The sequence below is a fragment of the Hydra vulgaris genome, chromosome 02, assembly GCF_038396675.1.
Source record: "Hydra vulgaris chromosome 02, alternate assembly HydraT2T_AEP".
Classification (NCBI taxonomy): domain Eukaryota; kingdom Metazoa; phylum Cnidaria; class Hydrozoa; order Anthoathecata; family Hydridae; genus Hydra; species Hydra vulgaris.
This window is the reverse complement of record NC_088921.1, coordinates 38,532,501-38,600,000: the sequence shown is the minus strand read 5'-3', so window position 1 is coordinate 38,600,000 and position 67,500 is coordinate 38,532,501. Positions and strand designations below refer to the sequence as shown.

At 27.5% G+C, this 67,500-nt stretch overlaps 3 protein-coding genes across 5 annotated transcripts in view; all 3 read left to right on the top strand.

Moving 5' to 3' along the window:
* Positions 1 to 6,298, top strand: part of LOC100199469 (serine/threonine-protein kinase atr) — a 99,624-nt gene extending 93,326 nt beyond the window's left edge. For both annotated transcript variants that reach the window (XM_065790812.1, XM_065790811.1), the window contains exons 33-41: positions 3,288 to 3,561; positions 3,643 to 3,793; positions 3,952 to 4,114; positions 4,288 to 4,441; positions 4,834 to 4,899; positions 4,978 to 5,063; positions 5,230 to 5,314; positions 5,488 to 5,595; positions 5,810 to 6,298. In XM_065790812.1, coding sequence (XP_065646884.1) covers positions 3,288 to 3,561; positions 3,643 to 3,793; positions 3,952 to 4,114; positions 4,288 to 4,441; positions 4,834 to 4,899; positions 4,978 to 5,063; positions 5,230 to 5,314; positions 5,488 to 5,595; positions 5,810 to 5,869 — 1,147 coding nt within the window. In that variant the 3' untranslated portion in view covers positions 5,870 to 6,298. The remainder of the gene's footprint in view (positions 1 to 3,287; positions 3,562 to 3,642; positions 3,794 to 3,951; positions 4,115 to 4,287; positions 4,442 to 4,833; positions 4,900 to 4,977; positions 5,064 to 5,229; positions 5,315 to 5,487; positions 5,596 to 5,809) is intronic.
* An 8,569-nt stretch (positions 6,299 to 14,867) lies between these two features.
* On the top strand, positions 14,868 to 20,623 carry LOC100200591 (MORN repeat-containing protein 4). Its single transcript, XM_065790810.1, has 3 exons — positions 14,868 to 15,015; positions 19,696 to 19,894; positions 20,173 to 20,623. The coding sequence occupies exons 1-3, from the start codon at positions 15,013 to 15,015 to the stop codon at positions 20,424 to 20,426; spliced, it is 456 nt and encodes a 151-aa protein (XP_065646882.1). The 5' UTR covers positions 14,868 to 15,012; the 3' UTR covers positions 20,427 to 20,623.
* Positions 20,624 to 25,822: 5,199 nt separating this feature from the next.
* On the top strand, positions 25,823 to 67,179 carry LOC101240190 (uncharacterized). Of its 2 annotated transcripts, none has more exons than XM_065790809.1 (7): positions 25,823 to 26,583; positions 36,441 to 36,584; positions 36,993 to 37,124; positions 42,057 to 42,159; positions 47,639 to 47,832; positions 52,103 to 52,277; positions 66,918 to 67,179. In XM_065790809.1, the coding sequence occupies exons 1-7, from the start codon at positions 26,392 to 26,394 to the stop codon at positions 67,064 to 67,066; spliced, it is 1,089 nt and encodes a 362-aa protein (XP_065646881.1). In that variant the 5' UTR covers positions 25,823 to 26,391; the 3' UTR covers positions 67,067 to 67,179. The 2 variants fall into 2 exon arrangements, with proteins under 2 accessions (XP_065646881.1, XP_065646880.1); XM_065790808.1 differs by having other exon boundaries at positions 26,268 to 26,583; positions 36,993 to 37,148.
* The last annotated feature ends 321 nt before the right edge of the window (positions 67,180 to 67,500 follow it).

The window sequence follows — 67,500 nt, the reverse complement described above, 5'->3', positions numbered from 1 at the left end:
ATATATATCAATTTTGTTTTTAATTTCTAATAACAGATTTTTTAGATTAAATAATCTTAAAAAAGAAGAGGATTTGGAAGCAGTTTCACTGTTATATTCTTTTGATTCATTTAATCCCATTTCTTCTATAGCATTTCTTCATTTCTTCTATAGCATGAATAATAGGTATAAAACTATTTAAAAAAACACCTTTTGAACCCATCATCAACACCTCTCAGCTTTTGAACCCATCTTGTTCGACAAGTATCTATTATTTTTTCCTGATTTGGACTTGAATATTTTTTGAGACAGTTACTACGTTTAGGAGATAAGTTAAAAAGATAAGAAATTTCTTTTACTTGGCCAAGAAGATTTTTTACTTTTTGAACTTGGCATGCTACAACTAAATTAAGTCTGTGACTTGCACAATGAACAAAATAGCTTTATGATTAAGAGCTTTTATTCAAGAAGCAACTCCTTTATATTCACCTGCCATACAACCTGCACCATATTACCCTTGGCCTCTACAATTTTGAATATCAAGTCCAAACTCTTGAAGTGCATTTAGAGTACATTTAGAGATAGATTAAGACCAAATGCAATCTTAAGAAATCCTCGCAAATCTCATTATTTGAATTAACATATCTTAAAACAAGTGACATTTGTTCAGTATTTGAACAGTCAACTGCTTCATCATAAAGAATTGAAAAAAAAATTGAATGCTTGACATTTTTTTATCTCTTTATTTGCTTCCTCAATTGCTTCATATCTTCCTCAATTGCTTCATATCTTCCTTAATTGCTTCATATCTTCTCCTTGCTTCATATCTCCTCAATTGCTTCATATCTCCTCAATTGCTTCATATCCCTCAATTGCTTCATATCTTCCTCAATTGCTTTCCCACAAGAATCAATAAGTTGTTTTTGGGTAGTTTTTGATATATAGGTTGTATTTTTTGGACTTTAAGAAAAATGATTAACTAATATTTGATCACTAGCATCAACACAAAAATTTAAAAGCTCTATGAAGTTACCAACTCCAACCATTTGTGTAGAAGGTTCCCTAATATCAGGATAGTATTTGCTATCATCACAATGTCCACGAAATGCTAGATCATTTCTACCAAGAAATAATGTTTTAATTATTGGAACTAATTTCTTTCGGTTATCAAAAAGAAATTTCAAACAAGAATTATTTAAATCAACTTCAACAACATTACTTTTGGAGTTGCAACGCCAAAGCAATGGATTAAATGAAAGCATAGACTTTTCATGTAAAACACAACTTTCCTCATGTTTTCTATAATCACAAACAGCATTATCCCACTCTTGATGAGGCTTGAAAACTAAATTTAATATTCCAGACTTATTTGAAATACTAGCACCTAGCGAAGTACAAGGAAGACAGTAAGCTCCATCTTCCTTGCTAGAATAAGCTAACCAAGAAAATTGGCTGAGCCATTCAAGTTCAAATGATCTTTTTGTATTAAAAGATATTAGAAAAAAATATATAGAATTAGGATGAAATACTTTGTTTACCATATCTAACAAAATTGCATCGTCTTTGCCAGCGGTTAAATGTTTACCACGAGCAAGATATGTTGAAACATTATATAAAGAAATTGAGTCTTTATATAAAGAAATATTAACTGAGTTGGAATCTAATGACTCAAATATTTTTGAATCTGCAGAAAGTTCAAAAGGCGACTCTATAAAAGCATTTCTGTTTTTAAAGTTAATTTTAGATTGAATTTTGACATGTTTTGCAGAGTCAACTTGTTTTTTATTTGTTTCGGTTTTAGGACTAATAAAGTGTAAAGGATAAGTAGTATTGTTTTTTATAGCCAAATTCTTATTATCACAAGAAATTAGTTTAGACTTTTTAAAGGTTCAAAATGGTTCGATGATAAGTGACTAATATTTTGCAATACTGACATGATATCAGTACACCATGAAATATTTAAAATGTTTTGATTTTGATTTTGAATTGAACGAAATGGTAAAATAATTGTATTAAAAAGTTTTTCGAATTCTTCAAAGCCAAAATCAGGATAAATTGATCTAATCGGAATATTTAAAACTGATGACAAAGCCAGTAGACATAAAAATGAAGAAAACTTGTTAGCTTGGCAGTTGATCCATTTTGATAATTTCAGAAGCTGATTGATTAATTAAACACTATTAATTAATTTGAATTGATCTGAACATTCAAAAGAAACACAGGCTACTAGCACACTGGAAAGATTAGAAAAATTATTGTTTTCAACCTGTTAAACAAAAAGGTAGTACTTCAAATATTAGGAAGCTTTTTCAAACAATTCAATCGAAGTTAGAAGCCTCGATACATTAAGACGAATAAGATTAGAGATGAATTACTTAAAAGAAAAGCTGAACAATACAGACAATTTCTATCTTCTGATGACCTTAAATTAAAAAAAAGTATACTAAAACAAGCTCAGCTTATATTATTTTCTAGCTGGAAATATGAAGTACCATTAACTTTTATAATAGGGTTTTACCTTAAAGCAACATAATCTTTACTATCTTCTTGCTTTGGAATAAAACCATCTATTTCAGTATTTTCTGAAGACTGACTATGTGGCTGAACTGGACACTTGTTATTTAAAACTTTCAATTCTTCAGTCAACTGATTTTTATATTTGCGAATATTTGGCAGATATCTAGCCTTAATTGCATTTGGGACTAAAAAATTCATTTTTGTTTTAAAACTTTAATTTTAAAACAAAAATGAAATTTTTGTTTTAAAATTAAAGTTTGATGATGAAATGAGCAACTGATGCAATTGTTCTAAACTTTATACAAAATTGATTGGTTATAAAAAACACTCTCTATCTTTTTTGAAACATTTTTTAAATTTTTTTGCGGAAGGTTTGTAGCAGCTGTCGCAATTGTTATTTTATTAAATAGTGATTGGTTTAAACTGTTTTTTAACCAATCATTAATGATTTAGAGTACAATTGCATCACTTGCTACAAAGTGATCGGAAAAAAAATGTAAAAAAGTACAAATAAGATTGGTTAAAGCCTAAAAAAATTTTTTTTAACCAATCACATTAGGTTAATTTTTTTCGAGTTTAAAAAATTTTTTTCATTTTTTGTGAATATCAGATTCTAATTTCTACTTAAACTTTTTATTAAGAAAAAAAATTGAAAAAGAGATACACTTAAATTTAGCAAAAACACTGATGCACACGCATCAGTGGCGACACCCTGGATCCGCCCCTGTATATACACACATATATAAAATATATATATATACACACACATATGATAAATGTATTATTTTTAGGTCATTTAGCTCTATTGTAGTCCCATTACAGTCAACTTTAACAGTCAAACTTCCTTCATCACCAGATCCTAAACATCAGTATAATCCATTTCATGATTCTTTACCTATGATAGTTGGTTTTGATGATCATATTGATGTTTTATCATCTTTGCAAAAACCTAAAAAAATCAAAGTGAAAGCGAGCGATGGTAATTTTTACACTCTTATGTGTAAACCAAAGGACGATTTAAGGAAAGATGGAAGACTGATGGAGTTTAATTCTCTTGTCAACAAGGTTATTTATGTTTGATTCGGCTTTGTTAGAGAGTTGTTTTTATTTTCTATGTTTTTGTACTTTCATTTCATATTGATTTAGATGTTACTGCGTGATCCCTTATGTCGGAGACGCCAGTTGCACATTCGCACATACGCTGTTATACCACTGAATGAAGAGTGTGGTTTATTAGAGTGGGTGCCCAATACAAGCGGTCTTCGGTTTATACTTAATAACATTTATAAAGATAAAGGTTCAAACTTTAAAACCCTTTAAAAACCATTTTTATAAGTTGTTTAATATAAAATGAGTATTTTATCAAAAAAAAAAAATTTTTTCGTATTTAGCATTAGTTTGTATTTGTTTAATATTGTGTACCTTTTTGCTTTAGAAATAAATTTTTTATATTAGGATTAACAGTAAAAGTTCATGAATTAAAGCAATTATATGAGCCATTAACAAAGTCAACATGTTTGAAAACAAAAATTGATATATTCACTAATCAAATACTGCCACGTTACCCACCTGTTTTTCATGAATGGTTTATTTCTAACTTCACAAACCCTACAAAATGGTGAGTAGTTTTGATAGGTTAACTCATGTAACATTTGGTTGCTTAGTTAATTTAAGATGACTTTCTTAAAGGATATTAACTCATTTAGTGTTAGTATGTCTATTTTTTATTGGAAGTTCTTTTTTAGTTATAAATTGTTTATAAATAATTTTTTGAGTGTTTTACTGGGATAGGTACGCTGCTCGACTTGCTTATTCTCGAACATCAGCTGTTATGTCTATGGTTGGTTACACACTAGGATTGGGTGATCGTCATGGCGAAAATATTTTGTTTGATAGCATATCTGGAGACTGTGTTCATGTTGATTTTAACTGTTTGTTCAACAAGGTTTTTATCATTATATTTAAATTCAAGGAAAATATTTTAAGTATGCTTATTAAATACTTATTAAAATAAAAAAATAATTGGTTATTAAATAATAAAATAAAAATTTGTATCGTGTTTACTAAAATAAAAACGATGAAAAAATCAAGTTAAAATGTAATTTTATTATTTTTGTCGTGTTCAAAATATTATGTAAAAAAAGTTTTTTATCCATCCAATAAAAGCCTTATAATTATAATAGTTTTAAATATGCATTAGTTTATAGTTATGACTTAATTATATTTAAATAAATTTTATTTTTTACATTTATTACTGCTTTTTATATTTAGATAAATTTTAATTACATTAAAATGTTGCAATTTTTTTAAGTGAATTGATTTTATCTTTTTTATTAGGGTGAATCGTTTGATTGTCCAGAAAGAGTTCCTTTTAGATTGACTCATAACATGGTAAAAGCTATGGTTAGTATTTTATGCCTCTAATTTTATTTGTTAGCTATTTGTTTACAAAACATATACAAATTAAGTTCATTAAATCAGGGGCCACTGGGTCACGAGGGTGTGTTTCGTAAATCTTGTGAAGTAACCATGAAAGTGATGCGTGCGCAAAAGGATTCGCTTCTCAGGTTATTTTTTTATTTATATTTTTGTTTTTCTTAAACTTTTTAAACAGTCTTTCTTTAGAAATTTCTTTTGAAATTTGTTTTCGTTAAATCAGTAATCATTCGGTTTTTTCAATTTATTTGAATCGTTAATAATATTTTTGTTTTAATTATAAATATTATTTTTTAGTGTTTTAAATACATTTTTGTACGATCCTTTATTGGAGTGGAAAAAAGAAACACGTAATAAAGAAGTAGAAGTGAATAATGAAATGGTAAGCATTTCATAACATATTCATTTATAATTCAATATTCTTAACGAAAAGAATTATCAGATATTCGTGTTTTTATTTTTCGAATTACTTAAGGAGCTTTAAACCTAATAAGGTATAATTGCAAAAATGATATTATTCTTATTTGAATTTTTTCTCTTACTTTCAATATTTAGGCGTTGAAAATATTAAAAAAGATTGAACAGCGATTATCTGGTTACATAACGAGCAACATGATTCATTTACCTCTCTCTATTGAAGGTCAAGTGCATCATCTAATAAAGGTTGACATTATTATTAATTATTTTAGTTTTGTGTGCGTATGTGTGTGAAAATAAATATATATTCAGCACTTACCTGGGGCCACTGCAAAGGCCTAAGACAAGTTTTTTAATATAGGTTAATTTGTAGCTTTATTCAATATTGCTAATTTTATATGGGTATATTGAAAATTGTTTGAGATAATTTTAATCAGTTTAAGTTTTATTTGTTTTATAGGAATCCACAAGTATTGAAAACCTTTCACAAATGTACATTGGTTGGGCTGCGTATATGTGACGAGCTGAATATTCTTCACTAATTTATATTGCTTGTGCTATAATATAGCTATAATGTATATAATATAGCTATAATGTATATTATACACGTGATCAGCTAGAATTGCGACCTTCCGGCATTTTTCTAATTGTGTGTAATAGGCTGAGTATTCTTCACAAATGCAAATTGGTTGAATAAATGTGATTACCTGGAAATACAGTCTACTTAACCACATTTAACTAGCTTATAACTCAAAGGTTGTCAAGGTTACATTAATGCTTATTGTATTGAACATCTGCTCTGACATTTTAAAAATGTTAATTACTTTATATATACCTTGAAACCTTTTATACTTTTTTTGTTTCACAATATTTTTCCCTCATATAAGAAATATTGCAAATATATATATGTTTAATCGGCGTTAAAATAAATATTTATATAAAATAAAAATTTATTTTTTCATCAGCTACCGTGTTGTGACCTATTAAGAAACACTTGAAATTATTTACTTTTGCGTGAAGGCTCATGTAGCAGGTTACTATTTGTGCGCAATAGATATTTATTCTCTGGCTTTTGTTTATAAAGACTATAGAAAATTGAAAGACTTTTTCCCATTTTGCTATTATACATGATTTAACATTATATACATTTAGTTCAAACAATATTAAGTTAAGACATTTGTTCAAAATAAGGTTTTGAATTTTTTTTTCAAAACTAATATCTCGTTTAGAATACTTCTGTTTACGATAGAGAGGTTCTAGTTTGTTTTTATAAGTGTTACCCCATTCTTAATTATCATAATTTAAAAAGCTTTGAACAAAGCTATAGTAGATTTGTTTAAGTTGTGATTTTTCTATGAACGACATAACTATTATATTATCCCGATACTTTTAGATGTTTTTCTATCTAAATAGGCAATATATTTATTATAATTTAGACTTGCGTCAATAAAAAAACTCAAAAATTTAGTAACATAGTAACTTATTTCTCTATTTTCAATTTATAAATTTTGGAAAAGAAGATTGAACTTTTTATATATAGAAGGATTATTTTTATAAAGATTGAATATTTTTGTTAATGGAAAGATGAAATAGGAAAAACATCGTTTTAACTTGAGTTAAGATAGTTTGTTTGCCCTAAACTATTCAGATATTTTTTCTAACTTTTGATTTCTACGCACAGTTCATTTTTTTTTTTTTTTCCATAATGAAAAAAATGTATTTAGTTTTTTTCTGTATTTATTGATAACTTGTTTAATTTCAACCAAATGCTAACCCTAGTAACAATAATTTTTAACTCATGTATTATAATTTTTAACTCATGTATACTCATTTAACACAAACCATATCTGTTGTATTGGGCCAGTTAAAACAAGTTGTGATCGATTCGATGCGGTTGTACCAACTTACAAAATACGGTTGACCCAATTGCAAATCCAATGCTGTTGTGAAATGTAAATGTGGTTAGCCCAACAATACAGGCTGCTAGGATTAACATTTTTCGTTTCTTGAAATAAAGAAAAATATATCGGAAAGTAGTCAAAAATATCTGTCGTGATTATACCTGCTTTTAATACGTAAAATGAATTATCAATATATTGTCTTTTGCATTGATTTAAGTTTGTACAAACTTAGCGATAAACAATTACATAACCATAAACAATTGTTTGTGGTTATGTCCCTGATATAGATTAATAGTTTGTGCTCGTTGTTGTATTTTGTTATTCTTCTTATACTTATATGTTAAATTTAATTTTTAAAAGTTCCTAATTCAAAAAATTGTGAGTTAAAGTTATTTCTATCAAAAAAGAATTCCGGGTCGTAAAAGTTATTAAATAAAACATTGTTTGCCGATTTGAAAAACTTAAGAGAGACTTTCTGTAAGAATCAGGCAAAATTACAACTTTTTTAGAGTGACCCTCTTCAATATTGCTAATTTTTTAATATGTTGCTATTCATACTGGAAGCTCTGGAAGTTGCTATTCTCTGGAAGTTTCAAAATTTTTATTTAAATATTCTTATATATATTATTATATTTTAAATATTTTTATATATTTTTTATAATATATATATAGTTCCAAAATTTTTTTTTAAATATTCATTGGTTCTCTAGATATTGGATTTCATAGTTTGAGTAAATTTATAGAAATATTGACCAAATGTAGTCAAATGCATTTTTAAACTTGAAAATAGAACAAAATATATGCTATCAAATGGTAATTTCACTTGATTAATGTTTATTGGCTATTTTAGACCAAAAATTAACAAAACAGGTAAATAAAATATTTTTCCTTGTCTAAATATCATGCGTCAAAATACGCGAAAAATGATTTTTTTTTTGTCCTTCGTTTTCATCCAAAGTTGTGATTATTCCATAATTATTTTTTCTAATTATAAATCTTCAACTTGTTAAGTACTTTAAAATCTAAAAAAACATATGGGCAAGTAAAGGCTTAGTCGCAAAATCCAACTCAAAAATGAGTTTAGTCATTTAGCGCTTTTTTTGTGACCTCATAATGGCTAAAGCCCTGGATTTACGGTAAAATTTGATTTTCAAAAATGGCTTCTGACTTTTAACCTATCTGATTTTTAAAAAGTACCTATTGGTTATTACAATAGTATCTAAAAAATAACGTATACTTAATATTGATGATTTCTATTTTGAATAATAAATGTTTTATGTAAGAAACAGAAGAGCTCAAATCATGTTTTTTGAGTATAATTTTTACTCTGAATATTTTTCCTGAGTATGATTACTATTTGATAAATCACTTTGTAAACCCAACCGATGATTTGTGCGTGCATAGTTAGTTTACATTTTTGACTTTTTTCAAAAACATTTTTTTAAATGTCAGGAAAAAATATTTCTTACGAAACATGTTGTTGCTTTGAATGGAATAATTGTGTACCTTAAATGCGATCTACTTTAAATGTAGACGAAATGTTTGAAACAAGCCAATTCATAAATATACAACCATATCTTACAAACCTAAAGGTAATTTTTCAATTTTACTAAAAACTTTTACTTAAATGGATTTATAACTGTATCTTGTAAATGCTTAATTTAGGTTTTAATAATTAGATTTTGAATAATTAAAAAGATAGTAACAAAATAATAAAATTGGTTTTAAGGTATTAAAGAGTTACGAGTTAGCTTGTGATTGGAGCGAAAAATCTCTGATTGAAAATTGATTAAACAGAAATTTTAACAATGTAGGGAAAATATGTGCATATCATCGCTTCACATTAGGAATAGGATAGAAACAAGGAAAATAAATGTATGCACCCTGATCACAAACTACATACAGGGAAGAAAGCAACATTAGGGCGACCCACACCAATATCTATGACACTTCAAATATCTTCCTGTTATAATTCATACTTTTCAATTGGTTCAATTATATGTGATCGTCATCGAAAGGAACACTATTCCGAGACAAAGAAAAAAGAAACAAAATTAGAAACTGAACTTGAATCTACATCAGCAGCATATGATATTGATTTTATACAAGATGAGTTATTACAAAATCAAGAAGAACTCAATGCTTCAAATGAAATTAGAGAAAGTATTACAGATTGTCTTGGGACCAGTCCAATTAAATTCCAGTTTAAAAGAAAACTTGAGCTTATCAATGAATCCACAAAGCAACAAATGCGAAGGAAATATAAACGTACGGAAGAGACCTTGAGAAATAAATTTGCAGAATGCATTGCACCTGGTCAATCGGAAGAGTTTTTGAAAGTGTTTGAAGGTAATGAAAATACCGAAACAGAAATTCCAGATGAAATTGAAAAACTCGTGGAAATGTATAACAACAGTGACGCAACTGGTAATTTTGGCATTTATTGATCATAATAAATACACAAAGCAATTTTTATGCGACACATTTAAATGCACGAAATATAAAATAGGACTTGCCATAAAATGGAAATCCTTGCAAAATGGGTTTGTACAACCCCAAAAAAAATTATTTACAAGAAGTAGATTTTCAATTCCAAAATGTAAACATTTTTAAGATTTTCTCTTCTTAAGTGGATTATGACAAGACGTTTCTTATGGTATTTCCAAAATAAAGTATGACAGTGGTGATGTTGAAACTGTAGCCCTTGCCATTTTAACAGCAAAAAACAGTCATATCATTGCTTTAGATTCCGAAAGCTGCAAAGAAATTGGATACGAACCTCTGTCCGAATCAAGTTTATTGCGAATACTAAATGCAGTTAAACTTTCTCATATAAAATGTCTCGCTTTAAATGACATGGCTGCTGCTGGGATGAACGCATTTGCAACACTTGAACAATTCGAAACTATGTTCAATAAAAAATCATCTGTTGAGAAACTCGAAAGATCAAAAAGGTATTTAAAAACTAAATATAAGTTTCATTGCAGCGATTTGGAAAATGAAATTGCAACACACTCAACTAGATTTGCCCTTTCTGATACTGAAAACATTGAATTGCAATCATGTAGCATTTTGAATGATTCTGTATGCTATGAACGCACTGAATTACTTGAAGTTTTAGATGAAGTCATCTAGATAGGAAATGAAAATAATGTTGGTGATGATGTATTGTATGGCATTAAAGTTTTAATAAGCAGCATCACAGAGTATATGAAGCACTTACTAAGAGATGCACAGCAAAAAAAAAAAAAGCAGCATCACAGAGTATATGAAGCACTTACTAAGAGATGCACAGCAAAAAAAAAAAAAAAGCAGCATCACAGAGTATATGAAGCACTTACTAAGAGATGCACAGCAAAAAAAAAAAAAGCATTATCACAGAGTATATGAAGCACTTACTAAGAGATGCACAGCAAAAAAAAAAGGCAAACAATGATGCATATAAACAACTAGATGACAAATCAGCATTTTGGTTGAAAGAATATTCACAAAAAATATTGCCCGTGAAATTTCGAGAGGGCCCGAAGGACTATACATTCTCAAAAAACAAGGTGTTTCCTCTGTTATCTCTATTGCTGAATTAGTTCTAAATCAGTTTCGCCTAGGTGAACAAGAAATAGTAAATATTTTTGCAAAATCATATAATGCTAACTGTTATCATGCTAATTATTCAGTCGAATCTATGCACAAGCCCCGCAAAAGTAAGAGTTTTAAACTTCTACGGTACGACTTTAATGAGTCTTGCTGTGGAAAAGACCAATGCGATAGGGAAAGTGAATCCGCTTAAACAATATTGAGAAGTTATGTAGATGCTGGCAATGACATAGTGGCGATACTATGAAATTGGAAAAGGAGTTAAAGTGCTATACAACAACCTTTCAGTTGAACCATCAATTGAATTAATTGTTCTATTTAAAATACTGAAGGAAACTTTCAGCGAAAAGCTTTAGGAAAAAATAAGAAAAGAAATTATGGTTTAAATACACTACATTTTTGCCAGGAGACAGGTTGTATGGAGTATTTTGAAATAATTATCGAGTTAGAGGGACATACGTTGATAGGGCAGCACAAAAGATCTGAAAAATTCTCTAAAGTAAAAAAGATTTAAACTGAAAGATGAAAGCAACTTCGCAAGGTCATTCAAATTGTATAACCGCATCGGCTAAGATTACACCTACCCCAATAAACAATATATACTCTCAAAAGTTCAAAATTTAGGTTGGGCATTACCAACAAGAAAGACGTTTCGTTTTACCATAAAGCAGAAAAAGATACTTTATGAATACTTCATAAATGGAGAAAATACAGAAAAGAAGATGTCACCAGAAGAAGTTAATACACTGATAAGAAAATATTTTACCGCGGATAAGTTCGTTTCAAGTCAACAAATAAGATCTTTGTTTTCTAGATGGAATAATCTATTAAGAATTGGAAAATTGACTGCACCGACTATTGAAGAAAATGATAACAATGAATGTGAAGATGAAGAAGCCAAGAAATATCAAGAAGAAGTGCATAAACTTGCAACTGAACTTTCTTTTATATGGAAGAAAGATGGTTGGGTGGCAATTGTTCACAAAAATCAATGGTATCCAGGAGTTATTGCAGAGGTAAATGAAAAAACTAAAAAGTTAAAAGCTACTCTCATTGATAACAATATTAAAATTTAAATCATTATTTATTATAGAAGTATTATGTTTCATTATGTTATTTTTAAATTTTTTTAAAGTTGTTTTAATGTTTTCAGATAACTGAAGACGGTACTGTAGTTGACTGCATGAAAAGTGTATCTTTAAATTGTTATCGATGGCCTAACCAGAAAAATAGCATTGTATATTCTGATGACAACATCTTATGCAAAATAAGTCCCCCGACTCCAATTAATCAAGCTGGCGATTACTTCTTAGCAACAAATGATTTTGAAGAAGCTAACAAACTAATGAACAAACGAGCTTAAAAAATAAGTTAAGAAATTAACTGTAAAACAACATGTATGTTTTTTTGAATAACTATCAAATATGCGCACACCCCCAACTATCATTTTTCTATCTGATCATTAAAAGAACAATGTTCACGTTTCTCTTATACTATTTCTTGTAAACCCAAGGCTTTAGCCATTATGTAGTCACGAAAAATGCGCCAAATGACTAAACTTTTATTTTTGAGTTGGATTTTGCAACTAAGCCTTTATTTGCCCATAGTTTTTTTTATATTTTAAGGTAATTAACTAGTTGAAGAGTTATAATTAAAGAAAAAAATTATGGGATTCTCGCGGCTTTAGATGAAAACGAAGATTCAAAAAGACTAAAAGCAAATTTTTGCGTACTTTTGATGCATGATATTTAGACAGGCCAAAGTCTTTGTTTTATCTAATTTATAATTTTTAAGTCTAAACTAGCCAATAAACAATAATCAAGTGCAATTCCTAATTTAAAGTATTTAGTTTGTACTTTTTTAAGTTTAAAAATGCTTACGGCACCATTTAGTCAATATTTCTAAAAATTTATACAAACTTTGACATCTAATATCCACAGAACCAATGAATATTTTCAGTAAAAATTTTGGAATTGAGCTTCTAGTGTGAATATCAACAACATATTAAAAAATTAGTGATTTTGAAGAGGGTCACTATAGAGGCTTGCCTGATTCTTACAGAAAGTTTTTCTTAACGTGTTTTGAAATCTATCGATTGTTTACCCGTTAGAATTGATTTTACTAAAATGTTTATTAAATTTAATTGTGGCGTATTTAACTCAATTGCGAAAATTTTTAACTTCTCGATTTTAGCGAAATCCTGATTTATATATTTTCTACACTCTTTCAGATTTTTAAGTGGATTTAGAATCTTTATCTTATTTGGTTATTGGTGTTGTTTCTTTTTTACACAATTCGGTGCGCTCGTTCTACAATTAACCTAATATTTTAAGATGAGTGAGTTTTTTTATCACAAATTTTTTACAGTCACTCCAATTTGTTCCCAGAGATTCTTTTTGACCATCGACTCATTTCGAGCATTTTTTTAAATATATTTTTTAATTTCAAGAGCATATCTCTTTTTATTCATATCTCCGTCATTTTCTCTTCTTGGAAGTTGCGTCTTCCCTTCGCATTGTTTACGTACTTTTCAATATTTCGTATTGTTTTTACCAGAGATGTAGGCCTCGAGACTTGAGTCTTGGTCTCGAGATTCATATTTAACTGTCTCAGTCTTAGTCTTGAAAGCCTGGAGAATTGGTCTTGATCTCGGACCTTTACCATCTTGTACTTTCTTGTTCTTTAAAAAAAAAAAATCAACGCAATGGATTAGTAGTTATGAATAAATCGTCACTACTAAGACTAACGTGTTTTATAAGTTATGAAATCAAGTAGTTTATTGTTGTCTGTTTTACTTCTCAAATAAAGTACTTAAATAAAATATGTTTAAACTTTGCTTTAAATTTTTTTTTTTTTGTAACTATAGTAAGTGACTAATGCAGTTACAAAAAAAAAAAAACCTGGGTGTCTGCTGTGCGTGTATGTATGTGTTCGTGTATGTGCGTGTATGTATGTATTCGTGTATGTGCGTGTATGTATGTATTCGTGTATGTGCGTGTATGTATTCGTGTATGTGCGTGTATGTATTCGTGTATGTGCGTGTATGTATTCGTGTATGTGCGCTATTTTTAGTTTAACATCATTATCTTAATCATCATAATGTCATAATCTTGCTCAATTTTTTATTAGTGCATTTTTCTTATACAAGATTTAATACAAGAAACCTGAGAGCTTTCTGTTATTACTAAAGTTATCTATTGTAGGCTGCAACATTATGCACTGCTCATTTTGTAACAACATAATTATAAATGTGTAGTTACGTTTTATTATAGAGTAATATATATAAATGGTAAAATGATACATCAGCTAAAAGCCTAATAGTATACCTACATGTTTGAGCATGAGTCTTATTTGCTGAACTTCTAATAATCTTTATTTTGAACTTGTGAAATTTTTTAAAGTCTTGGTAGGAGCCTTGGGTTGACTTTGATGACTTGGTCTTAGTCTTGTTCTTGAAGTTTTAAGTCTTGATTTTGAGCCCAAATGTCTTGATATTACCCTTTACTGTCTTGACTATACCTTTATTTTGTTTATTTTTATTTTGCCGAGTCAATCAGATGTTTATTTTTATGATCCTATTTACTATTTGTGTGTATTCCTTTTCTTGATCTTATAATAACTGTTTCTTAAAACACTGATTTTTTTTTTTTTTTAACTTGTTCTTAAAGATTTTTTTCAATACTTTTGATCGTTACTTCAATTATTTTTTAAATATAAATTCTATTTTTGAAGAGCATTCGAAAATTCGTGCCTTTGAAGACAAAAACATTAAGAACTTGAAATTTCTGAACAAATCGGCGTTCTTTTAAACTTTTTAAAAAATTGTATTGATCTCGTTTGTGTTTTATGAGGTCTAAGATAATTATAAATAATTGAAAAATAATGAATTGTAATTTGCAATACTCCAATTGTAACTAAAAACATTTGAATTATTAATTGCAATAATTTCATTTTTAGGTTCAGCTTTCCTTACTTCATTTGAAGTTACTTTTCTTATTTATGCTTTTCTTATTTATTTATTATTTATGATTTTTATTATTATATTTCTTTATTGTTATTATTAGTAGTATTACAGGTTTCTGTTTATGACCTAAAGTCATATGAAATTAATGGCCTGAAATCATACGAAATTACTATTTGACTAAAACAAACGATTAACCATGCAATAATGGTAAGATATTTTTTATATGTTATGCACAGATCGCGAATTTGCTTATTTCACGAAATGTGCAATTTTTTGCTGGTTTCATGAACTGGGTTGCGCTATTGCGTATTATGTTAAATTTTATGGTTTTAAATATATATTTTGCGTAATAAATAATATTTATTAAGTTTGAATGATATTCATATTTATTAAATTTAAATAATGTTTATATTTTTTTGAATATATATTCTGCCTATTTTAAAAAATATAGTCAATCGATGTATGTACACTCCACTGCGCAATTTCCTATTTATGTCAATTTCGAAAATATATTATAGATTAGAAATATAATTATTTAAAAACCAACAATAAAAATTCAACATTTCATGATTTTTGTTATATGTGATTGTTTTTCTTTTACAAATTAACTACTTTTGCATTTAAATAATAGTGATGCACAGCTTAGCATTCGTGTAAAAAATGTGGTTTTTAAATGAAGAAAAATGTTCTAGATTTGATAACTCATCAGAATAGAAAGTTTATTGTCTATAATTTTAAGTCAAAATGTATATTTGGTATATCAGGTATATTTGGAATCTGCTGGTTATATCTGCTGTTATTTTTTGTTAAAATTTAATTTGTTAAACAAAATTGAAATGAAAATAATATTAGACACGGTTAATAATATTAGACACGGTTAATAATATTAGACACGGTTAATAATATTAGACACGGTTAATAATATTAGACACGGTTAATAATATTAGACACGGTTAATAATATTAGACACGGTTAATAATGCAAAGAAGAGAATAGTAAAAGTTTTTTTAAATATTTTTTTATACATTTTATAGTTTAGTAATTTTTTCATTGCCAACTTCAAGTTTAATTCAGGAGCCAATGCTATAAATATAAAAAACGAAGTTTTTTGCGTAACATAGGGATAGGCGTAACATGGGCATCCGAATTTTTTCTTAAAAACACAGAGGTTTCTAAAAACTAGCAAAAGTTTAAATTAGATCAAAAAAATTGAAATTAAGTAAGTAAAAAGATATTAACCTGACCAATAAAACTACCTTGTGAAATATAATTATTTTGTTATTTTTTCAATTTTATTGACTCAAACCTTTAAACAATAAAATTACAAAATTTTTGATTTTAAATAACAGAAAGATATTTAGTATTGTTAAATTATTAAAAAAATTTTTACTATGTTTTTTTTACAAATTAAAACCACTACATTAGGACTTTAATTTAGGTACTGTTCAATGAAAAACACTGGGTAATTTAAGCTTGATCATATTACTTAAAAATGTTATCTTTATATAAAGTCAAAATTAAATGTTTCTGTGGTTGTTTTTCAAATAAAAATAAAACGGATTTTTAGCTAACATATTTTTCTTTATGAAAAATTAAATTTCATTATTTTAGCATCAAAATTTCGCGCCACAGATTTATTCATGCGTGATGATAATAATTTATAAACGCAAAAATTGGAATAGTTTTTTAATTAGATAAGAGCCGCTAATTACTGCATATATTTACCCTAAATACATTGATTCCTGTTTTCACCACATAAAGTCGATTCAAAAAATCCAAAGCAACTTTAACTTAACTGCTTACATTTTAGAAATCTTAAAGTATGCTCATATTACCTAGGTGCAAGGTATTAATATTACCTTAATCTACCCTATATATATTCTTTCATATTCAGATTTTTTAAGTAACTATTTATTTGAATCTAAATTAGTAACTTTCACTATAAATATAACGAAAAAGTTTAGAATAAATTCAAAGTTTAAAGAAGAAAAAATTTTTGATGATTGTTAAGCAAACAGCAATTCCGCTATGCTTGAAACAAATTTAGAGTTACTTGTTTTCATAATTTTCCGATGTTATTTTCTAAACAAAACTTTTTTTTGTTTAGTATTTTCTATTTTATTCTATTTTAATTTTATGAATCAATATTTTGACAAGTTGCCCTAGTTTAAAAAAATTATCAGTTTACGTAAATTGTAGAAACTAATTCTAAAGTTAAACACTTCTTAATAAAAAAATCATTGATTTCAAACCCCACACAAGGACTGAAACAAACAAAAAATTAACTCCCTCCCAGCAACTTCCTAGTTAAGATAAATTAGTTTAAAGGAACTTATTTTACCTATAATCTATAATTAAATTTTTATTTTAGATTTTAGTAAACAAAAAATTACGTTTTCTAACTAAAAATGAAAAATAGGAAATTTAACAAGGTTTTTTGATTAGAATTTTTTTTATCTATGTTTTTTTATAAAATGAATATTATTTTTGAAATTTTTATATGATTTTGCTTCGTTTGAGACCCAACATGACATAATTTTGAAAAAACTTTTTTTTTAATAATATTAGGGACCTATATAATAGGGTGGAGTGAATTTTAGTTTTTTTTACAATTCGTTTAGCCTGGGTGTGCAAAAGTTGTCTATTCATTTCAGTAATACTCTGGAAAAACATCAATGCTCTAGGAAATTATCTTGAGGTTCCTCAAGACCTTTAAAATTTTAATGGGTCCCTAATATTATGTAAAAAAAGTTTTTCAAAAGTATGTCATGTTGGGTCTCAAAAGAATCAAAATTTTATAAAAATTTCAAAAATAACAATTATTTTATAAAAAAATTATTATTTAAGATTTTTTTGAAATTATAATTAAAAAAAATAAACTTTTTTCATTTTTAGTTTAAAAGGTCATTTTTTCTGCAATAAACTATAAAATAACAATTATTTTTTTTAAATAAATGTTATTTTTGAAATTTTTATAAAATTTTGCTTCTTTTGAGACCCAACATGACATACTTTTGAAAAACTTTTTTTTACATAATATTAGGGACTCATTAAAATTTTAAAGGTCTTGAGGAACCTCAAGATAATTTCCTAGAGCATTGATATTTTTCCAGAGTATTTCTGAAATGAATAGACAACTTTTGCACACCCAGGCTAAACGAATTGTAAAAAAATCTAAAATTCACTCCACCCTACTATATAATGTTCGAGGGTCGGTAGCAACCCCTTAAAATATTTTTTATTCAAAAATTTCTTAAATCTAGAATTTTTTTAATTATATACAACATATCTAGGGGGTGCCAGCAGTCATTTTCAGAAAAAGTTGTTTTTAGAACCACCTTAATATATATATATATATATATATATATATATATATATATATATATATATATATATATATATATATATATATATATATATATATATATATATATATATATATATATATATATATATATATATTAAATGTTAACATCTTTAATAGATTTTATTTGTATAAATATTTAAACAAAAAAACAAAAACAAAATTCTTTTTATGGATTAACTTCTATTTGTTAAAAATTTATTTTTACAATATTTCGAGGGAGTATAGATACCCTCGTTATCAAGTATATTAAAAAACGTTATAAAAAAATAATATTATACAAAATCTTCTAAATTTACGAAACAATGTTCTTTGTAAGAGCTTCTTTTTGAGAGTTTTTTCAGAGAGTTTTTTGTGACGTAAGAATTTGAACATAGGTTTCCAAAATGACGTCGTCACATAATCGCCATCATCCCGTTTAAGACCAATGTCGCGAAAGGTACTTTCGTTGTGTTGTATTTCCAACGCTTCCCTAACTTTCCTATTAAAACTGTTTATTTTTATTTTTAAGGTATTGTTACCATTCTAGTGGAAATTTCCTTGGCAAATTTTGGAATGTTTAGCTACTGCTGAACTTTCCCCTTTACCTTGTTGTGCACTTGTTTGATGTTGGCATATCCGAGACGATATCTTCAGTTCAGCTTCACCTACATAACATTTGCCACAAGAGCACTCTAATTTGTAAACACCGGGATAGGAATTAACTGGTAGTATTTTTAGAACTAAGTAGGAGATTTTTTGGAGACTTAAACACTGGTGCGTATCCTGCTTTTTTAAAAACTCTTCTTAACTTAGGACTGAGTCCAGGGATCCAGGGTAAAGACACAAATCTTTTTGGAGACATTTAGAAATGTTTATTTGTCGTGAGATCTTTTTTGTTGTTAGCTCTTTCTTTCGTAGACTTAACTAGTTTTTCCAGACTTTTTCTCTCATAGCCGTTTTCTATAAATACATCAATAAGAAACAACAACTCATTATCAATGTTATTTATTATGCATAAACGTAGTGCTCTATAGACAAAACCAATAAAGACACATTGATAATTTTAAGGTCATGACATGAGTTCGGTTTAATTTGAACGCTTGTGATTGCATTTTTGCAATGTATTTTAAAACTATATATATATATATATATATATATATATATATATATATATATATATATATATATATATATATATATATATATATATATATATATATATATATATGTTAAATGTTGACATCTTCAATAGATTTTATTTGTATTATTTGTATAATATTTTAAAATAAAACTTCTTTTTATGGATTAATTTCTATTTGTTAAAAATATATTATATATATATATATATATATATATATATATATATATATATATATATATATATATATATATATATATATATATATATATATATATATATATATATATAAACACACACACATACATAATATGAATGTGTGTGTAATAAATCATAACATATATACGCGTGTTTCTAACAAATATAATATATTTGTTAGAAATTTTTTTTTTTTATAAGTTAGAGTGAAGGTAGCAGAAATCGTGAAACTTACACTTATCCTGAAGGTGATACCTATGAAGGCGAATGGTCTGAAGAAGGCAAAAAACATGGTGCTGGTATTCTAAAGTTTAGTGATGGGACGACATATGAAGGGCGTTTTACTCATGGTCTATTTAGTGGCTGCGGAGTATTAAACTTTGCTGATGGTGCTGTTTACAAAGGTTTCCATTTTAGTTTTGTTTACTTACAAACGTAAAAAATCAAACTTTATTCAGTACTGTATGATATTATTTGTTGTATATATATGAAATGTTATAAACTTGTGTTCTTAAAAGTTATTTGCAATCATTTTTTCGATGTTCTTTATTGTTCATTGAAACTTGAAACAAAAATTATTTATAACTATTTTTACGTACAAATCTTTGTAATAAAACTAGTTTTGATATAAGCATTCTTGATTAACATTGCAGAGCTTACTTAATTTTTTTTAATGATATAGGTGAGTTTTCTCAAGGTGTTTTCAATGGTTTTGGAGTTTATGTAAGGTCCGATCAGCTTAAATACGAAGGAGCATTTAAAAACGGAAGACCTGATGGTCCTGGTATTATTACTTTTCCTGATGGTAAGCATGGAAACCCAAGACAAGAAGGATTTTGGGAAGGCACAAAACTGATTCGTAGAGAAAGAGTCAAACATGCTCAAACTATGGCGAGACAGTGCGCAAAAAGAGCATTATCACAAACTACTATCTAGTTATATATGAAATCACAACGTTATTATATGTCTTTGCCGCATAAAATGTTTAAACTTTTCAAATTCAATTAAAAAAATGATATTTAATATAGAACCATCGCCAAATAATTAAATTTATAAGTTTTTTTTTTTAAACAAAAATACAGATCACCATTAAACTAGCAACGGTAAGATTGTAAATCCGCAAAATTACTGAATAACTAATTGATAAGCAACTAATTATTAAAAGTCTACGATACAATTTTTTATTTGTGACTGCCTTTTATTTAAAATGAAGTTGATAATTACTTATACGAATTGTTTTTGTTGCTGTTATTTTTTTTTTTTTAAGATTTATAAATTTATTAATGTTAATTATAAGTTATTATTTAGTTATTATTTGCTATTTACTTACTAAATTTATTATTTACTTTGGACTATTTAGTTCTAGGTTTATCAAGTTTCAAGTACAAACCTAATTTTTTTTTAAAGAAATACAAACAAACTTCACTGCTCTCTTAACACTCTGAGCATGTAAAGGCAGAACCAGCAAGTCTAACTTCGTTCCTTTCAGCGGTGATTTTTGTAAATACTGAAACAATATGTGTTCAGTGAAAGCGGGTTAACGAATGCCTGTTTGACAAATGTCTACTAAATGACATGCTTCAGTATTTATTGCAGTGATCTTTTTAAATCTTATTTTAAACATCATTGTAGTTCTGAAAGAAAAAATTTTGAATTAAAAATTCAAAATTTTTTCTAAAAATTTTGAATTTTTAACTAAAACTAAAAATAAAAATAAAAAATGTTTTTTGCGTTTACAAATATAATAATATCTTAAATTAGTTTTTTGACATACTTTTACTAGAAGTTGTTAAACAAAACATCCCAGCATGCTTACCAGTTTTGACCAGTTTTTTTTTTTCAAAAAATGCTTACCCGTTAACTTACTAATTGCAAATTATGACCGTAAAATTATTAACTAAGATTAAGATCGTAAAATTACTAATTAAGATTGCTTTCGTTCGTTTTCCGATAAAAGAGTAAAGCGTTGAACTCTACATGAACTGATTTATTATATTTTTACATTTTTTTTTAATGTTATGTTTACGGATATTTCAAATTTTATGGTAGCAACCTCTCTGACTTTTTATTTATCTTATTGCATTGTTCAAATGCATTGTGTTACAAGTTTTTATCGTAATAGTTATGATTTCGTCAGATGTTTTAACTCTTTTAATTTTACTGAAAATGTATAACTGGTTATGGTAAAACTTATTCAATTTTGTTTCAAATCAGTTTACTGAAAAACAAACTTAATAATTTGGTGGAGCTGATCTTGCATTTCTTGAAGATAAGAACCCCGTAGATACAACAATCAAATTGCTCATAATGACCGACTTAGAGTATCAATTTACAGTAGGTTCCCGGTTTATTCCCGGTCAAATACACGGTGATCTATCTATTCGCGCAAGCGTAGGTCGTAACTGGGGGCCCATTATTTTTTCCAATAAAAAGATTTTAGCAACTCTATTATAAAAAGTAGGTATCGAGGAGGAGGAGGGTTACTCAAAAACGTACAAATGCGTGCAAGGAGGGGTTAAAAACAGCAAGTACTTACATAATCAAAGTTTACTGCTTTTGCTGGCTTTTAATCTCGAAACGTAAATACCTAAAATTAGACAGTAAAAAGGACTTTATATAAGGATTTTACATTTTCACATTCTTTTTCAGTATACGAATGTAGCTTTTATTCTTTATATGGTGTTTTTACTTACTTTAAGGTGATATGTAGGCGAATATGAGTAGGTCTCATACCCATATAGTATAAGCAAAAGTTTCCCCCTTTAAACTAAACTCAAATAGGCTATTATTTTTCAGGCAGTAACATTTGAAATGATGTAGCAACTATTCTCTCTAGTAACCATGCAAAATTTAAAAAAATTAAAAATACGATCTACTCTAGGGTGGATCGTATTTTTAATTTTTTGTTACATAATAGGGCCCTATTAAGTAGCGTAGATATATCATAAAATAATTTTTTTTTGTTTTTGATGTTTTAAAAAATTTATGTGTAAGAGAAAGAGGGGATGATTTGATAAATAATGTATACGTAATTAGAAGGGAGGGGGGTCGTTGAAAGTACACAGGTGCGTACAAGGAGTACGCCACAGATCATTCAGATCATATTTTAAAATATCCATCTAAACGTGTATATATGGAAAACGCTTTAGATATCTGCTAAAACTAAAAGTTGAATCAAATATCCGAAATTCCGGAAATATCTGGAAAAAGATAATCCCTGGTACGTACTTTAAGGTAAGCAGAAGATAGTATGGCTCAAAAAGAGGTTTTTTAGCTTTCAAAAAACGCAGACCAGACATTATATTGATATAATGAGAACATGTAAGGGAGCGCTGCTACATCGACTGATTTAGGTATAACATGCAAGGCGATGCTGCTACATCGACTGAGGATTTGGGTTGGGGCAGGTATAAATCAGTAAATGTAGTAGCACTCTTACATTTTTCATAAAAACAGTACAATATCTGGTCCGCATTTTTTTTAAACTCAAAACCTCATTTTGAGCCAAACTATATTCTACTTACCTAACTTAATGGATGCCTCCTTACGTAATTTATGAAGAAGTACTTATATAAGTAACTAATAAATAGTTTTATACAAAAATTTTATACTAAAAACAAAGAATATATTTGTATTTAATTTAACAACAGCAAATGCACATTTCTTTCCTAAATAAATCTACTTCTACACTATTGATGCGGGTTTTATATCAGATTTCAGTGTAATTTGTGCAAAATAATTATTTAAAAAACAGTTAATTTGTGCAAACAGAAAATTTGAGTTTAATTTTTAAATTGGAATCATTTTATTTAAAAATTTAGGACCACTTTTAAAACAAACTACTATACTTTCCAACACAATTTGCGCACTAATAAAGGATCTTGAGGTTTTCAAAAAATTTTCTTGTTGGTACAACATAATTTTATTACATAAATATTTCATTGTGAACAATTACACAATGTTTCAATGTGTTACTATATATTGAGCCCTTAATTTTGAAAAAGAACTGGCATCATTGATTTTGAAAACTTTTGATATAAAACGTGTCAAGTACAAACTGATGGTAATTGGAAATCGTGTCTTAGTTTGTATAAAATACAAGACATGGAAAAATATTCAAAACTACGAATAAATACAGCTGGATCATATATTTTGTTTCCAATTAGCTTTGCAGACATTAATGATATTTGTAGCTGAATGTTTTAGTTATGATCTGTGTCCATGACATTTAAAAATCTATAAATTTCTAAAACATAGATCAGGAACCTACAATACTTATATGATTTCTAGATAAACCACTGTAATTTGAAATTTTTTAAACAAGAATTAGAGAAATACCATTAAAAATATATGATCTGGAATACTTATTGTTTTTCCAACTTGACAGCAAATTTCAACCATATATCTAACAGCGGAAATGAAAATTTTCTTAGATTGTTAATTATTTTAACATCTTTAAAATCACTATATATCAGCAATGTGCTTGTGAATTGTAATATTTTGAACAGCATTAAAGATTTCTGTGTCGTTTGCAGATGTGGTAACGGATAAGGTATTTGAATTATAAGTACTCATAGCCATATAGATTATGGTATCGTTAGTTGTTAATTACCATGGACAGTCTTTCAAAACATTCTGGCAAAGTCAATTGGCAAATAATTTTTTCATGTAAATAATAGATCTTGGAATAGAATTTTGAACATTTTGAATTTAAATACTTCTTTGATCTTTTTATTTAGGAAATTAATAAACTAATATTTTTGCACAGCTTTCATTACTTTCGGTTCTTTGATGATTAGTTTTGAAGCCATATACACAACAATCTTTTTGCATCTATAAAATATAATGATTTAAGAGATTATAAAAAATGCGCAATCTATAGCATAAGGTGTTTCAAGCAATTTTTGTCAACTATAATAAATATATATTACAATTGCTTGAATTCTTAATATTGTTTTCAAGTTAAAAACTTGAAAGAAAAAAGTAAAATTATTTAACAAAACTTATAATATAAAAAAATTACTAATAAAAAATTATTGAAAATATAAAAGCATAAACAATTTTAAATTTGAAAATTTAAATTTCTCTAAAAAGCTTTACACATATTTATATAGGTAAATGCCAGAATGGGTTTCTGTTTGTAAAAAGTTGCTTTAACTCTTCTGTAATATCAATTAATTAAAAAAATAAAATATTGCAACAAGTGCGGAAACATGAATATTACACTTTAAGTAAATAATAATTAATTGTAAGATGTCCAGAAAAATAAGGAAGCACTTAGGAAAAAATAAAGGTAACATAACACAATATAAAGATATTTCTAGAAAAATAAAATTCATCAGGCAGGGCATAAAAGCAAAAATAATTAATGAAAGTTTAAGTGATACTGCTATTATCAGTTATGCCATAAGTTATAGTCATAAATAATTAAACTTTGCTATTAAGATTTCTATAAAGTATCTGAGGCAAAGTAAAATTATTTATTTTATGAATAGTTAATATATAGCCTGTGTTACAATATAATACAAACTGCATATTTTACTATATAAATTATGTTTCATATACATACTTTGTTATAAAACTTGTATAGTATTCCGATATATATATTGCTATACAACTTTAATAGTAAAATATGTGTATTAGATATAAAATTATGGTTGCATGGATGTTTCGCAGATTATTGTGAGCGAATAAATACAACATTTACATTCTTACATTAAAAAAAAAAAAATTATCATTGTAGCATAACGATAACTTTTTTTTTTGATATATAGTTTAAAAAAAAAATTATTTTTATAGCTGTAATACGTATTTAAAAAATTAAATACGTATTACAGCTACATATCATATGTAGCTGTAATACGTAGTATGTTAATATATATCATTGATGTAACTATAAGCCATTATAAATTTTTTTTTTAACTATATATCAAAAAAAAAGTTATCGTTATGCTACAATGATAATTTTTTTTTTTTTTAAATGTAAGAATGTAAATGTTGTATTTATTCGTGCATATATTATATATGTAACATATGTAATATATATCAACGTATATAATAGAACTTCTATTATTTTTATTACGGTATTTAATACCGACTTCTATTAGAAGTCGAAAGTACACCTCTTTTTCAAACTCGAAACATGTGCTGTAATTATAGTTAGCTACAGTAATTTTTATAATTAGTTCCAATTTTTTGTAAATAAAAAGTTTTTATATACTAAAAAATATTTTTTTGCATATGAAAGTTACAATTGTCATAAGTCAATAAGAGTTACGAAAGGCAAATAATTACGGCAAGCGTTTCGAGCTTAATAGCGAGACGTACGTATTAGATACAACGATACATACGATAACTTAGCGCCAAAACCAGCCTATACAACTATACTGGTTTGGCGCTTAACCATCCATATTACATTGTAACTGTAATATATATTATATATGTAACTATATATCATCGATGTAACCATATATCAATGATTTAATATTGCTAACTGTGGTTTTTATCATCGCATATTATTTAAATTTAATTCATTATAATAGGTCACCAGACACGGCTTACGGTCGCGTGTTGAATAGGCCTTCAGTTTAGATCGCTCTGGTCTTGCCGTCCCCTTGTCCACTCGGCACAGCAGTCTTGACTGTTAAGGGAAAAAAGTTGTAGTATAGACGTTATTTTTAGAGAAAGAAAAAAGAGTCGTCTCCTGGACTGAAATAGTTACCTGGTTTACCTAAAAACATACCTATAAATAAAAACTCAACCCACAACAAAAAGCCATATCTTTGCGCCTTCTTACGTAGCAGCTACGTCTTTGTTACGGCTAGTTTGTTTCGTTAGCGCTACAAAATAAATACTCTGCTACGTAGCACAAATAGGTTGTAATACTTTTTAACTTTTTAAAATGAAACTTTTGATGTATTTCAATGAAAAGCAGTCAGTAGGCATAGTTGAACCAGGAAATTTTCTTTGTTCGCATCTTCCTTTTGATCTCAGTCAATTAACAAAAGAAGATTGGTTGTCACTCAGAGGAAAAAAGTTAGAGGGACTCTGTTTATGTAATAATGAGACTTACGAAAACACAATATTGTTGCAAGTATGTTTTAAAAATTATTTTTTATAGTAATTTGTAGTATTGCTTATACACATGATATTTAACAGCACTAAATAAAAGTGTGTAATATCCAATTATCCAATGAATCTACCAATTACAAATGCTAAGTCTATTTAAGTTGTAAATGTTGTTAAAATTACATGAATGTCATTGATTTATCATTGAACTTAAATCTTTAATTAAAAAAATTAGGAACATTGTCTCATTTAATGACTTTTATATCATTTACTTTTGTAACCCTAGTGCATGTCATGACATATTTCTTTTTTTAATTATTGTATATCCAATACCTGTGTTTTGCACACCCTTTGGTTGCCTCTGTTTTTATGAAAATGGGTTTTATGCAAAAATAGTTGTGTTGTAAAAAAAATCAAATATATTTTTAAATGTGAAAAAAATTTATTTTCTATGAATAAAATTTACCTAAAAATATGTTGCTAAAAATATATTAAGAATTGTGGAATAATAAAAAAATCAATACCTTATATAAATTTTGAGATTACATTCAAACAAATTTTATTCACACACTTTTGCAAAGTGTTTGAGCAATAATATAATAAATTAATAATTACGTACTTTATTTTAATATATCTCTATAACTTTAATTCATTTTTAATTGCTTTTATTAAAATGTATATAACTCGGAATCGCTAAAGAGCCACACAATTTAAATAAAAGACCTGCATGCGACTTGCAAGCCGTGGGTTGCTGACCCCTGGGAGGTTGTGAAAAAAAAGGTGCGATATGTGTTTTTTTAAAGTCTTGATCCTTGTAACAATACATAACTAAATTACAAAGTATAATAATATTTTCCCGATTTTTTTATATTATAGTAAGTTTATTTTGTCAGAAATTTTTGCAAGTAAAATTTTTTTCACAGTTTTAAAATCTTTGAATGAAATAATCAAGATTTACAGAAAAAAAGTTCTGTAGCGTAATTATTTTTAATTTTTGTATATTTTTTGAAGTGTATTTAAAATAAAACTCTATGAATGAATTTGTAATTATGTAGTAAAATATAGAGTTATAAAATAGGTCATAAAAGGAACCTCCTCCGTAAAAGGTGGACATATGGCAACTCTAGTTATGCTAATAAAAGTATTATTAAAAGGAAGAAAACTTTTTTTTTTTTGCCTCTTTCCCCCTTCCCCCTACCCCCTCCTCCCTCCTTCCATCCTAGTCTAAAAAAAATTATCTTTACCACTTGATTTTATAAGTTCAAAAAATAAAATAAGTTTAAGAGGGGGATGGGGTTGAAAAAATGTCCATCACTCCCCCTCTCTGACCTTGCACCCATCCCAGATACAAAAAAATTAGAATTGTATATAAATTTATTTTTCAACTCAAAAAGACTTCGCAACAAATTTTGTGCTAATTCAGAATTTAAGTATGCTTTGCATAAAAAGCTGTATTTAGAAAAGACAAAAATTGCAAAATATATTATGCTTTTAAAGTGATTTTTGGTATGTATATTTAAAGTTGTAAAAGGCCCTAAAAAATTTATCTTTTTTTTTTTTATAGGTCTTTATAAATTTATCAAAGTACCAGAAGATATATGCCTTTGTTATTCAATTTACATGTAGTTAAGGTGTTTTAAAAAAACTTTTAACATGATACTCAAATTTACATTTTAAAATATTGTCTATGTACCAGATTTCTGCTCGATACCTCATTTTGTTCATTAAATATTGCTATCTAATGACAAAAAAGCTTTTTGCAAAAAGATTCAACATAAATAAGAAAATCAAAACTTGAATATCTCATTAAACATTAGGGTTGGAAGTTCCAACTTTAAGATTTTCCTAGTTTTTATAAACCCTATAATGTATTTAAAAATTAACCAAGTCCAAACTGTGGGATGACAAGCTCAATGGTTTGGAATGACCCAATACAAAAAAGAAATTCCAAATAAAAAAATTACTTTATTAAAATTAAAGATACTAAAATTAAAAAGTATTTTAATTTTAAACAAAAAAACAATAGCTCAATGAGTGAAAAATGTTTATTAAAAAATGTGGTGTTTAAATGCTTTTATATTGAATTGGTCCATTCTTAAAAAACCACCTGAGTATTATAATATCTCCAAAAAATGGATGTCTAGAAGAATAATTTGAAATAGTTACACATGCAAACCAAGAATGTTTTGAAAATGCATGAAAATAAGTTTCTCTTAAAAAACTATAAAAATAAATGAGCTCAAATAATAATAATATATCCCTCTTTAAAAATATATTTTTAACAAAAGCAGTCATAAATAGTTCTAAAAAATTCTTTTTATAATAGTGTCATACTCTACAAATGCGTGAAATAATAGTAGTTAAGACATTTATGACTTTCTGTAATTTAATTATTGGTATAATACATATATGACTTTCTGTAATTTAATTATTGGTATAAATTGAAGTTTATTAATTTGATCATTCATTTCTGATTATTCTTTATTGATGAAACAGTGTAAAATGAAAAAAATTTGATAAATGTTTTTCTAATAGTTTATTGTTCTATTTTAAGAACATTCAGCACTTTATTTTGTAGGATACATTTAAAATGATATATATATATATATATATATATATATATATATATATATATATATATATATATATATATATATATATATATATATATATATATATATATATGGGTGATTCTCCAGAAAGGTAGCGGTAGCAATATACTGTCACCACTAATTTTTTCTTTCAAGTTAATACTATTTTTATTTTTAACGGGTACAAATAATAAATTTACAGCTCATACAATGTTAAACTAATCTAACCCAATCCAAAATAGTATTTTCAGCAAAAGGTCTGGGTGGTGGAATGTCACCACCCAGACCTTTTGCTAATCCCAAGTAGTTTAATCCTTGATAGAAGTACTTAACTTTTTTTTAATGCATAATAAATAATTAAAAATACATTAAAATTAGAGTTGACATATTATTTTCCTCAAAACATATTTTTAAAGTAATTTTTATGAGATTGAAGCTTGTGTCACCAGTTCAAGTGTCATGTCTGTAGATAGAATGAAGCAGTAGTGCTCTCTGTTGTCCTAACTGAAATGTGAGATATTTTTATTAATGAGTAAAATTTAAGGAAGGTTTGGTGGAGTTGTTTTGTGTTAATAAGCGTTGAAGCTTTAAAATTTGAATTTGGTAGTGTGAATGTGTCACATCTGTAGTAAAAATTTATAGAATATATAAATTTGTCAACAGATGTGACGCCAGTGGAATGGACGTGACAACAAATAACAGTTTTACTTGTATATGGATTTTTTAATGTCTATTTATACTATTTTTAATATTTTAAAACTTAGCTCATTTAGCCAATTAATTATTAGAGAAAAGATAAATGTGTCTAGCCTGATAGATTACAAAGATGGGAAAGAAAAAACTAGAGAATTGAAAAAACTAAGTATGAGAAAGGCGAGGGAGAAGATGAAAGCTGAAAACCTAGAAAAGTATGAAGAACAAAAACAAAAAGACAGAGAAAGAAAAAAAGCAACACGGAAGAAAATTTATGAACTTTCAGAAAGGGATAAAAGATCAGTAAGAAAAGGTTGGAAGGAAAGGACCAGAAGATCGAGAAATGAAAAAGAAAAGACAACAAATAATTGAATATTTGTCAACACCACCTGAAAGTCCAATTGTAATTATTCCTATTGACAATGAACTAGACTTCAATGTATTTCCTGGTCCCAGTCAAGAATCTAGTTTCAGAAATAGCAGCGGGCTAAAAATTCATAGAAAGTATAGAGATCGGTTAAAGAAAAAAATCCAAAAATTAGAAGAAAAAAAATTGTTAAAGCGAAGAGGTGATAAGTACAAACAAAAATTCTACAGACTGCAGTCTGCAAAAGATAATACTCCTCGAAAGCTGTTTAAAAAAATGGCTAGTGGTACAAAATGCTCAAAGGAAGTAAAGAAAAGCTTGCTTTTTAGCGAAGTGTTAAAGACACAAATACAATCAAATTTTTCTAATGAGAGATGTATTAACAAAAAAAAGGTTTTTGCCAGGGTATTAAGCTGAAAGATAATAAAGAAGTACAGACTTCAAAGAAGCTTTAACAATCTTACTTCTAGATATATCTTACCACGCAATCCATACCATACACATCAACTCTCAAATATACTGAAACAACAAAAACTTAAGATGGAAGTACAAAACTTTTTAGAAAAAGATAGTTCTAGTAGGCTTACTGCTGGGAAAAAAGAAACAATAACAAAAAACAAACTGAAAAAACAGAAAAGACTATTGAATGATACAATGTTAAATTTGTATAATGACTTTAAACAAACAAACGAGTTCAATTCAACATCTTATAGCACATTTTGAAAATTGAGACCCTTTTGGGTAGTTCACCAGACTTCCGTAAACGAGATACTTGTCTTTGTATTGACCATAAGAATTTTGCTTTGGTTCTTGAAAAGTTGTATACTTTAAAGATGTTGGCATATAAATATCCCACTGCCTTGCTAAAATGTATAACATGTGATGGCGAGCTGAGAGAAGTGGCCTAGAAAGAAAATGTGGAGTATGCTGTTTAAACAAAAAAATAGTTTGTAAAGAATTTGAGAATGAACAAGCAACTTTTCCCCAATGGTCTAAAAAAAGAGTTGAAGTTTTGGTAAAAGGTAAAATAAAGACATGTTTCAAAACTGTAAAAGAAGAGTTAACATTAACTAAAAAACAGCTGTTTTTACATTTTATTAATAACATGTTAGAAAAGTTTATGAGGCATGTATGCAATATAAACCACCAGTTCAAAGCTACATCAAAAATAAAAAATAACTTGGGGCCTAGGGATATTTTCATTCATTGTGATTTTTCAGAAAATTACAATTGCTAATACTCAAAAGAAATTCAATCGCTCCATTTTGGTGAATCAAGAAACCAAGTGTCAATCCATACAGTTGTGGCGTACTATTACAGTATTTCTGAAAACAAAATAAAGGCCAAATCTTACTGTACATTTTCAGATAACAGGCAACTTAACTTTGTTGGGATCTGTGCACATTTAAAGCTTGTTATTAATGACTTGAAAGAAAAACTGCCTATCATTGAAACAGTTCATTTCCTTAGCGATAGTACTTCTCAACAGTACCGAAACAAGTCCATGTTCTATTTGCTAGGTGCTTTTTTTTGAAAAGAGTTTGGAGCTAAAACAATCAGATGGCATTTCACAGAAAAGGGGCACGTAAAAGGTGCCCCTGATGAAATAGGGGGATGTATCTAAAGAACGGCAGACAGAATAATAGGACAAGGGAAAGATATTCCTGATATTAATTGTTTGGTAGAAGAAATGAAAGAAAAGTGTCCAAGTATAACCATCTATACTATTAAAAAATTGTCAAATACTATGTTGGGTTAATTCAAGCCTTAGTTGCAGATGGAAATGAGTTTGTCATAAATTTTTTGAGAAGATCTGGCCAGGAATTTTTCACGTTTCCCTAGAAAGATGACATCTCTGTCATCGATAAAGGCGATATAGTGTTTATATTGTGCCAGCCAAACCTCAATAACAGGGGGCAATACAGTTTTCTACAAGATTTACCATTCAAAAACATTTGCTAATTTACATACTAATAACACTTAAAAAATTTTAAAAACTTGTACCGTATACTATTTTATGTTAGCTAATAAAAACTATTGATTACAGATGATTATTGTTTTTGAAAATTACTTGAACAACACTTCTAGCTGTTACAGCATAAGTGATATTACTCTTAACGTCACGTCTGTGGTAAAGTTGTAACGTCTGTGGATTACGCTATAAGTTTTTAATTTTTTTTTTGTTAAACTGACATTTAACAAGTTTTGTGGATACTTTCAAATGATTAAATAATAAATTGCCAACCTTAAAATGTTATAGGTTGGGATCTGGTCAGCAAAAAAACTTGACAAAATAGTTTTACCATGAAACACAGAAACGAGGTCGGCAAATTTTTGCCAACCCTATACACTTTTAAATTGGCAGTTAGGTTGGCATTGCCTAATGCCCACCCTAATTCCAAGTGCTGATATATATATATATATATATATATATATATATATATATATATATATATATATATATATATATATATATATATATATATATATATATGTATGTATGTATATATGTATTTATATATATGTATATATATATATATATGTATATATATATATATATATATATATATGTATATATATATATATATATATATATATATATATATATATATATATATATATATATATATATATATATATATATATAGTTATGGATAAAATGGTCTGACCACTCATATAACTAATATAAGTGTGAGTTAGTTGAGATTTTATTTTTTATTATGTAAACTTAATCTATAATAAAATTTAGTTGCTCACCGAATAGAAAGTAAAACTTTAATCACTTTGTGAAATATGACCATTTTAATAATAAAAGACAGTAGTATATATACATACATATATATATATATATATATATATATATATATATATATATATATATATATATATATATATATATATATATATATATATATATATATATATATATATATATGCATATTCTTTGTGTTTAAAAACTCTTTGTGTTTAAATAAGACAAAATTAAGTATGCTTTATGTCAAAACCATTAAATTTAATTGAGGAAACTAATTAAATTTATCATTTTTTTAAAAACCACAAAAACACAAAATAATAGACTAGAATGTTTTTGAAAACATTTAGAATGTTTTTAATAAAAATAAAAACATTCTGAATGTTTTTTTTATTTTTATTTTACTGTTTACATGCATCAATTGGCAAATAATGTGAATAATAAATAAAGTTAATGATGTGAGGAGTGCTGCTACATCGACTAATAAATAGGTAGAATGTATATATATATATATATATATATATATATATATATATATATATATATATATATATATATATATATATATATATATATATATATATATATATAAAAATTAGGAAAAAACACTTATCTAACTTTTTTCTTCTACTTGAAGTTTCACCATTGCTAGATCATCAGGAAGAGTTCTTCCTGATGATCTCCTGATGACCAGGAAGAGTTCTTCCTGATGAAGAACTCTTCCTGATGATCCAGCAATAGTGAAACTTCAAGTCGAAGAAAAAAGTTAGATAAGTGTTTTTTACTAATTTATTATTGCTCTGTTCTTTAAGAACATTGAGCACTCTATTTTAAAATACACTAACATAATTTACATAAATATATATATATATATATATATATATATATATATATATATATATATATATATATATATATATATATATATATATATATATATATACAATGCTTGCAATAATGATAGCCCACCCTACAAAATTTTAATTTTAGCAGCCAATATGCAATTTCTAACGCTCAAAATCTTCTTTGTATATCTGGTTGGCTGTAAAAAGCCAAGTTTCTGAAAGGTTTTTGTTTTTGTTTATTTGCAAAAATCCGATTTTGATGCCAAAATAAAGATAGCCCATAGACTTGAAAATGCACAAATGGTAATAAAATCAAGAGTTTATTGATACATATTTATTGTTTACTAATTAAACAATAATTATTACTATCCATAGGTTAGTTTTCAATTAAAATTACAATGGGAAAAGGTAACAATTTGACCGAAATTGAGGAACCTCAAGTCATCTCATTAACAAAACATTGTTGAGCGTGTTGAAGATTTCCAAGTAAATATAGAGATTAAGAAAGATTATTTCCAATTTCCTGAAGGATCCCTATTGTTATGAAGTCAACAGGAAGGCCATTGATTTGGAATCTAAATGCAAAACGATTGCTTATTTGACAAGCTTTGAAAGGAGAATCATGTTCCAATTACTTCAACATTACCTAAATCTAAAGGTCGGACCCTGACAGATCTCTCAAATTTTCTAGAATTGTGAAGACTTGAATTACTGCAAGTGTATGCCTTCACCATTGTTCACATAGACGCATAAGCGGAACCGTCTTGAGTAGGTAAAGCAGGATGTAACCTGGGACAATTTTAAATGGGGCAAAATCTTCTTTTTTTACAAAAAAAAAATTTAATTTGGACAACCCAGATGGGCTACAATGCTATTGGCACGATTTAAGGCTAGAAAAGTTTTTTTCTAAGCATCATGTAAGTCTATATTTAATTTTTAAAATTGAATATATATAGAATTAAATATATAGATTAAAATTTTTTAGGGTAGGCTATCATTATTGCAAGCAATATATATATATATATATATATATATATATATATATATATATATATATATATATATATATATGTATGTATATATATATATAAATATATATATATATAAATATATATATATATATATATATATATATATATATATATATATATATATATATATATATATATATATATATATATATATATAGTATATGTTTTCTACAAAATAGAGTGCTCATTGTTCTTTAAAAAAACAGGGCAATAGTAGATTAGTAGATAATCACTTATCAATTTTTTTTATTTTACTCAATGTTTCATCAATAAACACTCATCAGAAAAATTGCTGATGAGTCTTTATTAATGAAACACTGTGTAAAAAATAATATATATATATATATACATATATATATATATATATATATATATATATATATATATATATATATATATATATATATATATATATATATATATATATATATATATATATATATATATATATATATATATATATATATATATATAGTTTGTTGGCTTTAGGAAGAGCGGAAGGAAAAAAGTGATTCTTACGCCAACACATACGTCACTTTTAATTACTTTTGACTTTCGTCCAACATTTGCGTGTTGGACGAAAGTAAAAACCATTAATTTAATTACAAATTAATCGTTTTTTAAAAAAGCCACAAAAACGCAAATTTAATTGACCAGAATGTTTTTAAAAACATTCTGAATGTTTTTATAACATTTTGAATGTTTTTAACAATATAAATAATGTTTTTATTTTTATTTTTTTTAATAAAATGTTTTTATTTTAATTTTTTTTAATAAAATGTTTTTGTTTTTATTTTTTTTACTGTAAATCATGCGCGGAGTGTTGCTACATCGACTATCTTATAGCCTGACTCGCAAGGGAGTGCTGCTACATCGACTGACAAATAGCCTGACTCGCAAGGGAGTGCTGCTACATCGACTGACAAATAGCCTGACCCGCAAGGGAGTGCTGCTACATCGACTGAGGGTTTGGTTGGGGCAGGCAGTCTATCATTATTAAAAAAAAAAAATTCCGGTCTTGCATTTTAATTTTTACTTTTTGTCAACAAAATATCGAAAAAACTTTCGGACAACATCTAAGGGTTCTATATATATATATATATATATATATATATATATATATACGTATGTGTTGGCGTAAGAATCACTTTTTTCCTTCCGCTCTTCCCAAAGCCAACAAACTATAGATCTATATATATATATATATATATATATATATATATATATATATATATATATATATATATATATATATATATATATATATATATATATATATATATATATATATACTTATATACATATATATATATATAAATATATATATATATAAATATATATATATATATGTATATGTATATATATATATACACACATCGATTTTTCTATAATATATATACATAATATATATGTGTGTGTGTGTGTGTGCGTGCGTGTGTGTGTGTGTGTGTGTGTGTGTGTGTGTGTGTGTGTGTGTGTGTGTGTGTGGGCATATAATATATGTATATACATATATATATAAGTGCAGATATATGTATACACATCTATCTATCTATTCTAGTGTATTAATTATTTAAACTAAATCCTAAATTTAATTTTTTAGGTTGTTAATGATGAACAAGTTGAAAGCAGAGTCAATTTTATTTGTCGTGTTATCTCAGAGAAAAACTTAAGTATTGATACTTTAGTTAAACTTCTTCCACTTGATGCTTTTAATTCTAAGCAAGTTGTGCATAATCCTCTAAAGGTAAGGCCACACTAAAATTGATCAGTTGCATATGGCAATGTTGTTGTTTAACCCATTTCCAACTGACAGTTAATTTAACAACAAGCTGTTATAAAAATGTTAGCACTTTGTGCAACAACTATTGTTTTGAATTTAATACTGTTGGTTTAATACCAGTTTTTTAACACTATTTTCTTTTTCACTAATTTCTTCTTGGTAATATATAGTTTAAAAGTTTGTAATTAAATAAATTCTGATAATGATAATTAGTTTTGTAAGGTTTAATTTTATATTTAACTACTCCAGCTCCAATATATAAATTTAGAAAAAACAAACAGTATTAAAAAGAAAATATATAAGGAAATTACGAAAATTAATCAATGTTAACTTGTGGTTACCTGTTAGTGTATTATGTTTTTTAAAATTTAGTCCGGTGATGTTTCTGGAAATGAAAATAAATACAAGCACAAGATTCCTGTTACACAAGATGTAATCACATCTACACCTAAAAGAAAGTTTGATCAAAGTACTACTGCAATAAAAATTCCAAATAGTTTAAATGTATGTTCTAAAGTAGTTTTAAATGTATGTTCAGTTATGTGGAAAAAAAGTTTAGTTTGTTTATGACTTTATTTTTTTTATATGCTTTTATTTCTTCCATTTCTCTTAGAAAGATTTATAGCAGCTATAATTGTCTTTTCAAACAAATGAACTACTGTGTTCTGTTGTTTGAAACAACTGAACGCGGAAACAATAAAATAAATAAAGGGCTGAATTTAATTTATCGCAAAAATGTAATTAAAAAAATGAATCTACCTTGAAGTCTTTTGATTAACATAAAAGTAAAAAACAAATAATTTAACTTTTACATTTAGAGTACTCCTTTACTTTGACATAGTTTGAATTACTATTCCTTGAGAAAGCATTTAGAAACCTTGAGAATCTTGAGAAAGCACTTTTGGCTTATCGCAGTGCTATGAGGAACATCATAAATTTTTTTTTTTTCTATGAGGACAATCTTACAATTTTACTTTGCACTTTTTGCTTTGCATTAACTTTACCTTGTTTCTTATTTAACTTATACTTACAAATAAAATTTTCTATAAGACAAACTTGTGACAATTTGGTAGATTGTAACCTTTAGATATAATTTTAGCACCATTTTCTAAATACCAATTTGTAGCTGGTTTAGTGAGACTGATTTAGTTCATTAACATGAAATTGTATAAAAGGAAAAAGTGCTTTTACAGGCACTCTTTCCTGTAGAGATTTTGCTGTTCATCATCTTTGAAGTTACAAATGGCTTGCATTTTTTGGAATTGCAATTAAATTAGGCGAATAAAATTAGGCAACCATCAAACTTTGTCAATATGCTGTCATAAAATTTTCTTGCTTGACCTTAGATATTATTTTTCTGTATTTCTGTATGATTTGGATATTTAATCTTTCAATAAGTGTATATAAGTTGATTTTTTGTACAAAAGAATAAATATTTTGTATCTTTTTGGTATTTAATAGTTAAACAGTCCAGGATTCTGCAAATATGAACAACAAATGTCTGAGATTGACAGATAATTTAACCTTGTAATATTTGAGAACCTAAAGGGAACAATTGGCTAACTGACTTTGACTAGTTAAGAAATAGTTCTAGATCATAATCCACGACTTTTTAAGTAAATTCTTTTGTATAAAATTTTTTTATGGTTAATTTTTTTTCAACATATTTAGTAATATAATTCAAATAAAATTTTGTTTATGTTTTTTTTTTTTTTTAACTAATAAAAAAATATTGATTTAAAACATTTAAAGTCGAGTTTTTTTTGTTGGTAATCTATATCTATATCTATCTATCTATATATATATATATATATATATATATATATATATATATATATATATATATATATATATATATATATATATATATATATATATATATATATATATATATATATATATATATATATATATATATATATATATATATATATATATATATATATATATATATATATATATATATATATATATATATATATATATATATATATTAGATATAGATATAGATTTAGATATATAGATATATATAGATATATAGATATATATATATAGATATATAGATATATATAGATATATATAGATATATATAGATATATATAGATATATATAGATATATAGTAGGGTGGAGCGATTTTGAAAATTTTTGAAATTTGATTTGCCTGAGCAACAAATCAATATCTTTTGGTGAAAAAGGAACCTTACTCTTTTTTTTTTTAGTTTAGATGAGTTCTTGAGGTTCCTCTTTGGATTCTAAATTTTTGATGGGTCCTAATATTGTTTAAATTTTTTTTTTCTAAACTATATTAACTTGATACTTAAAAGAAGCAAAATAATATGCTGATTTTGAAAATAATATTTGTTTTTATTAAAAAATTAAAATTAAAAAAGTAGAGTTGTTTTTTTCATTAAAAACCCCCGTCCTCAACAAAACGGGGGTTTTAAGGTATATTTTTGCAAGTATTTTTTTTACTTTTTTAATAAAATTATTATTTATGAAACAAGCATTTTTTCTGCTTTTTTTGAGTCCAAGGTTGATATGGTTTAGAAAAAAAAAAATTCAAAAATATTAGGACCTGTCAAGAATTTAAATTCCAAAGAAGACCCTCAAGATCTCATCAAAATCAAAAAATATTTTTTTACTTTTATCTTATAATTAATAGACATTGATTCGTGTCTCAGTAATATTGGTTTTTAAACTTTTTTTTTTTTGCTATGAAAATTGCTCCACCCTAATATATAGATATATGTATATATATATAGATATAGATATATATATATTAGGCATAGACAATGGGCATTTTACCAAAATGGACCAAAATTATCTAGAATGATAAGTCTCCTTATATCCTGTTTTATAATAAGGGTCAATCAGTTTTAAACTTTAAAATAATGAGATTTTAACTTTGTTAAACGAAAGAAACTTATATCTGATGATATTTAGTCTAGAGAGAAATATTCTAATGACTATTACTATCTCCACAACTTCCTGTCAACCCTCCCTGTCTTTTCATCATTAAATGTTATAATATACAGTGGCTTTCAAAAATATAAGGTCACTTAAATTGTTTAGAAATGAGTTAAATTATTATTTACTTTTTAAAAGAAATAAAAAAAGAAGGAAGATTTTTTTTTAATTTGTATTTGAAATACATTGTATAACATAAATAAATAAAAGGGTAAAAAAGTATATTATTTTAGTATTAAAATCAATCAAAAAATCAGGTCAAAAAGCTAAAATAATAAAAATATAAGGTCTTTAATTCGGTATTTTGAATGATCTTGTCGTTAAGGCCACTGTAGGTTGATTATGAAAGCCACTGTAGTTTGTTTATGAAAGCCACTGTAGTTTGTTTATGAAAGCCACTCTAGGTTAAATCTTTTTTTATAAATAAAAATGTTTAAAAGTTAGTTTATAGCTTAACAATTGTAATTTATTATCTAGATATGAAGGACTTTTATTACAACAAAAAAACTTCATTTTTCACCATTTTTTTTTTTTTTTCCTGAAAAACTGCTTGGATTTAAGTCAGAGTTTTTGAACTTTAAGCATGCTAAATATATTTTTAAAGCTCCTTAAATGTTAAAAAAACCTTAAAAGATCTTTAAATCAGCACTATAGAAGTATATTTTGCACACTTAAAGGAATATCTAGTAATTGCTAAGTACAAGTATTTTAGTGAACCATTGGTTCTCTTCAACGCAGATATTGTAAATTTGGAGTTTGGTGGTTTTGATTTTGATTGATTTATAAACTAGCAGTGGTTGTAGAATGAGAGAGTGCTTTCAACATTGACACAATTACCAACTGTTCAATTAATTTTTTTATTGTTACCAATTTTAAAAAGCATTTAACACCAAATCTGCAAGCTGTATATTATTTGCAAGCTATGCGTTTGTTTTGATTGCCTAAAAGTCTAAATTTCATAAATTACATAATTAGTGTTATTGTTGATATTTGATTGTCTTAAATTTCTAAATGAAATGTAAGACAATCAATAATAAAATTATGTACAATATATATATATATATATATATATATATATATATATATATATATATATATATATATATATATATATATATATATATATATATATATATATATATATATATATATAACATTTCCAATGTTGATTCATCCGAAAAGCATACCTTAAACACACACATATACAGTGACTTACAGACTACTATTATAGGTTTACAACTGTTACAATTATTCTTATTCTAGTAATTTAAATTTCTAGTTAAGTTAAATTTCATTTAGTTTGTTTGTCGCTAATCAAATTTAAAAATTATTTTGCTGGAAAGTATGGAAGTACATTTAGACAACTCACCATTTTCCAGTCCTCGCTGTCCACATGGCAAATTGTTTGGCCCATAATAATCTTTTCTTCATCATTGCAGCAGTCAATTTTGGTTTCTTACTTGGTCGGTATGCCTCAAACCAGCTTCAATTATACTTCTTCGCACTGCGCTGCTACTCATCTGAACACCTAAAGTGTTCATTTTAACCATCAATCTGTGGATGTCATCTTGCGGTTAGATTTAGAGAATCTCACCAAAGCTCGATCATCTTGTTGTGATGATATCCGCTTTCTTTCGCATTTTCCTTTACGTTTTGGAGTACCAGTTGAGCCATGCTGTATGTTCTTTTTTATGCTTGACACGATGTGACACCCCACATTTTAAAGCTATCTGACATTAAGTAAGCTCTGTATTCTCCTAGAGAACTTTAATCTGACCCCTATTACGGGGAGATAAATCTTTTTTTTTCCCCATTGCTACTAAAGTAAATAAATAAAACAATAAAACACTGAAGACTATTTTGATTTTGTACATGAAGTTGATCGTCTGGTTTCAGGACCTCAAATCAAGTCATTTCTGGTAGCCTAACTTCTTGCAAAATAATCCCTGCCTAATTGCAAATAATTGAAAAAATTGAATATTCATAACTATAAACATTACTAACGTATTTTTTAAATTTTCAAAGTACGAATCTTATATGCAGGCACTAAAATCTCAGAGTAATGCCTCAAGTATGATATTAATCATAATACTTATTTACTATAATGCATTTTAATGACAAAAAGTACAAGTAAAGTTTAATTTAAAATTTTTTCTCAATTATCGTAATAATTTGAACAATACTATATATATATATATATATATATATATATATATATATATATATATATATATATATATATATATACATATATATATATATATATATATATATATATATATATATATATATATATATATATATATATATATATGTATATATATATATTTATTTATATATATATATATATATATATATATATATATATATATATATATATATATATAATATATATGTATACATTGTATGCATTTATATAAGTATATATTATTTAAAATATTTTATTACATTTTTAAATTTTCTTTTAGGCTTCAAGTTCTACAAATTTAGAATCAATCTCTTGTTTACCTCAAACCACACCTTTGCCTACTTCTTTAGCTGGACCATCATGTCAGTGTAACATGATATCTGGTATAAAATTTTTTTAGTTGTTTTGTAAATTTTTTGAAGTTTAAGATAATTTATGATGAAAATGTGATAAAATTGTTTAACCCACAAATCTTGTATTATACAAAAGTATAATAATAATTATACAATTATACTATTATACAAAAGTATAATAATAGTTATACAATTATATATTATACAAAAACTAAAACTAAAAAAGAATCAACATTATTTAAAGAATACGGAAAGTTGCATCAGTCTAATAGTCTTGTCATCAAGAACCCAATTTGTTTCTTGCAATATTTTTTGTATACTTTCTTACAATAATTTCCTTTATTAATAAACAATGTCTTATTTTCATTTTAAGTTAAGATATAAAAATAATCCAAGAAAAATTCTAATGGTAAATAGACTAAATAATGTGAAATTGTATTTGGATACACATAAATATTTGAGTCAATAACTTGCTTTCTTAAAAATATGGTTGTATATATACTTGTGTGAATAGTTTTTATTCACAGTTTTTTACTTTTTTTTATTTTTTTTTAATTTGTATTTATAAATATTTTTTTGATTAAATATTATTTGAAATTTTCATAGTTTTTTGATTTTGGTTTAAACATTAGATTTTTTAAAATAAAGTTTCCTGTTTCTATTTTGTTGTATCTATTATTGTTATTTTAAATCAAGTTTCTTGAAAAATGATGAGAGACAAGGCTAGGTTTATGATTTTGCGTAAACATCAGGTATTTGAATGTAATGCTTTGATATACATTTAATGCTTTACAGAGTTTTAAAAGTGGCTCTACATCTAAAAATTTGTTCTTGCAATGGGCTATTTTTGCAGCATGTTTTTGATTTTTAAAAGTGTGACCTGTTTGGATATATGAGTATTCACTAGTGATGTATAAATTAAATATTTATGGCAGATGTTGAAATGATAAAATAATAAAGCCAATGTCAATACTAATTAACCAAATGTTAAAATATTAATAACAACAGTTTTTCAGGTTAAATCAGAATCATCATAATATGTAACTCAGTATCATCTACACATGTCCGGCTACCTTGTAGGAATTTTCTAGTCAAAGGCTAGGAGAATTAACTCTGACTTAAACTCTCTCCTACCGTAGGGCACTTGATTAAGTTAAGGCCTAATAAAAATACTTATCATGGTTAGATGTTAACATCTGGCTATTGACTTGTAGAAGGCTTCCTAGGCAAAGACTTTAGGGGTAAGCAGAAAATTTTTGTCGACTAGCTTTGCAGCCTTTTTTTAACTAATAGGCTGGTGTAGATGTAAACCTTTGCTGCATTGTTTTCTGCTTAGGGAGATGAATGCTGGATTTTCTTGACTTTACTCATGAGTTTTTGCTTGCGCCTCCTTGGTAGTGGATATGTAACTCTTTCTGTCTTTTTTCAAGACTGTAAAAGAAGCTCATTGTTACAACTACATAGCTTATTGCTCAGGATGTCGTGCAAAACTTATAATTGAGTCAAGTTCTCTAATGGTTTAAAACATAACTATAGTACCTAAAAATGTTAAACAAAAAACCATCTTTATAATATTAATTATAATATATCATTATTATTATCAAATTGATTCAACTTATCCTTTACAATGATTCGTGATCTATCAAGTAACCTTTTATCTTTAATAATCTTACTAACTTTTCAAATTAATCTTATTAAACTTCATTTTATTTTGCTTCTTGTAAAACTCACCTGGGCTCTACTTTGTAAAACTCACCTGGGCTCTACTTTGTAAAACTAATCTAAATTCAACTGTTTTATCTTCAGATATCAATGTTGATTGTTAGTATTGTCTTTACATTGCTTTCATAGCAGGTTAATCTATTGTTAGACAATCAAATTACCTCTGCTTTCATTGGTAAAGTTATTTCTCACTTAAAATTTTCTTCAGCTTGTAGTCAACATTTTTTGTCATAATCTTACAGTCATAAACTTAGTCCCTAGGACATTCTTTAATACTCTCTAAACTATTTAATAAGTGCTCAATTAAATCTTGTTTTCCTGCTGGAAAGCGGCAACTTTGGTTCCAATTTTAAAAAAATCCTGATTGCTCTGATAATCAATATGTATTTCATTCCTATTGTTCAACTGCTGATCTGCTAGATGTAATAATAGAAAGATTCTATTGTGCATTAAATGGAAGTGGTGAGGCAAGGGCTATTGCACTTGACATTGCACTTGACATATCAAAGTTGTTCATCAAAGTTTGGCATACTGGTCTTTTAGAGTACTATAGAGTTAAGTTCTATATCTTAATTTCTCATCTATATTGATAATCTACTTAATAAACTTTGTCAATCAGTTTATTTCACTTAAGTACTCTGAGGAATACTAAAGTAAAATAAACTGATTGACAAAGTTTATTTTACTTTAGTACTCCTCAGAGTACTTAAAAGATATCAAATCTACTTTGATAAAATTTTCTTTTTTTTGAATTTTCCTTCAAAAAAATCTCAAAATTTCAATAATTTTATATTGGTGATGGGATTTTGTCTGCTGTTAACTTTCAAGACATCAAAGAAAATAATCTATTTGGCTTTTTTTGCATTTAGTGATAATTTATTATATTTAAACCAGTTTAGTTATTTAAGTTCAGCATTAACAACATTGTAGTTTCAAAGCAATAGATGTGAATGTATAAAATAAATATTTTCTGCAAAGGTTATGACATTAACTTGATGCTTTAGGGAGACTATTAATGTATATTAAGAGGGGTAGAAAAATATAATTTTTAGCACCAAAGTATTTTTCTTTAAGAAACTTTGAAAAAAATTTTATCATGAGAAGTTAGGTTTACAAATTTTTTATTTTCAAAGGAGTCATTTTTGTTATTTTTAAGATCTAAAGTTTCTAAAGCAGAATTCAACCAAACATTAGATCTAAAGATCTAATGTTTGGTTGAATTCTGCTTTTTGGAAATCTTTTTTGTTTTGTTTTTTTGTTTGAGATTTTTTAATTCGCTTCACAATTTCCTTTTTAACTGCGCAATAAAATTAAAAGATGGGTAGATTAACTCAACTAAAAAGCACAAAATGATAAAAAACAAACATTTTTACAGTAAAGCATATATAAATAACATTTCAAAAGAAAGCAAAATTTTGTCACTATTTAGTGGTACCATTTATAAAATACCAAAACTGTCGCTTTAGCGCTAAAAGCCATAGTTTTGAAGATTGCTCTAAAAATCAACGATTGTGGCTGTTGCACTCAAAAGGTTAATCAGGGTTGATAACACTCAGGGAAAACTTAGAAAACCAGTTTTGAAATTTTAGAAAATCAGTGAAAACTTGGATAAGTCAAAAAAAATTTCTGAAAATCTTTAAAGTTGGGGAAAACTCAGAGAATATTTTCAAAATAACTTCAAGCTGAATATTAGTTTTATATTCAGTTGGAAGTTATTTTGCAATACCAAAGTTTTGAATCTTTAATATTATTGGAAGTTGACATAGTTTGAAATAATAAAAAAAATTGTAACTCAACTTTGACTTTGATATAATGACTTGTCACTTAGCTTAAAGATATTGTGTAACCTCAATCTATATTGTGTAACCTCAACCCCCTCAACCTGTTCAAACTCTAAATCAAAAGCTCTAAAAGATATAAAAGCATTTTTTTTTTATTAATTAAGAAATTCTTTCTTTTAATTGGGCAACATGGTTTTTTCTTTTATTTTTTTAGACATAATACTGTGTCTTAGGAAGCTTCAATATTTGATTGCCTTTTAAATTTTGTTTTTTTGCAAATGTAATTGATCATAAAAAAGCATGTATTTAGTTTAAATGTAATCTATACATGTATTTGAAAATTAAGTTTTAAATACATTTTACATATGAAATGTAATTTAGTTGATTATGAATACATTATGAGTTGTTTACTTATTGTATCAGGAGTTCCAGACTTTTTTTTTTAATTCTGATTCACTTTAACAAAACTGCAAGCAACCACTAAGTTGGGAGTTATTAGTAAACAAAGAATAGAGTTCAAAAGCAAGGGAGCGGTTGATAGAAGACTTGAAGACAGAAGTTGTGGGATGCATGAGTTATTAAAACATAAAGATGGGAGAGAGTTCCAAAAGTGAGTGGAAAAAAAACTAGACAAATAAAAATTTTCAGAGCATGCAGGGACAGATACAGTAAAAGGATGAGACTTTGCTGAATGACGAATTGAAGGAGGTTGAGTTTTGATTGATGGAACTAGAGATGATAGCTTCTTTGAGCTGTGACCATGATTGTATTTGTAGAAAAGAGAAAGAGATGCAACCTTATGATAATTCCATACATGTTTTTGTATTACATGTATATGTAAACAGTATTCCATAAATGGATGAATAAGAAATTTGTAGAAGTAGAGAAGGGAATCAGGAGTTAGAAAATGGCGAGCACAATAAAGAGAAGCAACTTTAGTAAAAGCTAACTCATTTTGCAATAGTTGTTTGCAATGGTTTGAGACTTGCCTCGAGTATTGAAGCGTACTGGCTTTGCTTGACTTAGAATTGAGTGAAAAGATTTGACAGAGACTTGTGACTAAAGTTTAAAGTTGAAACTAAATTGTAAAGCAATGACTTGGTCATAGCTCTGGTTGCGAATGTATTATTTCCTTCAACATTATCAAAGAAAATCATCTACTTTTCATCACCTAAACTCAAGGAATAAATACTTAAAAACAGAAGAAAATCGGGAAATAAATACTTGAAAACAGGAGAAAATCAGAGAATACACAGGAAAAATTGATTTTTAAAATTGCTATGAACTCTGTTAATGATATATGGGCAGTTCAATAATCCATGGGCAGTTCAATGATCCACGAGCAGTTAAATTTTTAGTTTTAATTCTAATTCTTTGGTTGCAAAATGTTTATTATAATCTTTTAGAGAAATTTTTTTATAATATATTTGTGAATCCAAGGTTGCATTTTTAGTCAACTTTATTCCATTTTACTGTCGATAACAATTTTATTATGTGGATAGCAGTGTTATTATGTTAATAGCGATATTATGTGGATAGCAGTGTTATTATGTTATTAGTGATATTATCTGGATAGCAGTGTTATGTTAATAGTGATATTATGTGGATATTATGATGACTTATGAGTGTCTTGATTATTTGACAGATTTCTTGAGTGTCTGGATTATTTGACAGATTTCTAATATATAAATGTTTTTACATAGTAGATCAGGCTTAGTTTCAAAGTAAAAGCAAATTTTAAAGTAAAAGTATTATTTTTTTAATATCATCCTGTGCTGACCCTTTTTTTCTTGGTAATATTCTTGTTTGATAAGAAAGACTCTTTGAAGACCTTAAAATGTTAGGCATTAAAATATTTGTTTTGGCACAATGGTTCTTATTTCAACCAATAGAACAACATAAGGCCCAATTAGTCAGAAAATATATTTTGTGATATATTATATTAAAATAGATTTTATTGCACTTTAAGTTGTTAAATGCTAATTTTATTTTTGTTATTTAATTAGACTGGCTTAAAAAAATAAACCACCGTTTGAGTTGTATAGAAGAACAGTTAAGCAATGTGAAGCCAAATACTGGCGAAGCCATTACTGATATTCGTTCTCAAGACTGGACTCTTCCATTGCCTGTTGCAACAACAGGAGATTTGGAGACGTTAGAAAAAATTCTTTCTGAAGATAATGCGTGTTATGAATTTATGGTATTATTTTATAATCTCCATATACTATTGCCAAACTTAATCCTTTTAGTAGTGTTAGTAGTGCCCATTTGAGCGTGTTTAACATGAAACCCCGGGTAGCCATTGCAACTGAGTTAGTGGCGAGAAAGCGTCGCAGTACATTTTGTTGTAAAAAAACATGAGCAAAAATATATGAAAGTATCTAATGTAAACTTTAAATTAAGTAATGTTAAATCATACTGAAACATGTATCAAGTTTTACAGTTTGATTTTCACTGAAACTTGAAAATTTTCAGTGAAAATCAAACAAAGAGATTTTTAAAAAAGCTAAAATTTCTAAAAACATCAAAACACCAGGAGAATAAATTTGTTGCGTATATGTCATGATTGAGATACTTATGTCATTAATGTGCTCAGGTAATAAGTCCTAATAAGCTACGGATGGTCTGAAAAAAAGTTGTCTGAAACATAATAAAGAAAAAACCTAATAAGACAATCTACTCCAGAAGAACGTTTTATTCAGGATCGTATGTAATATAAGCAAACTTTTCTAATAATTACAAGTCTTTTTGCTCAAGTTGTTTTGTTTTGATTTTTTGTATGTATGTTATTATATTTAAAAAAATTGACAAGATTGAAAAAATATGAAACATTGTCTCATTCAAGTGGAAAATTTGAAACTTCAATTTTAGTTTTGCCCCTCTCTTGATAATTTCTGATTTCTAAAATTACGCCATCTGCTTCTTAGACCATTAAAAATGATAGAAGAAGCTTTTTCGTAAATTATTGAAGACCCAATTTATTTGCGTATGTGAGGTCACTTTGTGGCAAAAAACTAGGAAAACAACTAGAAATAAGATTTTTTTTAAATTTTTAAAAAAAACTCCTTCTCTTAAAGGTATATGGAATATATTTTTATGGGATAAATTCTAATAAAGACAAAAACTATTTATTACTATTGAATAAAATCTCTTATCTGTGAAATGATATATCTGACCCAGTTTTATATATTTGTATGCAATTGTATGCAACATAAGTAAAATTAATCAAAAAATGTAAGATAAGTGCAAAAGGAAACTTGACCCATAAAGGTTTATTTTGCCACAAACCGATGTCAATGCGTAAAAATTTTTCGCTTAACTTTTAGATTAGTGTATAATAGCTGAGGCTATTATTCTTTAGTTTTTAATTTTAATTTTTAATCGTAAGAATTAACTTTTTTTTTGTGACTATGTTTTAGTGGTCTAAGATCTTCTTAGTTCTATTTGTATAGCATACATACAAAAGTCTGTAAGTGTAAACATCTTTAGCATATGTTGAGTTTAAACGTATTATATAGAGATAATCGCCTAATAATATATCTATATAATGAGAAAACTTTAAAATTTTATTTTAATTTTGGAAATCTTTCTTGCTATATTATTATTTTTTTGCTATAAATATAATTTATATAAATACAATTTATAAATAAAAAATTTTTTTGCTATAAATATAAGCAAGATTGAAAAAATTTCAAAATTTATTACGCTGAGAGGAGGTCTTAAACCCCTCAAAACGAAACTTATGACAGCCCACTTAACCACTGAGCTATCAATGAAATACATTTAGTAGAAAAGCAAACCTAATTATAAGTCTCTTATAAGCTCTAAGTATGCGGAAAAGGTGCACATGTTAAGTTTTTTGCTCTTGGATGTTTTTTTCAGAATAAATTATTTTACTAAAAAATATTAAAGTAAATAGGGAATAGGTATATAAATAATCGGTGTGGAATAGATATGTATAGAAATGGTAGATTTGGTAAAGACCCGTATTTCATGGATCAGGAAAGCTGAAAGATATATAAGGAAAAAGTATAGAAAAGTTCCGTTTGGAATAGACTCACATATATATATATATATGTGTGTGTGTGTGTGTGTGTGTGTGTGTGTGTGTGTGTGTGTGTGTGTGTGTGTGTGTGTGTGTATGTATTTATAAATAACATTCGACTCTTGAATCTTATGGCCAATTAAACAGGTTAACATATTGTTAGATATTCAAATCACTCCAGCTTCTGTTGCTAAAGTCATATCTCAAATAAACTCTTCTATGGCTTGTGGTCCAGACAACATTCCTGTCATAGTCTCACAAAAGTGTTCTTTAGAACTCTCTTCAATTCTCTCTAAACTATTTAATAAGTGCTTGACTGAATCTTGTTTTTCTGCTTGCTGGAAAAAGCTTCAGTGGTTCCAATTTTTAAAACTCTGGAGAACATTCTGATCCCTCCAACTATTGTTTTATCAGTCTTCTTTCTGTTATCAGCAAGGTCTTTGAGTCTTTGATCAACAAATTTCAAACATTCTATTTAAATGAGTCTTTAGAATATTTAAACAAGCGCTTAGAATATTTATATGAGTCCTTAGAATATTTATGAATCCTTAAAGTATTTAAATGAGTCCTTAGAATATTTAAATAAATCCATAGAATATTTATATGAGTCCTTAAAATATTTACACGAGTCCTTAGATCATTTATATGAGTCCTTAAAATATTTATATGAGTCTTTAGAGTATTTAAATGAGTGCTTTGAGTATTTAAAAGAATCAAAAGCTCTTATATATATATACACATTTTCATTTTAAAAGTATTTATTATATAACTAATAGATTCTCAATGACACAATACATATTGTTACATAGGCCTATATTACCCCACCTGACAATGTTGTAATTTTCAAACAATTATGCATCTTTTGGTCTTTAAACTATGTGAACCAAGTTATCAAGCAGTTCTTCCAGATAAACCATTTTCTATATGTCAGAGTTCATTTTTGAAAAAAGTTTAATATTTTTTATGAATATCTTTGTTTAAATCTGTGCACTATTTTGAATCAAAAAATATACTCAAGAATTTGCCAAGTGAGCTGTATCATTCCTTTCTAACCACAGTATTAAAGTCCAACACTCTTCTTTATTTCCAGTAACTTCAGGGGTACCACAAGGTTCTATTCTTTGTCCTGTTTTGTTTCTTATCTACAATAATGTATCATTTCTCATGATCTTTCTGATAATCTTATCTCTAAAGTGTTAGCTGACAAATACTTTATACTCCAGTCCTGATAAAAAGTCCTCATCACTCTTTAATTGGTTAGAATATGCAACTGATTTTGGATCTTATCTCTCCTCTGTAACAGCTTGCATTGGCTTGTGAACTCTAGCTAAATTCAGTTATTTACTGCAAACAGCAGTTGCAATATTGTTGATATTTTTGTATTGATGAATGACAACACTACCACTGAGTGTTGCCATTTATTCTTTTTACCTCGGAATACCATCCCCTATCGACCAGTTTTTAAGTCCTTTGTCAACCCTTGTAGGGTTTTCAAAGTTATGTTTTTTGGTAAGAAAATTGTGCATCAGGTGTTCTTATATATATATATATATATATATATATATATATATATATATATATATATATATATATATATATATATATATATATATATATATATATATATATATATATATATAAATTTATAGAACTCTTATATGTTGTCAGAAAGTTTTTTCCGTATTTTGTTGACAAAAAGTAAAAATTAAAATGCAAGACCGGAATTTTTTTTTTTATTAATTGATAGACTGCCTGCCCCAACCAAACCCTCAGTCGATGTAGCAGCACTCCCTTGCGGGTCAGGCTTAAAGATAGTAGATGTAGCAGCACTCTGTTGCGAGTCAGGCTATTTGTCAGTCGATATAGCAGCATTCCCTTGCGAGTCAGGCTATTTGTCAGTCGATGTAGCAGCACTCCCTAGCGAGTCAGGCTATAAGATAGTCGATGTAGCAACACTCTGCATGATTTACACTAAAAAAAATAAAAATAAAAACATTTTATTAAAAAAATTAAAAATAAAAACATTTTATTAAAAAAAATAAAAATAAAAAAATTGTTTATATTGTTAAAAACATTCAGAATGTTTTTAAATACATTCTGGTCAATTAAATTTGCGTTTTTGTGGTTTTTTTAAAAAACGATTAATTTGTAATTTAATTAATGGTTTTAACTTTCTGACAACACGCAAATGTTGGACGAAAGTCAAAAGTAATTAAAAGTGACGTTTGTGTTGGCGTAAGAATCGCTTTTTTCCTTCCGCTCTTCTCCAATGCAACAAACTATAGAACTATATATATATATATATATATATATATATATATATATATATATATATATATATATATATATATATATATAACCAGAGCAATGTTTGAAGCTTTCTTTTGATGTTTAAAAGGTTGTTAAAATTATTTTTAACTCTTAGGTTCAAACTCTTAGTCGCTGTGGTGGAACTGGTTATCGAAATGGTATCAAAAATATAATGGTGTCTTTATTGACAGACGATCTGGCATCAAATTATAATATGGATGGCCGGAGATATAAGAATTTTACAAAGAATCCCTTCATGAAACATAAGACAGTGATCAAAGCTATATGTGGTAATTTTTAAATAACAAACATTTAACAGTGTTGAAATAATACTCTATTATGTGTGTTATGCACATTAATACACGCACATATGTCAAAAAATCACCCTCTAATGTTTTAAAGGTTGTTTTTTTATTCCTAAATTGTTTTTTCTTAAGAGAATATGTTTTTATTGCAAGAAGTTTATGTTCTTATACTTAGGAAAAAGATTAATCCACCTGTTAAATAATCATTATGCTAATGTAAAAGTTATTAGTCAATTTTTTGTCTTGATGGCTGCAAGTCAACTTGTAAAATTTACCAAGTTCTTTAGCCATTGTGGATCAAATTTTTTTCACTCCCTGAGTTGACTGAACATATAGTTTTTATTATATATATGTATGTATATATATATATGTATATATATATATATATATATATATATATATATATATATATATATATATATATATATATATATATATATATATATTAACCCCTGCCATTTCCGCAAAATTTTTGATTTTCGAAGGTCGTCATTTGATTTCTGGTGCCTTTTGATGAGTACATAAAGAAAATTATAAACATTTTTTTAAAAGTTGAATTTACTACCTCTTCCAGTCTATTGAAATTTTTAACATTTTCTTCGAACCTCCTTGTTTTAGCGAGAAGTATTGTTTACGCTAGTATTTTACGTAACTTATTCAGGGCAACTTAATAAATTAAACTTAAAATGTAACATAACATACTCACTTGGGAAATCTTAAATGTTAAAAATCTTACAATAAAACAGGTTTATTACTAGTTTTACCATATGTATAATTCAAGGTTTTGTTCACGCACGATTTTAATATATATCTCTATATATTATGCCTGCCCTCTTTCTAAATTTTTTTTTACGCCTAAATGTAACAAATCTGGTGGTTGTCAGACGAATCAGAACAGCTTAATGTGTTACTAAAGCCTTAGTTAATATATGTGTGTTACTAAAGCCTTAGTTAATATATAAGAAAAGGCTTCAATTCAAATATTGTGTCATAAACAAATAAGGTATGAATAATACTTTTAATTTCTAATTTTGACGGAAATAATATTGGTATAAATATGATAAAATGCTATTAACTTATATACTAATTAACTTTACTTTTTAACTTATATATAAATCTTATAGGAATAACATTATGGAATTGGAAAATCGCAGAAGTAGATTACAAGCAAACAGAAATAAATTATCTACTGGGTATAAAAAGTCCTGTTTAAAATTTCTGGAAGAAATGCATAATCTTTCCGACATTTCTTCTTCAGGTGTTAATGACATAATAACGAAAGATAAAACTAAATCAATTTCAACCAGAAAAGAAAATTGTATGTTTTTGGATGACCAAAAAAGCCTGTGAAAGTGGTCAATGGATCGTAAGGACAAAAATTATGAAAAGTTTATAAAAAGAAATATTGCAAAAACAAGTTAGCTTCAAAAACATTCTGATACTGAATTCGTAGACTCAGACGAGTTAGGCATTGACTTCAAAGAATACAATTCAAAAAGGAAAAGACTGATGATTTACTAACGGTTTCTTTGCCTAAAATATAACTAAATCAATATCAATTGTTGCAAAAAGATACAATATTTCTTGTCATGTAGCTATAATTGCAAGTAACATAAATGTAGGCAATGGAGATTTGAATAAGTTTTCACTGTCAGAAACAACTTTAAGAAGGCATAACAAAATGGTCTTAACGAATGAAGGAATTAAAATAAAGGAATTTTTTATCTCAAAAGCTAAACACTTATCTCTGACTCTTCACCTGGACACACAAAAAATTTCATATGTTCTTAACCATGGCAAAAATGTGGAAAGGTTGGCAGTAATTGTAAGTTCACCAGACCTCAATAAGCCCTAGCTTATTGGAGTAATTAGAATTTCTGGTGGGTGTGGAATAACCTAGGCTACTGCAATAAAAGGTTTTAAATGAATGGAATCTTTTCGAAGCAGTTGATAGTGTATCCTTTGATAGAACTGCGAGTAATACTGGATGGATTAATGGAGCAGTGTCAATTATTGAGAGATGAAGAGGCAAACCACTAATTTGGTTAGCATGTAGACACCATGTTGTAGAACTCCGAGCTAAAGAAATAAAAAAAGCAACAGGAAAAGTTACAACTGGACCTACAAACAATACATTTAAAACGTTACACGATAACTGGGATAAAATGTTTGCTAAAGGAATAAATTATGAGAATATGAACAAATTTGACTGGAAAAGTAACCGTGGAACGTTTATTGAAAATAAGGTGAGATAAAAATATTTTAGAGATTTTAAACTGTTAAGACTTATTATTAGAAAAGAAAATATGTAACATTAATAAAGCATATTTTTTATCAATAAACAAATAATTCCTCGTAATTAATTGAATAAATATTTTTTCTAGGCTGATAAAGTCTTACAGTTTTGCAGTGAAGCTTTAAAAGAAAATGTATTTTCTAGAGGTGACTATAAGTACCTTTGCCAGTTAACAGTTTTATACTTAAGCGGATTTGTCACAGGATTTCATATTAAAAAACCTGGTGCCTTCAATCATGCAAGATATCTTGCTAAATCAATCTATAATCTTGTACTTTGCCTTCTTAGTCCTCAGCTTGATTCATATCTTTTTCTGAAACGATGTCACGTTTTACAGTTTTCGCTGAGTTTGTTGGTGTTTTTTATACTTTTTGGTTTTTAAAAGCTCCTTTTGCATGTACGGCTCCAGATATGGATTTACAAGCAATCAGAGATATGGAAAATTATAAAATTAAAAAGCCTGATATTGCCCAAGCATGCATTGACGTGATGAAACGACATCATTAGTACCACGACCAGAGAACAGTTATTTTCTCCATAGCTGACAAGAAACTAATACCTAAAGTTAGAGAAAGTGTTGCTAAGCAAAAGCTGTTTAACTCTGACTCTAAACAGGATGTTGGGAAGCCAAATTTTCAAGAGCAATACAAAAATCCAAATACTTCTTATATGTCATCATTTGTAGGAGGCATGAGTTGGTTGGTTTTTGAGAACCTTTGATTTACAAAGAACGATTTTGAATGGTGTCAAGTCAGTTGTAAGGAATGGGGGAGATACAGCACTTACAGAAGATTTAAGGACTGGGTTTATAAACTACATGTAGTAAATGATTCTGCCGAAAGAGCGCTAAAACTTATTCAAGACTACTCGAAAGTGTGCATAAATGAAGCATTGAAGCAAGATATTCTTCTGTCAATAGCAGAGCATAGAGTAAAACATTCGGTTAGTACCAAAAAAATTTGATTAACTTTTGAAACAACATTTTAACTAACCATATTGTATAATATTAAAGTGATAAAGTGGTTGATTATGTTTTTGAGTCTAAATTTGTGGTTCAAATGTTTTTAGTTAAAAAAAAGCAATAATTGTAAGAAAATAAATTGTTAGATTTTTGAACTATATCTATAAATAAAATTACTATAATATATTGATGGAACAATAAAATGCGGTTGTTTCCTGAAAGTTTTGTTTTATTGCAAAAATCGACTAAATAAATGCGCAAACTATGTTGTAAAATAAGGAGATTTCAAGAAGATTCTAAAAACTTCAACGCACTGGAGAAGGTAGTAAATAAAACTTTAAATAAAAATGAATATGACTTTTTTCTATGTACTCATCAAAATGCACCAGAAATCAAATGACGACCTTCAATAATCAAAAATTTTGCGGAAATGGCGGGGGCTAGTATATACATATATATAAATAATATATACATATGTATATATATAATATATACATATATACATAATACATATATAATATATACATATATATATAATATATGTATATATATATATATATATATATATATATATATATATATATATACAGGCGCCGAAAATTCAAAGGCACCTACAAGATTATATGAAATATAAGTTTTATTCAATATTAAATTATATTTTTTTAGTTTTTAATTTTTGTAAAGAAATTTTTTCCTTTTTTCATAAATGAAAAGGCGCCTGCAAATTAATTTTTATTTCCGAAGGAATCTTAATTTTTTTTTTTTCAAAACTAAGATAAGTATTGTTTTTTCAACGCCTCATAAAAATGTTAATTTTCATTTTCACACTTTGAAAAGGAATTTAAATTTCATAAGTGAATTTGAATCATAAACTCACTGTAAGTGAATTTGAGTTATAATACTGAAAAATCCAATACTAAATATTATTTGCTGTAACATGGATCGGAAACGGAAATTGTCTAGTTGGCAAAACAAACAAAATAGGGAAAACAGGCTGAAAGAGCAATTTAAAAATCAAAAAACGTTGAACAGCTTTCTGCAAGTTAGGCAAAATGAAGACATTTCTAATAAGAAAGTTGAAGAAATCGATACACATGAGCGTGAGTATGATGAATATATTGTAACTGGTGAGAAGTCTGTATCTGAAACTGACGAAACTAATGTTAATGTTGAATTAAATGCTAGCACTAGTACAGCTAATCAAGATGAATTTTTAAATAATGAGGTAGAAAAAAGTGCTGAGAATATATCTAGCTGTAATGATTTTTGTAATATAATGGATTGGCCAGAAAATTGGCAGAATTTGCAAATTCAAAATATAGTTTCCAAAGGTCCAATACAAGCTAATATTAACCAGTACCCAAAAGATAGTTTGGGTCGATTATTTAACAAAATACATTTTCATCAAAAAACAGCAAATGGTGAATTATTTAAAAGAACCTGGCTTGTATATTCATCCAAAGTAGATCGGGTATTCTGTTTTGTTGTAAAATATTTAGTAGCAATGAATTTGCCTTAGCAAAAGGAGGAACAAGTGATTGGGGCTACATAACAACAATTTTAAAAAGACATGAGCAAAGTACTGAGCATTTTCACTGCTATAGAAAGTGGATTAAGCTTAAAAAACGGCTTTCTTGTGGTCAAGCTGTTGATTGTCTAGCTAATAAATTATACTTGAGTGAAGTAGAACATTGGGATGAAGTGCTCAAGCGAATAATCTCAATTATTTTAATGATGGCCTCAGAAAATATTGCATTTAGAGGATCTTCAGACAGAATATTCACCAAAAATAATGGTAAATTTTTTAAAATTGTTGAGTTGTTATCAAAGTTTGATCCGGTGTTAGAGAAACATGTTAAATGAGCAGTAGAAAATCCAAAAAAGCCTTATTACTTGGGAAAAAATATCCAGCAAGAAATTATTTTATTGATCGCTAAAACTACAAAGGATAATATTTTGGAAATGGTAAAAAATGCAATGTATTTTTTCCGTTATTGTAGACTGTACACCTGATGCCAGCCATAAAGAACAAATATCAATTGTTCTGCGTTACGTCCACATAACAAAATCAACCAAGGTAATAATGCTAGTGTGGAAGTTGAAGAAAGTTTTTTGGAATTTATTAACATTTTGGATTCAACGGGAGCGAAGATGACCAAAGAAATATTAACTTTTTTAACACAAAATGGCTTATCAATTATGAATCTTCGTGGTCAAGGCTACAATAATGGAGCCAATATGCGTGGAAAAATAAACGGTGTTCAGGCTCATATTACAAATATAAATCCAAGGGCTTTCTTCATTGTATGTGTCTGCCACTCCTAAAATTTAGTCGTTGTTGATGCAGTAAGAGGAGCTATTGAAATTATTAATTTTTTTTTAACCATCCAAACAATTTACAATTTTTTATCAAGATCGCCAAAGCGTTGGCATATTTTCATATCCATGCGTTGTAAATTGACAGTGAAATCATTAAGTGATACACGATGGGAAAGCCATGTTAATGCCGTTAGTGCTTTGAAAAGCGGATTGAAAGGCATTTATTCAGCGTTAAAAGAAGTCGTTCAATTGGAAAAAGATGCACTTACAGGCATAACAGCTGAATCAATCGCATCAAAATTAGACAGTTTTGAATTTATTTGTGGTGTAATAATCTGGCAAGGTGTTCTATAAGAAATAAATTGTACGAGCAAATTATTACAATCACAGAGCATGGATGTGAGATCAGCAGGTAGTGTGTTAAAAAAAACAACTAAATTTTTGATTTTTTCGTAATTCCGAAGTTTCTTTCGCAAAATATATTTCAGAAGCTAAAGTATGAGCAATTAGGGTATTTATTTTTTTTTTTTTCAAATATTAAAAAAGAGTAGTGAAAAAATGTAAGTTTACGATTAGTTAACTACAGGGAAACTTTCAAAACCAAATTCTAATAAGTGCTTGCTCGGTAAATTTTGATTTCAATATTCCACATTTTTGGTCGTTTTTGACGTTAGTCATTATATTTAAATTTGTTTATGGAATAGCGCTGATAACTTTTTTTATCAATTTGCATGGTGTACGACGTACACCATGCAAAGGCGTAGGAAAAGAGTAAAAAAATGAAAAAGTATCTATAACAATAAAGGTCGAAGTTTTTAGCTATTTAAACATTTTTGAAAGTCTTTATCTACTTCCCTACAGTTTTTACGAGTGTTGGCATATCTTTTTTGCTTCTGTTACGTGACATTAAATGTCTACCTACAAGCTGAGCATGTATATATGATTCTCTTCGCTCATGTTTGTAAACATGGCTTGCAGCTTCAGTTACCAATTTGACACATCTTTCAACTGACTGCGTATTAGAATTCCAGTGAGGAACTTCCATAGGATAGTTTAAAAACTCTTTGATTGTGGCAGATGTAAGAGGGCAGGTAAGTGGAGGCTCAGTAACACTTAAATTCCATGTTATAAGGTCTGATAGCTGTTTAGCATTAGGATTTATTTCTGGTGTTCTTCTTACTCTGAGACTACCATCTCCAACTTGAGTTACCTCATCTCCTATTCCTCGTATAATAAGAATTCTGTTTACAGCTTCTTTTCTTTCTTCTGCATTTTTGCTGCAAAGCATGGATTGTAAAATTGCTTCAGAATGTGCATACCACGCTGATCGTCTAATTGTTGGCATAACAATATCTAAAACATTATTACTCTGAGTTCTAAGTAACTCTAGTTGATACAAGACATGTCTAGGTCCCTCAACCCTACTTGAATGAACTTTTATATTAAACCAGTTAGGTATATAAACAGTAACAATAAAATTCACAATTATTTTTAAATTATCTAGATTTGTACCAGTAAGACCATGATTAGACACCCAAATTCTGCAAAATCGAAGTGCTGTTGTTAGCCATCTACTGTGACAGACTGGTCCAATTTCCAGCATTGGCAACTTGATAGGCAGATCTCCAGTCTTTATTGCTTGGCAAATTTGATAAACATAACTTTGGTCAGTGCTTAAATCCTTAACAATCTTCTGACTGAGATAAATCAAAGGAGGGCCTTAATTTATTTTAACAAAGTTGGTATTGATTTCAATCCCAGTTGCTGTGTCAAGCATTTTCCCAAGTGGTCCTGACCATTTATTATGAGAAAACATTGGACCATCTAAATGTTCAATTAAATGTCTTAACCCTAATTCACCAGTATGTAGATCACAAACAATCCAAACTAATCTTCTATTTAATTTTTTTTTCTACCCATTGGATGACTCCGCCCGCCCAACCAGTTTTGACATTTGTGCTATCTCCTCCAATAGCCATAAGATTTTGATTTTGATTTTTCCTGTTTAACCAGTCAACTATGTGATCTGCAATAACTTCAGCTTTCTTTTTATTATTGGTCATATCTGGAACAAAATGAAAAAGATAGTCACCACTAGGGTCTTTTACAACAGAGTAATGTTCTTCTTTAATCAGACTAGGAAAACTTCTTTCATTTACCTCTATAAACATTTTTGTGGCATCTACTCTCCCGTCAAAAAAAAGACATGGCACAGGGTTTTTTTCTAGGTCTACCTCAAACTGATTGTTTAATACTTTTGCCAATTTTTCCTGAGCCCTTTTTACCTTGTTATGATCTATAATAAGATGGCAATCACTCTTGCTTATAATCTTTGCATCTATCAAAGTTGCTGTAGCTATTTCAGCAGTTTCTCTTAAACTTGTTTGGTGTCTCATACCGGCCAGAGCAATATTTTCAATACTCATGGTATTATAAACTGAACATGTTTGATTCAGAGAAAATTTATATTGAGTTTGATTATCACTTTGGATTGTTTTCTGACCACTGCCATCTTTAAATGATGAAGAGCAGCTGTTTATATAAATTGCTTGAACATTTTCACTATACTCATAATCCTGAAAAATTAAATAAATTGTTTATATTTTTAATCTGTATTTAAACTAATATTGTATACAACTAAGAGTTTTAAACTTACTTGCTCAATATGTGACAATAAAAGAGATAAGGATTCATTCTTGTGCATGCAATCGATTTGTTCTATTTGATTGAATGTTTCATCTGGCTTTAAAATAAGTAATATATATATATATATATATATATATATATATATATATATATATATATATATATATATATATATATATATATATTTATAGATAAATGTTGTATATTGCTGAAAATACAACTCTTGTCTGTTTAAGAGTGATCAATATCTTTTTGAAAAAAATAGATCAAATAATATTATTAAAATATTTTAAAAGAGAAAATACAACTTTATCATGGAACTTGAAGTTTCATGCCATTCGGCAATCATCAGCCATATTATTCAAATATAAAATAAAAACCGTTATAAAAAATACAAATTTAGTGTTGCAACGGCATCTGACGTCAAGTGTATGTGATCCGATATTTGCTAATCGCCGGAATCAAAGTTAGAAAGTAAAAATTTTTTCCTATGCCTGCAAGCAGAAACCAATTCACTTTTTTTATTAAGTAGTAAACCACTATCAAAATTCATAATAAAATATTTTTCACTGATGCAAAGGTTACACTTTTTTGTAGCTGGATTATAAGATTGGCATTGTTAAATTATGTTCCACTTAATTATAAGCATGTTACCTGCGTCTTTGCATTTCCAGATTTCTTTGGAAAGTTCTGTATCATTTCTATACCTTGTTGCATTAAATAATTTAAGGTGGTTTGCAAATCTGAGCTTGAATGAGTTTTCACTGATACCGATGTAAGATTTTTCCGTAAGACTGGGATTAGGTGATGATAAAGTGGCTTTATATACAACGTTTTTTGATAGACATTCATTATTTAACGGGCATGCAGTTTTCTTAATGCAGTTGCAATTTATATCATTAGTGGTGAGTTTGTTGCGCAAAATTTGCTGGTTGTGTGAATTAATAATTGATCGAATATTTGGCATGCAGCTGTAACTAACTTTTATTGTATTTCTGTTGAAAATTTTGTGGAGCTTATGATGTAATGGAAAATGTAAGTCAATTAAGTTTAAGAAAAGGTGTCCAATTTTTGTTACCACATTTTTACTGAAAGGAGGATTAAACCATATTATATTTCTTTTTCGTTTATTAGTATTAGAAGGATTTAGATTCGAATGATATTGGAGATATCATTCGAATCTTAAAAGAATCTTAAAATGCTTCGTGGATGGTTGGAACTATTATAATTAAATTTTAGAAAAAACAACTTTTAAAGTTTCTTAGCAATCATCAGCCATGAAGTAGATGTTTTCATTGTTCTTTGTTTTTGTTGTTTTATTTTAATTCTTTTGGATTCTTTCCTATCTGCACCACCAATATGGAAAGTTCCAAAACTGCCAATTTTAGTGTTTCAAAATTTTAGTGTTTCTGCCAATTTTTCTGATAGTGGATGAACTGAAGCTCTAAAATCGGTGTTTTTTCATCTCTCTTACATTTACACTTTATATGAATTTTTTCCATACATTCTGAATCACATTTGTACTCTGTACAAAGGATTAGTTTACATTTGCAAAATAAAATGCTTTCAACTATCGGCCAAGTAAAGCAAGTAACATATCAGTAACTAGATGATCTACAGTATAGTTCCTAACATTTTTATCATTAATCTCTCTTACATTTACACTTTATATGAATTTTTTCCATACATTCTGAATCACATTTGTACTCTGTACAAAGGATTAATTTACATTTGCAAAATAAAATGTCCAGAAGATTGTCTAACTTTAAACTAAATCTTTCTTTTTCAGCTTTTTTACCATGTCCAATACTAAAATCAACAGCTGATTTCCATAAACACTTAAGTTTTTTGAAAATTGTTTTTTCATGAATAATAACAGGATATGTAATAAGTACATTTGCTTTCAACCATCGGCCAAGTAAAGCAAGTAACATATCAGTAACTAGATGATCTACAGTATAGTTCCTAACATTTTTATCATTAATTTCTCTTAAAAATATACCATATCTTAGCATATCTCTAGCTGTTGGAAGCTCAGATGTATAAAGTTCTTTTCCACTTCCTACAAGATTGCTCATTTTAATAGATAATGCATTCCTTGTTCTTTTTGACATTTTTATGTCAAAATGTTTCCGGAGCTTTCCTTTTGGTCCGTATTTATGACGTATTAATTACTTTCCAAAGAAAAAAATGAAAACTTGTAAATTATTGGTATTAACCAAAATAAGTGAATTAAGAATCAAAATTTACCAAGCAAGCAATAAAATGATTTCATTTTTGAAAATATCACTTTTCTTAAAAAATGGCGAAGTTTTTCTCTCTTTTTTCGAAATTATAAAAAGTTCTTTTTACCTTAAAAATCGACACCCCTAATGCGCTATACATGCGGATTTAACTAACGATTTTAGGCCTGAGCTGGAAAATCGGATCCGAAAAAGAACGCTTTTTTTTGGAGAGGAGCCTGAAGCACCCGAGTCCATTAATCCTAAAATGAAATTCAAAAGGAACTTTTTCAATGTATTATTTACAATAGCAATTTCTTCAATGAAAGAACGTTTTGAATCATTTTCAAGTGTTATGCTACCTTTTGAACTTTTGTATGATATTAAAAAATGTGATGAAATGGAGAACAATGATTCATAGATAAATGTAAATTATTAGAAACAACATTAACTTATAAAGAAAGCAAAGATCTTGACGCAAACGAATTACAAATTGAGCTGAAGTTGTTGACTCAAAAAATTGAAGATGATACTAACCCAGAAAACATTTTGAAATGGATTTATAATAACAACGTTGAAGAACTCTATCCAAATGCACTGATTGCATTAAGAGTGCTATTAACTTTGCCCGTTCTGTTGCTAAAGGTGAAAGAACTTTTTCTAAATTAAAAATGATTAAAAATTACCAGCGATCAACTATGGGGCAAGAAAAATTGAATGGTTTCGCAATAATCTCCATAGAATCGGACATTGCCAAGTCTATTAACCTATATCTGTTGCGTAAAGATTTTGTTAAAATCAAAGCCAGGCGAATCCCTTAGTAGTAAAGTTTTATATTTTATGCAATATTTTTTATGTTTTATTTAAACATATTTTTTGTCATGTTTTTCTAATTAATTTTATTTTCGTTTTCCTACTGTTATTACTTGGATTATTTAATTTTTGTTAATTTTTTTTTTTTGATTAATTAAGAAATAAGTTTTAATCACAACTCTTGTTGTTTAATTTTTTTGTCATAAATGAATTTACTTTGCCTTAAAATTATAATCAAAATATTATAGTTTATAAACTATAAACCTATTTTAAATAATTTGACAGTTAGAAATTATAAAACATAAAAAAAATTGATAATGGCTTCGGGTTTTGCTTATAATATGGCTTTTTAGTACCTTATTGAAAAAAAATCAAAGGAGCCAAATTTTTTTTGTACACACACAAAAAAAACCACGATATATATATTAGGGTGCATTGAAAAACAGAATTTTTTTAAAATTGCCTTGTAATAACACTAAATATATGTTATATAATAAAATATCACTGAATTAACATAAAATTTCGAAATTAATATATTTTTAGAGTTGCCTCTAGTTCCTTGAACATTTTAGGGCCCCTAATATTCTGGGAAAAAAATTCTTCAAGAGTAGATCAACCTGGTACTCAAAAGAAGCAAAATTTTATAAAATGCTTGAAAATAATATTTATTACCTATTTATTATGCAATGAAATTTAAAATAATAATTTGTTTTATGTAAAAATTATTATTTTGAATTTCATTGCATAATAAATAGGGTTTTTCAACTAAAAATAAAAAAAGTGCATTTTTACAGGTTTTTCGATAATATTTTTTTTTAAAGTTTTTTTTATAAACCAATTATTATTTTCGAACTTTTTATAAAATTTCACTTCTTTTGAGTACCAGATTGATCTACTTTTGAAGAATTTTTTTTTCCCAGAATATTAGGGGCCCTAAAATGTTCAAGGGACTAGAGGCAACTCTAAAAACATTTTAATTTCGAAATTTTTTGTTAATTCAGTGATATTTTATTATATAGCATATATTTAGAGCTATTACAAGGTAATTTTAAAAAAATTCTGTTTTTCAATGCACCCTAATATATATATATATATATATATATATATATATATATATATATATATATATATATATATATATATATATATATATATATACATATATATATATATATATATATATATATATATATATATATATATATATATATTTTATACAGTATCGGAAAAAACGAGTGCAACCAAGTAATACTAACTTAGTTTCTTTATATAAAAGTGCTGCATTTTTTCCATTTAGAGAAATAACTATATAACTGTATAAAGACAAAGTTCTTCAAGTTTTATTCATCACAAAGTTCATTATTTGTACACGAAAATTAATAAATTAATCAAAAGTATTAAAAAAAGTTGATTTCCTTCTGGACAAAACAAGTGCAACTCGACAAAATGTTGACCATGCTGTATTTGGCTATCAATATTTCGTGGCGAATCCTTTGTTGTCGATCACAGCCTTGCATCTTCGAGGCATAGATTTGATCAGGTGATCAATGAATTGTTGTGGAATCGCTGCCCAGGCCTTTTGGATTTATTTAAACAGCTGATCCTTATTACGAACACCTTCACGATTAATTCTGCGGTTGACGACCTCCCACAGGTTCTCGTAGGGTTGAGATCCGGAGATTGAGGCGGCCAATCCGTCACCGATAGGTGGTTGTCTTGAAACCACTGCTTGACTATTTTGTAGTGTGTCTCGGATCGTTGTCTTGCTGAAAAACTCATTTTATTGGCATATTCCATTCAGCATGAGGAAACATAACATCTTTCAGGATATTTTTATACATGAAACAGTCAATTATTCCATCGTTTCGATGTATTGGACCTAGACCGTTAGCAGAAAAACACCCCCAGACCATTACATTGCCTCCACCATGCTTTACGGTCTTATGGCAGTAACGTAAATCGAGGCGTTTTCTGGCCGGTCGACGTACACGGCAAATGCCATCGCTCCCAATAATGCTGAACTTCGATTCATCACTGAACAGGACAGTTCGCCATTTCTTCACATTCCAGTCAATATGAGATGTAGCAAACAGTCTTTTCTTCTGGTTTTTTAGTGAAATCAGCGGTTTCTTTGCAGGGCGTTGAGAAAACAATCCGGCTTCAACAGCACGTTGTCTGATTGTTCGGTCCGTTACAGGCAGCTCTAATTGCTTTTGTATCTCGACTGATGATACCCAGGGATCCTTCTTGACAGATCTGACGATCATAGAATCCTCTCTAGAAGTGGTGGAACGCGGTCTTCCACCTTTGTTATCTGCTGCCAACTTCCCCGTAGAACGATATTTGGAACATAGTCTTGATGCGGTCCATTTTTTCACGCGATATTTATCACAAATACTTTTTTGTGACATTCCACTAACGTAATTGCCAATAATTTTCTTTCTTAGTTCCAATCCAAGACTGTCGGAGGCCATTTTTGCACTTGAAATCATAAAAATAATAAAAATAAATATCACGCTTCTCAAGGCTTACCGTGTTACATTTACCTTGTGATGATACAATAATGCTTTGTGGAACACAACGTCTTGGTTGGATGTGGACTGTATTGATGTAATGAAACAATTGTTGTATTTCACTTCTTGTATTGATGTTCTTCGATAAAACACTTTGATAAAACTCACTTCGATAAACTGTCTTGATAATACTGACTGATTGACTTCTATATACTGACTGAATTACATGTCGATTTACATGTCTCTTATATAGTAAAATGAACCTGTGTGAACCTGTTCTGGAAGATTCTAGATGCTTCTTTTCTATGCTTCTGGAAGCTTCTGGATGCGTCTGGATGCTTCTGAATGTTTCTGGATATTTCTGGATGCTACTGGATGCTTCCAGATGCTTCTTTTGGAAACTTTTGGAAACTTCTGCATGCTTCTGGAAACTTCTGGATACTTCCTTTAATTATTAAAAAACTTCCGTGAAGTTGACACGGACCAGACTTAAGAAAATGAAACAAACCAAAAAAGTTGCACTTGTTTTGTCCGCTGCAAAATGGCATTTGTCAACGAAATTCTGCCTGTGTGCTGTCACCTGTCAGCTGATTGCTCATGTCATGGCATGCTATGACTCCAGACTCATGAACTGTTTGCTGTTGTAGTATAGTTTGTTTCGTTTTAAGGACATGTAAAATTAGAAACACTTTTTAGCATTGTTCGATGTTGGTTGCAAATGTTTTGTCCAATACTGTATATATATATATATATACATACACACACACTTACACACACACACACACACACACACACACACACACACACACACACACACACACTAGTTTCCTTGTTTAATAAATTATGTATTTTTAGAGTCAATGAGAAATGGGTTTAAAGAAAGTGAAAGTGAAATTAAAGTTCAAATAGGAAACTGGTTAAAACAAGCTCCCAGGAGATTGCAACGTCATAATCCTAGTATAAAAAGTTCGAATTCTCCGAGTTCAAGTCACGATTTGTCATAATTTGTGTCATAATTTTTGATTTTTTTTAAGCATAACATGTGTCCAAATTTTTTAATTTTTTTTTTCTGTACGCATTTTTAAAGTTTTATGTCTTAAATAAAAAATAAAACGGATTCCTAATAGTCATATTTCCAGAATTGTTTAGATCCGAGCTGTAAATTAATAAATGTTAATAGTAGGTGACCCGTTAAGTTAACTACTTAATTGGCAATGACCAAATACTAAACTAGTTTGGGGAAGTTAGGATTTAAGTTAAAACGATTTTTTTTGTTAGAAATGGCAACAAAAATAATGCTCAACAAGAGGTCATTAAAAAAAGTATTTACGAAGAAATGTAAGAGAATCCGATTTCACTTAAATGCATATGACAAAGATTTTTGTGCCGTTTTTCATGTACAATAAAGAAGCAAATTCAGGTCATTAGCTAAATGTTT

Excerpts from the sequence above, each read along its gene's own strand:
- LOC100200591 (XM_065790810.1), top strand. Across the intron at positions 19,895-20,172 it reads TGATGGTGCTGTTTACAAAG|GTGAGTTTTCTCAAGGTGTT; the intron begins GTTTCCATTTTA and ends TTAATGATATAG.
- LOC101240190 (XM_065790808.1), top strand. The coding sequence starts at position 26,392 with ATGAAACTTTTGATGTATTTCAATGAAAAGCAGTCAGTAGGCATAGTT. Across the intron at positions 37,149-42,056 it reads GTTCTAAAGTAGTTTTAAAT|GCTTCAAGTTCTACAAATTT; the intron begins GTATGTTCAGTT and ends ATTTTCTTTTAG. Across the intron at positions 42,160-47,638 it reads TCAGTGTAACATGATATCTG|ACTGGCTTAAAAAAATAAAC; the intron begins GTATAAAATTTT and ends TTATTTAATTAG.